Source organism: Prosopis cineraria, unplaced genomic scaffold (assembly GCF_029017545.1).
Source record: "Prosopis cineraria cultivar Desert tree isolate PC_DT_omini unplaced genomic scaffold, ASM2901754v1 PC8, whole genome shotgun sequence".
NCBI lineage: Eukaryota > Viridiplantae > Streptophyta > Magnoliopsida > Fabales > Fabaceae > Prosopis > Prosopis cineraria.
In genome coordinates this window covers 18,111,722-18,166,154 of record NW_026555339.1, presented here as the reverse complement: position 1 = coordinate 18,166,154, position 54,433 = coordinate 18,111,722, and the positions used below count along the sequence as shown (strand labels likewise).

Sequence of the window (54,433 nt, the reverse complement as noted above, 5' to 3'; positions counted from 1 at the left end):
CAAGGGAGATAATGAAGAACTCTAGTGTTCCCAAGCAGTAGAACAATAGAGGAAGGAAAGGAAGGCTCCTCATTCACGGTAGCCAGCATCAACCAGTGGGGAGAACGGAGGAGGTAGATTAGAGGAGTTGAGGACACACTAGCTAGTTTTGGAGCTTTCTAGGAAAATGAAAAATGGAAATGGAAGAAATTGACCATGCATTTTATCTTTGCCCTCTGTTTGGTTTTTCTTAATACTGAGGGGTAAACTTGTAATTTCACCTAAAAAATGGAGCAAAATTAAATAAAACTACTCTCTTGCACAAGACAGATTTGAAGCAAGGACCTGAAGAATTAATTGACATCACAACTACCACTAGACCAACAATCCTTCTTGACTAAATATTTTCAAAATTAATACAAATACAATTAAAATATATTATTATATATTTTAAATTTTACTTAAAATTCTTAGGCATTACAACCTTCTTCATGGAATCTCCAATCACAAAGGTTAGGTTGCCACCATTAATTTCAAATAGGCTTAAGTCCCATTTTCCTCAATGTTTCAATAATAAATTTCTTCCCATGAGCTTAATAAACAAATCCCCTGAATTTAACTCTAATTTTACATAATCAATTAAGATGACCCCATCTTTGAGTGGCTACCTTATAATATTATGTCTCAATTAAATATATCTACTTTTGCCATTAAAGTTCTTATTTTTAGCTGTTGCTATTACAGACTGGCTATCACAATGTAAATACATTAATAATGTGGGCTTTTTACTTATTAGAATATTTGCTAAGAAGTTTTTTAACCACTCAGGCTCAGTTCTAGCTAGCTCCACAGCAATAAATTCAGAATCCCTTGAGGATTTTTTATTTATTGTCTGTTTTGTAGACTTTCAAGTTATTGCACCACCACTAAAAGTGAATATATAACTATTAGTGGATTTTATCTTTTTTAAATTCAAGATCTAGTTAGCATCATTGTATCCTTCCAATATAGTAGAAAATCTACTATACAATATACCATAATTTATGGTACCTCTCAAATAACTCAAGACTCTCGCCAAAGCCTCCCAGTGTTTACATCCTAAACAATGGGTATATCTGCTCAATCTGCCTACAGTATAAGCTATATCAGGCTAGTAAAATTCATCAAATGCAATAGACTCCTAATAATCTATGCATACTCAGATTGAGCAACTAGGTCACTCTTGTACTTTTTTAATTACACACTCAAATCATAAGGAGTACTCAGAGGAGCATCTTCAAGATGTCTAAACTTATTGAGATTTTCTCAATATAATGTTCTTGGGAATGCAAAATCTCATTTTCAGTTCTTATCATCTTTACACCCAAAATTACCTTGCCTTCACCCATGTCTTTTATATCAAAATTTGAAAAAAGAAAATTTTTTGTTTCATTAATAACACAAGCTAAAGGTTAGCATATCATCTACATATAAGCATATAATCATGCAATCATTATTCACAAGTTTTGTATGAACACATCTTTCTACTTCAATAGTAAAAAAATCACCATTTGTCAAAACTTGATCAAATTTTTCATGACATTGCTTAGGTACTTATTTTAAGCCATGCAAAGACTTTGATAAGTTTACAAACTTTATTTTCTCACCTAGGAATCACAAATCCCTTAGGCTATACCATATAAATTTCTTCTTCCAAATTATCATTCAAAAATGTTGTTTTAACATCCATTTAGTGAACAAAAAGCTTATAAATCAAAGTCAAAGCAATAAGAATTCTTATAGAAAAAATTCTATTCACAAGAGAAAAGATGTTAAAATAATCAATATTTTCCTTTTGAGTAAAACCCTTAGCCAAATGCCTTGCTTTATTTTTATTGATTGAACCATATAGAAAATAATTTTTCTTAAAAATCTTTTTACACCCAATAGTCTTAGCTCCTTAAGGCAAATATGCTAAAACTTAAGTTTTATTTTTCCTTAAAGACTCAATTTTAATTTCAATTGCTTCTTTCTAAAACTTAGTATCAGGAAGAGAAGCAGCTTCATAAAAATTTAATGATTCATCTTGCATCAAATAAGCATAAAAATCATCTTCAAAACTTATTTCTTTTTTTTTTTGGCCTTTTGCTTCTCCTTAAAATCAAATCCTCACTTGAATTTTGTTCAGACTCAGAATTTTCTATTGGTTTTGGGAACACGCTCAATTTTTAAGGGAAAAATATGTTCAAGAAATTAAGCATCCTAAGTTTGAACAATTGTATTTTGGTCTAAAACATCATTTTTTAAAACTAAAAAGTAATAAGCTGCACTTTGTTCAGTATACCCAACAAACATACAATCATAAGTTTTAGAACAATTTTTTCTCTTTTAGAATCAGGTAATAAAAATTTTGCAAGACACTGCCACATTTTCTGTTACACCCGAATACTAAGGGTGTGATCGACATGAAATATGAGATAAACTCATGTTCTATAAACCTTAATTGATAAGAAACTAAGCTAAAATATCGATATATATAAGTTAAATATAGTAACAAAGTTTGTAAAGTTTTAAATGTTTTGTAGAAATTTTAGTAGAGCCTCCCCTATAATTTAGACCTCTTGAAATTTTCACAACAATAACAAAGCCTGCCAACCAACCTAGCAAGGAGACTAGCTCCATTCCAGCAATTTATATAATAACTAAATAAGACTAGGACTTAACTATGGTGTACTTGGAGTACTAAGTTATAATTACAAAATACAATACATAGGTTTACCAAAATAATAATCACAATACGCCTCCTCTTTTCCAAAATAGAAAAAGGCCTCTCAATGATCTGATGAAGGCATAGAGTCAGCTACACTATCTGAGATCAAAAAAATTATCAGTGAGTAGCATTCCAGTTATATACATATATATAAATATATGAAGACATTAACAAATAAATTTAATTTAAAAATTTTGAAATAATGAAACATGAACTTAAACTAATAATAAAAGACAACAAGTTTTCTCAATGATATAATCATGAATTTGAACACTGTTAATAAGACAAAGTAATTTATCAAAATTTATAATGTTCATAAAATATAAAAATTTCAAGAAACGGTAGGTAAAATGCTTTTAAAGAAATAATATAAAAATAATAAATTTTGAGTTTAGATCTGGGAGGGCTTTATCAAAATGAATAACAAGTGTGGACACACAATCCATGAGGGTAACTAATCAAGTATGGACACACAATCTACGAGAGTTAGTAACCAATCAAGCACGGCTAAAAGCCACAAAATAAGCGCTGTAAGAGCCATGGATCAAGTGCAGGGATGAAGCCCGTGAAAACAAGCGTGAGTACGATGCTCATGAATAACTATCCATTTGTTCCACATGCGTTTGCCTATGTACAGGGCTAGCATCTCCCATAAGCACCCTACTAGTTAGGTGTATCATGGTGTGCTAAGGGCTAATGGAACTGCTATTAGCATCTAGCATTTTGAACTCAATCCCTCTCATTAAAATCAAGTATGTGTGCAAAAAGAAAAATAGTATCAAAATTCTTACTTTCAAATATTATTCAACTATCATTTTCCATTGCCCAAAATTATCATTACTTCCTTCATATCCAAATCATTGCAATAAAAATTTTATATCAACATGGTATTAAATAATTAAACTATTTATGAGAAATAATAGAATTAATCTGAAAATAGGATTAACAAAAATATGTAAACAATTTATAAAGCAAAAATAATAATAATATTTAAATAAAGAAATTTTTATAAACACTTTATTAAAAATATATTCGAAACGCCACCTACTCACCTGAGTTTTCAAAAATTTTATAGTCAAACTCCCTTAATTTTAAACTTACTCCAATAATACCCCAAATCAATCTGATATTTAAACCAATAAATCTTATATCATTGTGATTTTCCCTTAATATAAGGAAGCAAAATTAACATTCAACCACAACTATTAGCACAACTCTCATTCCAAGTTTAATGAAATTTTAAATATTATTTAATCTAATAATTTCTTTTAGGGGCTGTACCATTTCAATAGGTATATTAGCTTATATTTTTTTATACATATACTTCCTCAAGTAGCTTACATATAATCCTTCTAGCCTTTACTATGAAAATCTAAATAATCTCATCCCCCCTCCAACTACTTCTTTCAACATTCATGCAGATACCTTAAGAGCATCCAAAAACTTACTCAACTTCCAACAATAATTCTACAAACACCATTCAGCTCATTTCCAACTTATAATAGCACACGACATCAACTCAAAATACAAATCAATTTTCACAAAATTATAACAGCAACTATGAGGAGCACAGTCACGTCCTTCAGCTAAGGGAAAGGGAAAGAGAACTCATGTGGTTGCTGAAACCAAAGGAGAGGAAGGAAGAACCAATTTTTACCTCAACCGAAAAGCAATAGGAGTTGCCACACCTCAGCTTGTAGACCAGACTGAAGAAGAGAAAGAATTCAACCCAACTGCCGAACTGAGAAGACGAATAGTAGAATTGCAGACTAGACAAAAAAACTTGAGCTTATTATTCACGCACACATAAGCCTCCAATAGCTGAGGAGGAAGAAAAAATGAAGCTAAACACACACACGCACACAAAGGTGTCAAACCTGAACGAAGAAGCAGTGAAAAAACAAGCATGAATGAAGGATTCTGATGACTTCGCACACTCAACAGGAGAGACAAACTAGTGAAGCAAGATGCACGCAATTGGTGAGAAGAAGAACAAGTTTGAAGGTAAGGTTTCGAAAGTTATGAGAGAAATGAAGTCTAAGTCGGTGAAGAGAAGAGACGAGAGTGCTCTGTTTTTGCGATCGCGCAAGATATAAAAAACTAAATAAAGAAGTTTTGGAAAAATTACAGGCAAGAACACGAGCAAATCACAAGAACAAGCATAATAAAATTACAAAAAAGAGCACTATATTTTTCTATAATTTTAAAATTGAACTTTTGACCAAAAAACTTTGGACCCTTGATCCTTGAGAAAATTTGTAACATAAATTCTTATAAACTATTCCTTTCTACTTACTATTGAACTTATTTAAATAAAATATCTATTAGAAAAAAAATTTAATTTAAAATTTAGGGTCATTACACTTTTAAATATTTTAAATTTGATGTAAATCATTTTCACAATTCATAAGGTGTTTTTTTCATTTTCTTATAAGATATCCTATTTTGTAAAAAACATGTAAACAAAATAGTTTCACCCCTACAAGTTATCAAGTGCAGGAAAACTTACAAGCAAAGCATTTATCATTTCTTTTAATGTTCTATTTTTCCTTTCTACAACACCATTAGACTCGGGAGAATAAGAAAGTGTCTTTTTCACAAAAGTCATTTAACAAAACATATTCTCTACCTTTATCAGATCTAATTCTTTTAATCTTTTTGTTTAACTAATTCTCAACTTTTGCCTTGCATGAAAGAAATTTTTCAAAACCCTCATCTTCATTTTTTAACAAGTATACCTTAGTATATCTTAAAAATTCATCAATAAAAGTCATATAATATTTTTTAACACCTCTAGTCATGGTTTGTTTTAAATTACCTAAATCAATATGAATTAAAGATAGTAATTCAAATTCTCATTAACTAGAAAAATGAGGTTTTTTTTTTTTTGTTTGCTTTCCACACACACTTCACATTTTTTAAAATCATTGTTTTTAATTTTAGAAAATAGTCCAAGTTGTCGCATCTTATTTATATAACCTTTACTAGTGTGACCTAGTCTAGTATGCCATAAATCAAAGAAATTAATCATATAAATAAGCATATACTCATAAGATATAGTCTCATGGATATTCAAAATAAACAGTCCTTGATTATAATACCCTTTCCCCACAAATACATTATTCTTTGTCATTACAATCATGTTACATTCAAATGACACTTTAACCCCAGCTTCCCTTAACAGAGCAATTGAAATAAAGTTTGCTGTAACTTTAAGCATATGTAGAACATCATTTAGATTTAGAGTCTTTCCTAATGTGAGCTTCAAGATCACTTTTCCTTTCCCTTAAAGTTTAGCAGTTTGAGAATCAATAAGGTAAACACGGTCTTCCCCTTCCTTTACAAGATCAAAGAGGTAAACATCTCCCAATTAGCACACATGTGCCTAGTAACCCTAGAGTCTACTACCTATTTCTTCACATCAAAAATCAAGAGAGCTTGAGGCATGACTACAGTGATGATATCATCATCATTGTCACCATCTCGTTGTACCAAATTTACATTTGGCTTTTGAGGCTTATCACAGTTCGCTCTCTTCCTACATTATGCTACACAGTGTCTTGGTTTACCATGGACAAAATAATCTCTTTTTTTCTTGAAAGAGGGGTTAGAAGAATTGGGTTTGTAATCAAATTTCCTATTCTTTTTGTTATCTTTGTTTTTAGGGTCATACCTCTTGTTTTGAGGCTTTATCTCCACTAGATTGGCTTTGGATGTCATTTCTCTAGTTCGAGCTACACGTACTACCTTACAGTTGTGTCTTCAATTATGATGTGAGTGATCAAGTCAGTCAAGGATAATTGCTTCGTTTGTGTTTTAGCTATTATTTGTAATCATTGCATGATTTTGATAACTTCTCAATAAGGATTCCAACAATAAACTCATCTGGAAGGTTGACATTTTCAACATGAAGCTCCTCCAGTAGCTTGTGATATTCATTGATTTGCTCCTTCACATCCTTATTCTTGGTCGTCTCTCATCTATAGTAGTTTTCCATAATGAACTTTTGTTTGCCAACATCTTAAATAGTGTACTTTGTCACCAGGGACTCTTATATCTTACAGGCTTCCTTGTAAATACAGTAGACATTGAACAATTCATTAGATAAGTGTTAATAATAGTGTGTTGGCATATCTTATTTGCATAAGTCCATGCAACTCTCTAGGCTTGGTTAGCGTCCGTAATAGGCTTAGGTTGTGCAAGAGCAGCAGCCACACTGTGCATATTAAGAATGGTAAAGACTCATTCCAACCACCATTTGAAATTCTTGCCGTCAAAGACCTCAATCTTTGATATGTTCGAAAATGGCCTCAACAAGAGGACGACAACTGTGACAGGGATGTATTGATCTCTACTCAAACCATTAGGCATATTCTCAGGGATGACATTGTCAGCATTGTTAGATGCCATTTATATCACACCCCGATACTAAGGGTATAATCAGCATGGACTATGAGGTAAACTCATATTCGTTAAGCCTTGATTAACTAAAGATTAAGATAAAATATTGATAAATATCCCTACTAATCAAAATAAAGTCTCATATATATATATATATATATAATTTTAAGGTTAGTAAAATTTTATACATTCTATAAAAACTTTGGCAAAATCTCCCCTATAATTAGGATCTCCCAAAATTTTTACAGTAGTGAAACCTATCAACCAAAACCAGAAAGGAGCTTAGCTCCACACCAATAGATTTCACAATAACAAATAAAGTCTAGTATCTAACTCTAGTATATGTAGAGCATTAAATTACAATTTGCATAATACAATATATATTCACATCAACAAAATGACTAATGCATGCTTCCACTGTCCTAAGAAGCAATAGAGCCCCTCAATCATTGGTAGGAGACATAAGGTTAGCCAAAATATCTGAGACTAAAGAAATTTCTGGTGAGTAACATTTCAATCAAAATTATAAATAAAAAAATTACGAAGACAGTAACTAATAAATTTGATTTAAAACAAATCAAATGAAATAATGAAATATATACTTAAACTAACAATAAATAATGAGCTTCTTCAATAATATAACATGAAATTAAACAATGCTGATAAAGCCATATAAATTTATCAAAATTTGTAGTGCTTATAGAATATAAAAATTTCAAGCAATGGTATAACTATGTAGAATGCTTTTAAAGAACTGGAAAAACAAATTTTAATTTAAATCCAAAAGGGCTTTATCAAAACAAATAACAAACGTGAACACGCAGTCCATGAGGGTAAATAACTAATCAAGTGCGTACACACAATCCACGAGGGCAAATAACTAATCAAGCACAGACACATAGTCCACGAGGGTAAATAACCAATCAAGCATGACTGAAAGCTACGAAACAAACATGGCAAGAGCCACCAAACAAGCATAAGCAAGAGGCCTACAAAAATAAGCATGAGTACAATGCTAACAAATAATCATCCCTCCATTCCACGTGTATTGGCCATTGCACAGGGCTAGCACTTCTAATGCACCCTGTTAGCTAGGTGTATTATGGCACGGCAAGGGTTAACAGAACTGTCATTAGCAACCAACGTTCTAAACTTAATCCCTTTAAATAAAAACCAAGCTTGTATTGAGCAAGAAAGCAATATCAAAATTTTCATTTCCAACCATATCGTTTAACTATTATCTTCCCATTGTCCAAATTCATTTTCATGTCAAATGTGGAATTAAATAATTAAGCTGTAATAACATCAATTATTGGTAAATTCAAGACAGGATGATCAATAAAACAATTATTATAAGAATTGAATTAAAAAAATATATTAATAAAATTTACAAGGGAATGATATTAAAATTCAAATAAGAAAATTTTTATAAATACATTAATAAAATTATATTTGAAACACTACCCACTCACTCACCTGAGTTTTCAAAAATTTTAAAGCGTGCTTTTCTCAACCTTTCACTTTAATTCTAATGATGCCCTTACTTTCCTGACAAAAAAATCGTAATTGTAAAATTATTTATCAAGAAATTTTCTTTTCCAATCAATTAATGGGCATTTGAATTTTATCTAAATAATATTAAATATAATACTCTGACCAATTATGTTTCAAGTACTTTTTGATTAGTTAAACCATTTAACAAATCTCAATCCATTCTCACACTTCTCATTCTCAATCAGAAATCATAGTAAATTATTTATATCATTTTTACTCCTCCTTTAAACTTAATAAAATATTGTACAAGTATCCTTTATAATCATTCCCCCTATTTTAGTATTTATTATCATTAGTTCATTTATTTATTTATTTTAATTACAGATATAGATTAGACAAATGGAAAATCCATTTGTCAAAGATTCAATTTTAAAAATACACCCAGCTTTCATCATCAGCATATGCAGTACACAAGATTAAATACAAATAACAGTAGTTTTCTCCCATTTGTGACTATCAGTAGTTATATTCATGAGTTTCAGCTACAATCAGCCTTGTATCAAAGAAGAAATCCACCAAAACTAGACATGCTATTCACGTTTATGTATCAAATTGGAAAAGGAAAGGCTGCAAAGAAAATAGAAAAGCACTTAACCCAAATCAGCCATGTGAGGATTTAGCTATTTTAGTCAAATGCATGAGAATAATTTACCCATGATATGCGCAAAGAAGTATCACAATCACAAACAATAACAAGCTGAAGAATAGATAATAAATCTCAAATCTTAAAACAAACAGAACCCAACCTCCCATAGACACAGCAGAATAATATCCAACATTAACCAAAACGTACACCTCAATTCTTTCTAGAACTTCAGAACATCAACAAAGAGGAATATGGATGTCATAAATCAGTTAGGGATAGGAGAGAACAATTTCGTTGCTGTCATGGATTTGAAGAAGAAGGAGAAAAGAATAGCACCCACCTCCAACGAAGCTAAAGTGGCAACACCTATAAATCCAGCATGCCTAACGCTGAAGCAGGAAAGGGAAGAGTTTCGACTTGCTCTATTAGCCTCACAACAGCGAAGGAATAACAGAGAAGAGATCCAGCTAGCCTACGTAAAAGAAGGAGAAAAGAAGGGCTTCAATCTGTGATAGCCATGAGGAGGAAGGAGACCAGAATTCAAGCCAGCAAACAAAGGAAATCAACCACCATACCTGCCCACACGAGACCTCAATAGCTGAGAACGAAGAAAAATAAAAACCGAACATGCACACACACCGGTAACAGTCATGAAACAGAACAGAAACGGGAAAGAATACCCAACCTCTTTGCTGTACAGACACGGACGAACAACAATGAAGGAGCACCGGTTGAAGATATGCAAGCGAGATTGAAGAGAAAAATCAGAGGAATGGGCCGATGATGAAGAACCGAAGGAGGGTAATGGCGGTGGAAACAAAATGTAAGGAATGCTCTGTTTTTTTTTTTTTTTTCCTTAGCACGAAAGAAACAAAATCTGATCCAAATAAGCATTGCAATAAAATCACAAAAAAAGGCACAAGAAATTACAAAAAAGGGTACAAAATTTTTCTATAATTTAAAACCAAATTTTACTTATAAAATTTTGGACTCTAGATACTTAAGAAAGTTTCTATCATAAATTCTTATAAATTACCCCTTTTCTAATTGCTATAAAACTTATTTAAATAAAATATTCATTTGAAAATTTTTTTTGTTCAATTTAAAATTTAGGGTCATTACAATTTAATTCAGTTAGTTCTTAAGATTGTTGGCGGTAAGGAAGTAAACTGAGAGCTACTTGAGTCATGCTAAAGGACACTGTTCTTAAAAACTATTTCAGCATACTAGGATGAAAGACTAGCAATACTCTAAGATTAAACAAGCATGTCCTACACAAGCAAGGCAAGCCAATAGCAACACTGACATGAAAGCAACTCAAATGGATACAACACATAGACAAAGGAGGAGGGAAGAAGTGGCTCGAAAACTCTAGAGCCTGCCGACCAGTTCAGTATGCATGCATGCCTCTATATAAGCAAAGGTCTTGGACAAACATTGGGTAGCATTTATTAGATTAATCCAGCATCAAACCTCAGTTACACAAACATAAAATACATTTAACCATTTGTTTGGAGACGCTAGGGGGACAAACATGTTTAAGAAATTTATTCATCTGTTTTAAGAATTCAATTAAAGCTAAAAAAACATTTATGGTTCGAATTCAAACCCCAAACAGCTAAAAAATGAGATTTTCCAGTAAGCCCAAATAAATAATTAATTATTTATTTTTTCCATAAAAATAATCTGGTAAAAGGAATCTAGTGCCTTTTGAACTCGCATGCGGGAGGGACAAATCAATTGTTTTCAACTGCAATTGCTTTGAATTGACTTGTTTTGTGCATGCGAGCCTACTTCTCCTTCAAACCCATTTTACTAGTCCATTTCCTTCTTTAGTAGTTATACACTATGAGCATTCTTCATTTAAGCAATGTAGGACTTTTTTTTTTGACACACACACATACAATTACTACAACAATAATAATTTAAGAAAACTTAAGGGACTAAACCAATCAAAATTAAACTTAAAGGATCAAACTGATAGTTAACAACAAATTTGAGGGACTAAAGATTACATTATCTCAAACTAAAAATTAGAAGTGATAAATTTATTTATATTTTTCAATCAATAAAAGCTAAGAATGAGAAATAAGAAAAAAATACGAGAATCATAGATACATTAATAATGAAAACATGAAGAGAACAAGAGGTTTAAGAGTGACTAGAATTTCTATTAACTATGATGTAGAGGAAATTTAAAATTACAAAGGAAATATATGTCATAAGAAAAACTTTGAGTGGCTCTTCCTTCTAAAAGGTTAGTCTTTTGGGATGCATCTCCCTTTTAGACTTGTGTTCTTATTATAAAGAGCTCTCCCTTCTAATAGACTAGTTTTTTGAGGTGGACTCTTCCTTTAGATTTATGCCCAACACATTAATGCATTCATTGAGAGTCTAGTGTAACAGAAAGGGCTTCCCACAAAAGGTTATGACCAATAAGAGGCTGAATGAAATGCTATGAAATAGAGCAGCTGAGGATGTCGGCTCTCAAACAAGGTGATAATATCATGAGTCCTACATTAGGAAGTCTCATGATAAGTGCGTATTTTATAATTAAATAGGTATATATTTTAGTTTGAATTTGATTATATTTATTAAGATTTCATATCTATGTAATTGATATTTATATATTTTTCCCTCATCACTTAATTATAAGATAAAAAGGAATTTTAATACAAAATCCACTCATATCTTTTTATCTTTATATTTTACAGAGAAAAAGAATAAACCAAATAGAAGGAAAAGAAAATATATATATATATATATATATATTAGAGTCCAACATTGACAAGGAACAAAAGAAGGAGCCTCTACTTTAACTATAAATACTCCCTCCATCAACAGGGAAGGCATCCAATCACTTATCTAAGTATCTCAAGAATCCTCTCTGAGATATTTGGAGATTGTAGAAGCATTCTGAATGCTAAAAGCGAGATCATTGAGAAGTTTCACAAATTTTAATTATTTCTCTTCTACTCCTTAATTTTCTCTATGATCATTTTTCATGATTGAGGATTTTAGAATGATTTTATTTAATTTTATTATGTGTTTTTAAATTACCCAGTTGAGGTAAGGATGTAGCCCAATTGAGGAGCTAGTTTTTCATTTCCTTTGTTTTGACTCTTTGCATTTATATTTATGAATATTTTTACTTTTTCCCAATTATATTTATTTCTATTGTTCTTCATATTGATTTAATGACTAGCCACCATTTAATTAAATCTATGAGTAATCTTGATAGACTGGGAGGTGAAGAGAGAACCTGGATCTAGAGAAATAAATATAAATAACTAGGCTAGGGATAGTTCTAGAAATTTATGGTGACTTAAACTATAGCTTTACGGTTTAATTAGTTATTTAGGTATCGTGAAAACGAATTCAACACTAATTAAAAAGGGACTAATAATTTGGGAGAATATTAGGACACTTTAGGAATAGTTGTCACTATAATTGATTTGAGTTAACTCAAGGGTAGAAAATAGCAACCTATAGGGTGAATCCTAAACCCCAATGCTTCAAGTGATTGCTTTTTTATCATCATTATTTTCTTGTTTTATTTTTATTCCTTATATTTTTATCAAATTTATCCATTTTATCTATTTTTCTTAAACTATTAATTATTTAAATTAGTAAAAGTGTAACTTCCCTGTGAGTTCAACACCTGGAATGCTCTAGATAATTTATTACTGTGATCTTGTACACTTGTAAGAGTGATCATCTCACAAGTGAAATGAAGTTTATAAGTATGAGGGGTTCTCTTTCTTAATAAGTTAATCTTTTGGGATATGTTCTTCTTTCAAACTTGTGTCCCTGACAATATAATAAGAAATGGATCCATAAATTTTTGTACATTTAAAAGAAAGGTTTGATCTAAATCTCTTTTAATCCAAACACACCGTACCATTTGAATATGTTGAAAGTTGTTTCAAAGATGTATATTTGTCTGAAACTATTGTTCGCTCATAAGGTACTTTGGGTGAAGTTTTAGAAGCAACTTCATGAGTATTCTGCAAGTAAAATAAGGAACAAATATTACTTTGAAGACAATATGAAAATCACGAGTTTTGAAGTTGCTTTTTAACATTTGTTTCATTCCTTTTCGTATGATTAAGTTCATCACTTTCTATTTTCTGTTTTACAACGACTCCACTGCAGCCTTAAAATTAACAATATTAAATTATTATTTCAGACAAATAATATTTTGTATATGAATATATAACTTTGAAAATTTGACACAGAAATTCTTTGAAAGAGATGAGAGAAGGCTTCATGGGGAAATGAAGTTTTCTGTATTCAGTACAATGAAATTAAAAGATACGTTTTATATATTATATTTTATCAATTTTGGCTGATTCGATTCATGAATTATCGATACTACTAATTAATACAAGGAACAAAGCCAAAAATTAACTCTTTTCCATATGGTATTGATCTTTTTAGGCATGTGATATGATGCATATTGAACTAGAAAAAAAGAGAGAATTACATTCTAATTCTCCTCACATAATTAAATACCGCAATATTTATTGATAATTGAACATAGTAAAATGATAAATATTAATAATTAGTTATCCTTTTGCCATAATTTAGCTGTCAACCTTATAATATTTGATTGTATTTTGAGGAATCTAAACATTATTATATCTAGAAGAAATCAATACTAATACCATTAATTAAATTTGAATTTCGAAAGGTCATTGGCAGATTGGATTTATTGCATTATTTATTTGGCAGAATTTAAATTTTATTTATTTATTGAACCCGTGTCATTTTTGAAATATGATTCACATCACATCTTTGCCTACTCAACCCGTCTTTATGGACTGACTAACTGCTAGTTTTATTCTTGCCAAATTTTCACTCCTTTAATGTTGCTATTGCTGGAAGTCATATTCATGTGTAAACATTTGATGATTTTGAGGATTGGTTTTTTGAGAAAATACAAGTGTAAGGACAAAATTAAAAATGGGTGTAAATTATATGGACTGATTGATTAATTATATTGTTCCTTTGTGTTAAGCCTTTTAATGATGCCTCATCATGTGTGTGGTTAATTCCCTCTTGCATGTTGACAGCCATATTATCAACTTGTTAGTCATGTATGGAAATCAAGACTAATCATTAAACTGATCAAATTAGATAGTAGTGGTTCAAGTATTTAATAAGGTCAATTAAGTAATGATTAAATTAATATAATTTAATTAAAATATACAAAATATTCATACACACATATGCCTATGGTCATGTTTAGATTAAGAAAAAGCATTAATTGACAAGTAAATAAAATATTCATGTATAAATGACATACAACTAGATTTTATGCCAGATGCGATGAACAGGAATATTAACTCCCTTTTTGTTTAAAGAGAGTAAAAAAAGAGGAGAATATTTTAGTAGTTCAAGTTTTTTAAAAAAAAATGGAAAAATATGTTATAAAATTTTCTAGCCACAAATCTCCGTTTTTCTAAAACTTAAGTCATTAAAATTTTAAATCTCACCTCCTAACCATTTTCTTTGATCCAAACAAATAACAAAAATTAACAGAAGTTAAATAATTCGTAAATATTAATTTAATCATGTTATAAAAGTAATAATTTACAAAAAGTGTGAAATAAAATTGTATAGATGATTACAAATAAATAATTATAATAATAAAAAGTAACTGTATACTTTTGCTTGTGATTAGAAAATAAAATAAATAATAAGCGAGAATGACATTTTAATTCGAAAAGACTAATTTAATGCCAGTAAAGTCCCAACAAATCGAGAAATGTTGACAAAGTCCCAAATACATTGATCCAAAATGAAAAGACGAAATCATCCCCGTCTCTTTGTAAAACAGTAAGTGATGTGACTTTGAAAAATCATTTTTTTACATTTAACGATGGTCTTCAAGACTCTGTCTCCGTCTCGCTCTTCCCCTAACAAAGTCCAAAATTTCACTCCCCTCGTGTAAAAATATAACATATTTTTAATTAAATCTAACTTTTTAATAAATAATTATTTATTTTTAATTAATTTTATATTTTTATATTTATTTTTATTAAATTTTTATAATAAATATAAAATTATTATTAATAAGAGAACTTTTAAAAAAGACAATGATTGCATCTTAAAAAACTAAAAATTTTTTATATTTTTAATATCTAACTCTTCAAAAATTATTTTATGTTTTTGAATAGAGGGAGTAGTTTCTAATCTCTAAACAAAATTATTGAAAAATAAAAAATAAACAAAATTTATGATCAGAAATTTTTATCAACAATAATGACTAAAATATTTTACAAGATATAACTTATATTGAACCATAATATAAATTATTTTCTAAAAGTTTTATTTAGTCCAAAATAAAATGCAATTGGTAGGAGTGTTATATATATATATATATATATATTTTCAATTGCTTCATTCGTTAAAAAATATAAGATATTTTTTAAAAACTTTGATGTGAAAAAAATAAAATAGTTTTAGTTTTTCAAAGTATAATTATTGTGCACCTTTTAAAAATTCTCTTAATAAATAAATTATCTTATATTTATTTTAAAGTGAAACATGATATTAAATTATGGCAAAAAAACCCTATTAAATAAAGATAAACATTAAAAAATACTATTATTGTGAAAATAAATAATTACTTTATTAGGAGAGGAGATTCAATTAAAAATACTTTATATTTTTTAATGGAGAGAGTACATTCTTATTTTATTGAGTAATTAATGAGGATATTTTAAAAATTCAAATGTTATAAATATTACACTCAACATAAATGTAAATATTTGAATTTTCAGAAAATCAATATTTTAGAAAAAAATTTTAAAACATAAATTAATGAGTAACGACTTCTGTTGTAGTATGTAAGGAATGCATTTTAATATAATATAACAAATCAAAATAAATTTTACCGAAATGCAACTATTGCTGCGAGTAATTTGTCATTAAAAAAATGTATTTGAGCCTGTGAATTTTAAAATATAAAACATATATTAGTTATTATTTCTATATAAAAAATGAAATATATAATTATAAAATCAAAATATATTAAATTACAAAAAATTAAATTTTTTATATTATACTATCAATTTAACCTAATAATTTTAATATAATACATTTATTAGTAATTTGAATAAAAATTTCGGTGCAAATTTATTGGTAATTTATTTTTTATATTATATTAAAACTTATAATTTATAACCTGTGAGATTTTTTTTTCTAGTAAAATGTAATAATTATAATTGATAAAGATTTCTTTCATAAATTTCTTTATTTTTATTTTGTTAAGAGTTTTGCCTAAAGATTGGTGGCTAGAATTTTGGATTTTGTTGTGGGGAAGGGAGAATGGGACATAGAGTTTTGAGGTTAAAACTTGGTGAAATGATTTTTCAACCGTTACATCACTGTTTCGGTCAAAAAAGTAAAACAAAAAACAAAAAGAAAAACAGTTGCATCACGTGTTGCTAGGGGAGTGATTTTGTCTTTTCCCTTTTCATCGGTGTACCTTGGGACTTTATCAACATCTCTCAATTTATTGAGAGTTTTTTTTTTTTGGTCAAAAATTTATTGAAACTTTACAGACATTAAAATAGTCTTTTGAGACTAAAATGTCCTTTTCCCTATAATAACTTGTTTTATTGTTGTCGTATGATCAAATATAGATAACAATTCATTTTAATCAATAAATTGTTATATCCACGTAAATTAAAATTATAAAACATATATCTTGTTTTAAAATTCTTTCTTTTAAATTGTATGAACATATTATTTCATTTAAATTGTTATATCCATGCATAATAAGAATATAAATAATAGGAGGATAAAAATTAATTTCTATTGGAAGAGGTTTCCACATTTAACATCTGACTGTATCTTAAATAGAATTGTCTCCAATAAAACTTTACCTGGATATCTATGAGCAATATATACATATATAAAAATTTATTTTATTCTTATATAGATTATTGTAAAATATGATATCATGTGTACATAAAAAAATTTTATATGTGATCGCCACATAAATTAAAATTTAAACAACATATTTTGATTTAAATGTTATTACTTGTAAATATAAATAACCACTTAAATATAAATACATATTCCCCTAATCAAACATGGGGTAAAATTAATAAAAGTTAAATATTAAGTAAGTGCTCACTCAATAATTTTACAGAAATCGTTAATGTTTGTGATATATAAAATTGAAAAATTAGCCAACTAGCTAAAAAAAATCTTGTATCCAAAAAATATGGATCAAATTTTTAAAAATTTAAAAGTATAGCCTGTTCATATTGATATAGAAGAGTTTTATCATTAAAATATAAAAATTTATAAAGAGTTTATTATTGACATACAACTGTATATCAGTGATAAATATAATAAATCGGTCATAATGTCAAAAATAAAATTTTAAAAGTAATTATAAGTAAATAATTATAAAAATAAAAGGATAAATAATTATTTTTCTTTTCATTGCATAAACAAAACTTTTTTTTTGTTATTCTCACATAAATTATTTTAAAAATTGTTATTGAATGCCCATGCATATTAAAATTTCGACGAACATTTTGTTATTTGAAGATGTGTTATTACTGCATAAATCAAAATTTAAATAACATGTTTTACTTTAGAATTTATTACTCACATGCTTATAAAAAAATATAAACAACTTATTTTCTTTTAAAACTTTTTATTCATGTATTTCAGGGCACAAAGTTCAACAATGCCAACCTCAAGAGTACAAACCGTAAAAAAGTTCGCCTTGTAAGTTGATCATGATCTTGCCATAAAATTTTACTTGTTGAATAATTTTACCCTTTAGCGTTGAGAAATTATGTTCTTGATTAGTTTTGTTTTCATTTTCTATTTTTAAAAAATATTTTTGTAAATAAATTTTAAAAAGATGTTTTTCAATTTTGTAATTGTGAAAGATTACTAGTGTAATGTTCTAATAAGCATAATGGTGGAGAATGACATGTTAAAGTATTGTTTTGATAAGTATGTATATTAAAAATGACAAATAATAATAACAATTTAACAAGCATGACTGTGAGAAATAACAATTCAATTTTTCTAATATGTTACTCTAATCGTAACGCGAGCGCAAGACTTCCACAATTTTTTTTTTTAAACCAAAACATAAGTCCATTTTATTAATATCAATTACCAAAAAAAAAAGAGATACACGTACTAATTAAAAACCAAAGCTCTCATTTGATTACTAAAAAAAATGGAATGAAATGAATTAAAACATTAAAGGCTAAAGTATATTTTTAGTCATCTATTTTTTACATTTCAATTTGGTCATATAACTTTGTAAAGTATCTTATTAGTCCTTTAACCATAATATCGTTAATTTGAAATGATCATTTTTGTATAAATCATTATTATTTTAAAAAATTTAAACTTAACATGTCAATATTTAAAAATATTTTTATCAATATTTGAAAGTTCAATAAAAAAAATTTGTTAGGATAAAACTAATAGTGTTAGAGTTAAAAACTAAAGAGACACTTTATAAAGTTAGAAGATTAAAATATAATGTTGTATAAAGTTAAATGACTAAATATATACTTTAACCAAAATTGAATATCAGGATAGGATGATCAAAATGTAAAGTAGATAGATGAACCATATTTATAAAGAGTCATAATTCATGGAGTTTCTGAAGGATATAATGATTCTCACATTTATGATATGTAATATTGAATTTTGTCATGTCTACATTAAGAATGATACAATTTTTTTTGTTCTGATTTCTTTCCAATTCATTATATTCTTATCCTTTTTAACAACCAAATGCGATTAAAAAGCTAGCAGTAAATCTAAGTACAGCCTGCAAAAATTAAAGAAAAGACAAACATAAGCTAAGTACAAATCCAGTGAAGACTTATGCAACTATATTACTCAATCAAGTTTTATTAGACTCGCTGTGGTAGTAAGTCTTGCCCTCATCTTACCATGTGCCTGTTTTGATAATATCAAAAATTAATTTTAGAAGTCAAAACTATAGTTTTGTAAAAATATATCCAAATACTCATGTTACAATTTAAAATTAGTTATGAATAAAAGCTAATATTTTTTAAAAATATTCAAATACCCATTATATACGTAAAAATCAATTATCAACTCAAAACCATAGTTTTCTTACCATGGTTTTCTTATGAGAAAAATGTGGTTTTGAATTCATAGTTGATTTAACATGTATAATGAGTGTTTGAATATTTTTTTGAAAACATAATTTTAGATTCATAATTAATTATAACATGTAATTCACACAACCATGGTTTTATCTTACTTTCAATTTTACTTTTCAAGTCTACTTTTCAATTTTGATTAAAATCAACCTTATTTATCAAGTTTATAAATCAATTATATACCACATAACATAATCAATTATATTCCAAATCAATCATATTAATCAATTTATTCCATAATCAATTATACCTCATTAAAATCCAAATACACTCAATAACATATGGGAAAAGTTGGCCATGTAATTAGCTTGAACTTGCCTTTACTCCAACTTTTCCCATACGTTACTTTAATCGTAAGATGAGGATAAGACCAGTCCGATTGAAGATAATAATCATACCTAACTACTTAGCAAAATAATTAATTATTCTAGGGCTACAATACTTGAAAGGGAATTAATATTCATAAAAAAATTTATGAACATTTTATTAACTATAGTTGCATATAATACATACCTGATTAATACTCGTTAATTCAATATTATAAGACTTTTAATTGAATTAATACACTTTCTAATATATTAGTTAGTTAATTGTCTTTAAAATCACACACTCTTCTCATGCCTACCCTTCTTTAATAGGGTGTCTCAATTATAAAATTTTATTAATTACACCTCTTAAGGAAATTTTTGAAAAAAAAAATCTAATTAATTGTTCATTAAAGACCCAAAATGCTTTATATTTTTGAGTGGAGGGAGTAGCTGTTACTTCAATTTTTTGAACCTAATTACCCTTTCTACGAGAAAAAGGAACTTTGAACCAACAACGTTTACACAAGCCTATCCTTATCCATGTGATCAAAGACCAAAAACAAATGATCCCATCTTTTACGAGACGACCCGCAAATAAGACCAAAGACAAAACCTGAAGCTAACTCTAAATCATTATTCCACACCTTCATTTTTCTAAGCAAACCCACAATTTGGGAGACTTTATTTTTGATAAACTCCTCCTACCAATCGAAGAATCCCTCATTTCCATTATTATTCTTTCCCAAAATTGTGCTTCTTCTCATTGGTGTTTGGCTGAGCTCCAAAAGATCATTGAATTCAAACAATTTTAAGTAGACAAGTTATCCTGGTTTTCTATAACATGAATCCATTTCATGTGAGACATCAAATAGGCACCTTGCAGATGCCTTTGAAAACCATAGGGAGAGATTTGCTGAGAAGAAGGTTCAGGAATGGAGAGATTGTCACGCCCCAAAATTGATCGTGATTGGTGCAGGACATGTACATAAACACACATCCCTAAAGCCTAAAATTGTAGAAATTTAACTTTAAGACCTTATACCTAACTTATCAAAGATTAGACCATATTTCATGCAATTAATTCAAAACAAAAGATTTCATAATCTTTGCAGAAATTTCAGCTGCATCTCCCCTATACTTAAAACTTCTAAAAAATTCTACAATATAATTTTTAGATAAAATACCACAATAACTAGGAGCTCTGCTCCTTTCAGCTAACAGACAAAGTATATAATGAAAATAGAACCCTAATTATAACTTATGTGAAACTCCTAACAGTATTTTCAAAATTAAATATATAAATTCTATAATTACATTAAAAGGAAATAATTTCAATCAAATTCTTGACCAGACTCAGCTATAGGACCTTCAAAAGTCAGTAAGAGATTTAGCATCATCTAACAAATCTAACACCAAAAGTAACTTTCTAGTGAACAACATTCTAATTTAGATCTAAAGAAAACAAAGGGAGATAATATTTATAAAACAATTATGAATTTCACAATAATAACCATTATCATAATAAAATAAAACACGTTGCATAGTTCAAATAATTTTACAAAAACATGTAAACCAAATAGATACAAGGTTGACTAAGGGCAATAGAGACACCAGGTTCAATTTCCAAGTTAAGACCTTTGCCTTAAACAACTAAATTATATAATTCATCTTACAAAGAGAAACCTATGCACAGTCAAGCAATCAGCTTGCTTAACAAAACAATTTAAAAGACAATAAGTTCCAAAATTTCATAATTTGTAAGACTATTAACAAGTGTGGACACAAAGTCCACAAGCATAAATAACCAACAAGTGTGGATACATAATTTATAAGGATAAGTAACCAATAAGCATGGCTCGAAACCATGAAAACAAGTGTGAGCACAATGCCCATGAAATCAAGCATAGGCACAAGGCCCATGAAATCAAGTGTGAATTCTAGGCTCACAAATTCCCATCCCTCTATTCCACATGTATTGGCCATCGTATGAGACTAGCATTCCTAAACACCTTGCTAACTAGGTGTATCATGGTATGTCAAGGGCTAACAATACTGCCATTAGCAACTAATGTTTTCATTTAATTTCACATTTTTAGCAAGCACGCATGGGTCTAAAATCAACATTTTTGCTCTTTTCAATATAATTATCATAAAATAGTATCTTCAATGTTTTCCTATCCATGAATCATAATAACTAATCATTCTCTAATTGTGAGGTCAATCAATATTAACAAAATACATACTTGCAAACATTTATTCGAAAGCCTAATTCCAATAACTTTCATAGAATGTAATGGAATGCAAAAATTTCCAAATATAGTGTTTAATATCAAGATTAAATTATAACATCAAATATGTACATTACATGTAAATATGTTTAATTAAAATTTAAGGAAAGTAAATTGTTTGCATTTATTGAGAAACCAGAGTTACCAAAATAAATTGTTTAATCAAAATGATATCTCATACTTAACAAAATTGTTACTAAAGTAACTCTATAATATATATATATATATATATATATATATTTTAGAGACGCCGTTCACTGATCTATCAAGTTCTCAAAAGTCAAAACTCAAGGATTTCTCCTTTTCAACACGTCCTCTTCTTCTACACACCTTGAAACAGGGGAAGACAATGAATGAGGGAGCCGATGGCAACACCCAAGGCAGCGCACGGGTAGAGGAAAGGATGAGCTCTAACAAACACAATTGACGAGGGTGAGGAAGGAAGGAAGGGTCTTCGACCTGCTACCACAGTCAAAGAACAGTAGAAGGACGACGGCGGAAAACCACATTCCACACAGCAAAAGAAAAATGAAGAACAAGAAATGAAAGCCCCCTTGAGCAGATATGATCAAGGACGGTGTTAAACAGGGGAGGAGAAGGTCTTGCCACACAAAAACGGAAGAGGAGAAGGAAGAAGTTGATGCACCCACAATAGCAGCACGAGCAGAGAGAAAACGTGGAAGATTTCGGCACATCCATGGCTGCTAACAACAGACTCAATGGCGAAGGAATGAAGAAGGGAAGAGGTCGAGCTCTCTCTCTCAGTCGTTGAAGAAGAATTGAGAAAAGGGGAGGAGGAAAGGAAGAGGGTCCAGATTTTTCTGAATCGGTTTTCTCACTCTCTTATGGTTCCCAGTCGTGAAAATAGAGATGGGAAAAATCTGACATGTATTATTTATTTAGTTTTATTGTTAAGAGGCATTTTAGTAATTACCTAATATTAATATCAAAATAAAATAATATTCCTCCCTTAGCACAATAAGGATTTTAACTCTCAACTTATTAGTAGATAAGTATAATTTCCGTTATGCCACCATTTCACCTTGTTACATCTACTCCTAAATTTATAAAATACAATCGGAATGTTATTATTAATTTTAATAATATTATTTATTATATATATTTTTGGGTTATTACAAAGATGCCTTCCAAAAAGTTGGCAAATATATCCTGCTTCGACTCCAAAGATTAATAACTTTATCTATTATTATTATTTTATTTCATGCATATGCATCATCCAGTATTCTAAGAAACATGATGCCACCATTCAAATCTCAAGATTTAAACTCGAGACATTAGGATAAATGAATTCAACCCCTTGATTAGTTGAAGCAAGTTACTTTATATATTATTTTAGTACATGTGTTATGATTGTTCTACTTGAACATATCATAACTCAATTAATAACCACACCCTCACACGTAACACAACACATAAGAAGTTACAACTCACTAAACTTAATAAATTAATTATTGAATTGACATATGCTTTTTTATATTGTTTAGTATTTCATTTCAACATGATAAGTATGCTCATATATATATATATTATCGTTTATTTTTCCCTATTATTTTTTCCTCTTCATCTTTTTTTTTTTTTGGCTCACATTTTGTTTCAAAAGAAAAACTCTTTTGATTGCTTTAGTTAATTTTTGCATCAGGCTTCTATCATATTTCTTTTATGTCTAACTTGTGTCTTATTACTTTCTCCTCTTTTCCTTTTTTAAAATGGCCAAATTGTACTTTCGAAAGCCCTTTTGATGTCTTCTTGGATAAGATAGTTTTTAGTTTCACAGATTGACTAAAATTTCTATATTTTTCACTGAAAATTATTTTGAACTGTCATTTATTGAATTATTGTAAGGCTTAAAAGTGATATTTTTCTCTTGATATATCTTTATAAAGCATAACATAAATATTGCCCATATACAAAATTATGCCATCACATTCCATTTGTTGATAATAATATGAAGAAAAAAAGGTAAAAATATTTATAACGTTATCTGTCAGGAACATCTAGTATCTAAAGTAAGGAAAGGTGCACAAGTGTTTATAACGTTATTTAAGTTAGTGTAAGAGTGACCAATCTTTAAAATTTAATTGACATCCGTTAATTTGCCTTGCAATTCATGCCAGGTGGCTTTTATTCATTTACCACGTTGCCACCTCTTTCCACCTCATTCTATGCTCATTCATGTTAATTGTGGCTTTTAATTTTTTATTTTGATTTGTTTACTTGTTTTGCAATGTGGATATGAATTTTCATTTGTTGGGAATGTTAATTGTGGCTGTGGATCTAAACTTTTTTTTTTTTTTTAATTTGTGGATTTGAAATTGGGGACGAGGAAGGCACAAAAATGGAGGGATTGGATGGGAAAGGAAGGCAGATTGCGTTTCAAAAAGAGTGAGAAGGATAAAGAAGGGAGACACGTGTACTCCACGTCAGTTCAAATTGGTCAACATTTTCCCAGGAGGACAACAAAAAAGTCAACATCTTTGGTATTTAATGATTTGATCACATATGCGCCGACTAAAATAATTTCATGAGCAATTAGGCACATTGCCTCACTTTAAGATACCGGATACTTCTAGCCAACAAGTTTGTGGATATTTTTGCACCATTGCCCTTTAATTTAACAGGCTACCGTAGCCATTTACTAAAATTCTCCCTCTATTATTATTATCGGGTAAAATTAATTCATCTAAGTTAATTTATTTTTAATTTTTAATTTTAGTTTTTTTTTTCCTGCAATTGTTTTGAAAGGACATCATTACAGAATTTAAAAATCTACATTTTTAAACATGCTTCTTTATGTGTAAATTAATCTTGAATTATAAATGTTGTTAATTCTAAAATTATATATAATTTTAATAAAAATAAAAATGTTTAACTTCAATTTTTAAAGGCAAAATTGAGGAATTGTAACGTCTTGGAATTAACATATTTGACCGAACAAACCATAAAGATTCAGTTAAAACAAAATCAACTATGGGAGCCTAATATAACGTTAAGAAGAACTATGCGGACCTGCTAATTAATTTTCGATTACTATCACTGCTGCTGCCGCCGATGCTGTTGTTGTTTTATATCAACTTGTTTTTATTTTACATAAAGATTCATTTGTTGACAAAATGAGCGTTAAGAAGAATGAAAATCAACGAGTAGGTCTGAGAGAAAGATAAGAAAGCGATGTAGCCCATGAGCTGCGTTAGGAAACAAGATCGATTGAGACGATTGTCTTCTTTGACATGGACCCACACACAGCGCTTGCCGAACAAAACTCTCACGTACAACGACATTCCTCTTCCTTCTCATAAACATTTCTTCATTTTTGTAGCTTCCCATGTGGTTACTGGCCATACTTATTGCTCCATTTTCTTACCCTAAAAGCCCTACAGATCTTATCCTCGCAAATTCCAAATCCTTTATTTGCTAGGTTACTCACATCAATAATATAAGACCATACAACTTGTTCTACATCAATCCTATCCAACAATAATAGGAGCCTTAATTACATGCATCGCAGATAAATGTACTACATGCATGTTTGGTACACGAAAATCTATTTTTAAAAAAGAAATGAGAAATGTGTATATTATGGGGTTGTTTGATTGATCTGTATTTAAAAATTATTTTATGTTTTTTGAAGACCAAAAAAATTGTTTGTATAAGTATTTTATAGTTACATGCTTTCAGAACTTTTTACATTTTTTTAGTTTTTTTTAAACAGAAACATTTTAGAATTACTTTTGTTTTTTTCTATTTTTTAAAGCCTTTTATAGGTAAAATGAAGAAATTTTAATCTATTAACATATATAATAGATCAGACTATAAGGATTTGATTAAAACAAAATAAACATGTTCTTATTTTCCATCATTATCATCATCAATATTTTATATCAACTTGTTCTTATTTTACTTAATTAAAATAAAAAGTAATTTGGCACTGATTTTTGATCGATCGAGACATCGCAAAATGATTAGATCAGTTTCAAGTAAAAACATGTTTGTGACTAATCAATAAATTAAACCTTTCAATAGATCCTGCTATTTCTAAATCTGTCTGTCTCTCTCTCATCTTCCCTATGAACTTGACAATCGGAAGTACAGAGGAGAAGACACCCGAAAAGGCTTCACAGACCACTTGCACGCTGCTCTAAAACAAAGGGGTGTCATAACTTTCATAGATGATCATAAGCTCGAGAGGAGAGGTTATTTCTAACCAACTCTTCCAAGGAATTGATGAATCTCTCATGTCTCTTGTTATTCTTTCTGAAACTTATGCTTCTTCGAGTTGGTATTTGGATGAACTCTAAAGGATTCTTGAATCTAAAAAATCTCTGGGTAGAGAAGTTATCCCAATCTTCTATAAGACTGATCCATCCGATGTGCATCATCAGAGAGGTACCTTTGCTTGTGCCTTTCAGAAACATAGTCAGAGATTTTCTGAAAACAAAGAGAAGGTGCAAAGATGGAGAGAGGCCTTAAAAGAAGTTGTAAATATATCTGGCTATGACTCTACGGATCAGTAAGTTTTGTATACTAAATGTAGATATTTGCAATACATGAGTTGTGATGGGACACATATTTGAAATGGAATTTGGAATGATTTTAAAACGTATTGGTGACTTTTTATATTTCATCACAAATTTCTTTCCGAAATCTCATGTTTTCTTGTAGTGTGTACTGGTTACAAGTAATGTTATTGTTGGAATAATTTTAATTTAAAGCTTAAATTTCAAAATTAGATATTACAATTTTTAATGAATTAGCTAAGTGATTTTCTCATTTTTATTAATTGCATGAATTTAGCCAGGGAGGAATATATGGTCAGTCCATCAATGGGCGCCAAAAACATTATAAATCCAACAAGAGGTCCTTAATCTCTCATTACAGCTTCATTTTTAACCTTTTCTTTCTTTAAGCAAACCATAAAAAAAATAAAAATAAAAATGGAAGACAAATATATAGAGCATATATTTTCAAAATGAGTTCTTTTGATAGTAAGAGCACGGCTTTACATATACAGATTTCACATACACATAATATATATATATATATATGCACACGCTCATACACCCATATAAAGCTGCGCATAGACAGGGTCGGACCAGGCATTACCCATGCTTCATGCCCTGGCCGATGTGAAGTTCAAGCCAGCCTGATGCCTGAGTGTTTGGGTCAGGTTTGGCTAAAATGATCAATAAAAAATATTTTTTAAAAATTAATTATTATCATTTAAAATATACTCTTTATAGAACTAATATTAGAATCAAAAGTAATTTTTAAAAAATTACATATGATTAACCATTGTCAACTTTTTCATATAATACTGAGTTAATTAAAAACAAATTTTGAAAGAGATTAAAAAAATTGTAATAATAAGAAATGTTCATAAAGATCATAAAAATAATATAGTTCATGATAACACTCAACCAAAAAATAATATCTCTAAATAAATATTATTCACAAAAAAAAAACTTAAAAAAAAAAAAAGCATGTGTCGCGCGCGCGCATGTACGCGCGCCCACAATGTATTCATATACCTTACTACACGATTGAAGCTTTGGATCGAGGGATAAAGGTATGCTATAAAAACCAATGCCTTGGATATTTCATCACGTGTGCGCGCGCGTGTTACTTCTTTTCACTTGAGTGTTCTTCTAGAGATGTTCTTGATGCGACGCGACTCTAGAACTCTGCCATCAATTAATTTTTCCTGCCTTCTTAAGTTAAAAATCATATATATATATATATATATATTTTGCATATTTTCAACTTAATGATTTTTGTCTCGATCACCAACTTGAATCTAACCTAATAGTAAATAGCTGGTTGTAGTTTCGAATCCTAAATGTAGAAATTAGTTGAGGGGTTTGTCTTGATGCTAAATGTAAGACCTCAATTCACGTTGTCTTCCAAATTTATAATTTTTTTTTCCAAACTATTCCTATTGACTCCACATATTGAAGGACGATTTCTATTAATTGATGGGATAGTTTCAAATACCAATGATTAAAGGGGGTATTTTAGGGATATCAACACACCTTTTATACAAGTAATTAACTAAACTAATTTTCTTAATCTTGATAAATTAATTAAATAGCTCCTATATTTTTTTCCAAATGGAGTACTAAATAATTGCTGATTATCTTTTCTCCATGCAGGCATGAAGCAAAACTCATTGAAGAAATTATCGCAGCAGCATGGGCAAAGGTACAGCCAAAGTTACCATATTGTTTCAACAATGAGTTCATTGGCATTGAAACAAGAGTAGAAGAAGTGAGTGCACTTCTAAATATTGGATTATGTGATGTTGGCTTCATAGGAATATGGGGCATGACAGGTATTGGAAAGACAACTCTTGCAAGAGTTATCTATGAGAGAATATTTCATCAATTTGATGTTAGTTGTTTTCTTGCTAATGTAAAAGAAAACCATGAAGCCAAGGGATTCGTTTCGTTGCAAAGAAAACTTCTTTCCAAACTCATGATAAGAGACATAGATATTGATGATGCATATGAAGGGAAGAATATCACAAGGAATTTTTTATGCAGCAAAAAAGTTCTTGTTGTCTTGGATGATGTAAGTGAAATAAACCAACTAGAGAACCTTTCTATAAAGAAAGTTTGGCTAGGTCATAAGAGCAGCGTTATGCAAGAGGGCTTTTAAAAGGGATGAACATATGGAAGTTTACTGGAAGCTGTGTAAGAGCTCATCCACCATACTCAAGGCCTTCTTTTAACTCTTGAAGTGTTGCGTTCTTATCTTTGTGGAAGAAGTTAACTTGAATGGAAAGAAGCTTTGGAGAAAATTCAAAGGTTTGCGCCAAGCAATATTAAGTGATATGGAAAAGAAAATATTTTTAGATCTTGCATTTTTTTTTTTTAGGGAATGAACAAATATTAAGTGACACAAATATTTGAAATGTGTGGTTTTTGTCCAGTACTTGGAATAAGAGAACTTGTTGAGAAATGCATGATAACTGAATATTATTCTATCGATTGTGGTATGTGTTTGGGTATGCAAGACATCCTTCAAGAAATGGGTAGAAGTATTGTTTTGGAGGAATCACCAAGTATTGCTGACAAAAGAAGCAGGATATGGTCAAAAGAAGATATAGATCATGTATTGACTAAAAACAGGGTAACTATACGATTTGTTATAGAGATGCATTAAATTTCCTATATATACATTGATCAATATTATTTCTCATCCTTCATTATGTTGTTGATTTTTTTCCTAGGGATCTGATATGATAGAAGTTATACATCTTTAGTCCTTTGTACCATATGAAGCAAATTGAGATTCTGAAGCATTTTCTAGCATGTGCATTATCAGAATACTGATCATCTCATGTAATGTTTGCCTTCCTCAAGGTCTCACATGTCTTCCTAGTTCATTGAAAATTCTTGAATGGGAAGCATATCATTTGCAATCTCTTCCACATGGAGTTCATTTGTATCAACTTCTCCTAAAAATGCACTGTAGCAAGATAATACACTTTTGAAATGCATTGATTTGAGATACTCTTAAGAATTCATAAGAACTCCTAATTTTTTAATGCTTCCTAATCTTGAACTACTAGTTCTTTAATGTTGCATAAAACTTACTGAAGTTCACCTACCACTTGGACAACATAAAAAAACTTATTGTAGTGGACCTGAAAGATTGCAAGAATCTTAAAGTGCTTCCTAGTAGAATGGAAATGGATTCCTTAGAGAAATTGACCCTTTCTAGGTGCTTAAAATTTAAAAAGCTTCTAAAGTTTGGAAAAAGTATGAATAGCTCATCGGTTTTTGATGTGAAAAATTGCCAAAACCTTGCTTGTCTTCGAAGCTCCACTTGTAATTTGAATTCCCTAAAAATTCTCAATATTTTAGGTGGTCCAAAATTTTCCTCATTAGTACAAAATATTTATGAAAATAAGTGTTTAGAGGAGCTTTATTTGAGTGGAACTGCTATGAAAGAAGTATCTTCATCAATCATTGGCCTAGAAAATTTGAAGTCACTATATTTGAAAGGATGTAATGGTCTAGGTTCAACTTCCAATTCACTGGGGAACTTGCTTTCCCAAATTCCAATAGTATTTGGGTTTCTTATTCATGAAGCTCTAACTAGATTGGCGTTTCCTTCTTTAATCTCAAGCCTAGCATCATTGAAGAAATTGAATACAAGTGATTGCAATCTCAAAAAAATTCCAAATTCTCTTGGTTGCTTACCTTCATTAGAGGTCCTTGATTTGAGTAGAAATTATTTTGGCAACTTGCCTGATGGCAGTTGCATTCTTCCTTCTTCATTCTCAAGTCTTTCCTCATTGAAGTTTTTGAAATTAGCTCAATGCAATATCCATGATGGGTCAATTCCTAAGGATCTTAGTTTCTTATCATCATTGGAGATACTTGATCTGATTGGAAATAATTTACCCATCTTCCTGCTCAATGTGTTGTTAATCTATCACTTTTGTCTTGTCTTCATTTGAACAATTGCCCAAAGCTCAAATATTTGCCAGATCTTCCACCAAACCTTAAGCATATAGGTACAATTGCTTGTCATTCAATGCAACCATTATCTTTCTCAGAGTTTCTATCAAATTTCATTACACCTGCTAAGGATTTTCTGGAATATTTTCCATCATGGATTTCAAATATGGCTCTTAAATCTTGGTGGATGCTGAAGCTTGACATCCCATCTTGGTTCCATAATCAACAAAAATTATAATTTCTTGATAAAGTTGATGGCTTTTAAGATAATCATGTTGTTCACACTTCTGAGAGAAAAATCTTATGTCAAGGCTATGATCAGGATCATGACATTTTGATTGATTGTTTTGAACCGTCTGATTCCATTATGTTAATAAAAGTGGACATCTCTCATCTTCATGGCTCATCTGCAAGGTGGGGAATTTCTCTTTGCATTGTTCTACAAGATATGGACCTTCCATCATCTAGTAAATCGACGACGACTAAAGTTGGCTTACAAAGCTTCACAATATGAACTGTTCAAAGGTATAATAACTTGGAAAATTGCTATGAGAAACAATCCCCATCAAATGTTGATGATTTACTTTCCTAGTTGTGATTTCACAATCTATAGTGACTAGATCGAATTCATATTTTATATGCAAAAATATAAGTGCTTACACATGGAAGCACAATGGAAAGGGAAAGTTGATTTGCAAAATTCAAGCATGTTTGTGATAAGCAAGTGTGGTTGGCATGTGATAAGCAAGAAGATGTTGAAGAGTGTTGTAGATCAATGAAGGAATACAGCACAAGTAATAACAGTGAAATCCCTTCTCAACACTCTCTTTATGCTTATGGAAAGAGATCCCACCAAGTTGAAGAAGTGGCAGAAGAAGACAACATTGTGGCCACAGACGAAGCAGAAACATTTTCTGCTAAACGAAGAAAACTCTAATTTCTTTTCATAGGTAACTCACCATCATCCCTATATTTAATTTCTTCTCATTTTTTGAATTTTTTTATTGATGTCAGACACACGCTGGTCCATACATAAATAATTTTAGTTAAATGTGTTTGAGACTTTTGGGCACTAAGAATTGGGGAAATGGAAGGAAGTTAAATTGATGTAATGGAAAATAGATTTTATTTGCTTGCTACTAGAGCATTTAAGTGTCTAGTAACTCCATTTTCAATTCTTCAACCTTCTTGTGTCTTAGGGTGCAAGGTTGAAGAATTTCAAGCTGAATCATGAAAGCATTGAAGGAGATTGTCCTAAGTAAAATAAGTTGAAGAAACTATAAGATGAATTGGACTTGTCATGTGTGTTTTGCATTTGCATTGGGCCATATGTTTTCAGGACTATTGTATTTATTTATGTTTTTGGTACAGTCTTGTATGTATTTTTTTCTCTTTACTTCATTTTTTGTTGGTTTTTTTTTTTGGTTGCTGGTCTTCATGGGCTGTATAAAGATGTGTTTGGATTAAAATTTGCAACCAAACTTAGAATCAACTAAGGTTAGCAAACTTAAGTTTTTTTTTTTAAAAGTACATAACTTTAATGTGATTATGTTTAAATATATTTTTTCTATAAGCCAGTTGAACAAATTAATATTTGTTTGAATAATTTGATCAAAAATTCAGTTGATGCATGGAAAAGATGGATATAAATTTTTTTATATATATTTTTGTGGCTCATTTGATATTTTTAAGGAAAAAATATTAAACTCAAAATTATAATTTCTAAAAAATAGATTAAAAATATAAAATACATTGATAAATAAAAAATATTAATTTTTATAAAGGAAGAGTGAAAATAAAATTCAAATTATTCAATGAAAAGATAAAATAAACCATTAATTACAAAATATTCAATTCTAAAAGAATAAAATAAATTCATAAATTTTCACTTAATTCTATCGGGGATAATAAAAATTTATATTTTATTTTTTTAAAAAAATGTGTAACTATAAACTGGGCATTCAAATTAATCTAAATCGTCAAAAAAAAATTAATAAATGTATAAAAACCAAATATTTGTTGCAAGCCACGAAAAGTAAAATAAATTTTATAGGAAAAGTTTTGAAGGGTTTCCTTCAGGAAGGTAAGCCCAAGCAACAATGGCTTTTGCAATTTCTTCATCAATAGACACTCCAAATCCTTGGCCATCTGATGGCAGAGCAGATAGCTTATCCTGAGAATGAGCTACACAGACAACACAAGAATAAGAAAATCAACTTGACGGAACCATCGACAATGGACCTCCATACGGTGACGGTGGCCTTGATGAAAACCTCGATGACGACAACACCGAGCACAGACACAGTCAAAGATGACGGCAAGAGGATGCTGGAGGCAACGATTGGTGAAGTGAAGATAGAGGAAAGAAGAAGAGACGAGCAAGCTATCAGCAGGAGAGGTGAGGTGAGAGGATAGAAGGAGAGAGAATCTGATGATAATTTTTAATGCTCAAATGCTCATCCAAAAGCTCTTTCATATGGCCTCAGCTATTCTGCTCATTTTGGAGGAACGCTCGCTTAACTTTTTTTTCTTTTTTTTTCTTTCCAAAACCAAACAAGATGTCAGATTTTCTAAATGAGCTTTAGGCCCCTAACTAAGGTTTGAGTCATCCCAACCTCAGTTAGGAGGCAAACCAAACATGCACTAAATAGGTAGTGCAGTCATTAGTCCAGCTTGACCCAGTCTTGTAATGCAGAATATTTTTCATAATTTAATAAAAAAAATTCTTATTTTTTTGGCCTCCTCTCTCTCTCCCCCCTTTCTCTTCCTCCTCTCTCTCTCTCTCTCTCTCTCTCTCTCTCTCTCCCTACCCATTCCACGTCAAAAGGATTTTCGCTGAGATTGGGAAATGAAAACTAATAATCCCACACACGTTTTGTGAATAAGCAAATCTTTGATAATGAGTAAGGAATATTTTAAATAGTTATATAAAATGTATTTTTATAATTAAAATTATTTATTTCTATAACTAAAATATGATATTCTCCAAAATTTTAATGTGTTTTCTATACTTTTAATGTGTTTTTGTATTAGTCTCTATTATTTTTTGTTGCTCCAAGTCTCTTATCTGTCTACAACGTTAGTTCGTATCGTCACTCATTGGGTTATATTTTCTAATTTGCATAACTTTGTTAATCTTGTCGCTGAATTAGTAAATATGATAGAGTTGGACAATGGGGCAAAACGACCATTAACTGTTCGCCTAAGTTGTCATGTCTTTTTCTATCTAAAGTTTCATTCATTAGGTGTCTAAGAATTTTAATTAATGTTCTGCTGGTTTTTCTTTTACCTTTACTTATTCAAAAGTATAAATATTACAAACATATGAAACTTAAGAAACTTGAAGTAACAAAAAAAAAAAAGTAAAGCTTGGATATATCGAAATACGTTAAAAGTAAAGGAACCAACAACTGTATTTTCCCCTTTTTAAATGATGTTTATTTTTTAAAAGCATTATGTAATTTTTTACTTATTCATGGATGAGAAACTAAACAATTAGTATTGTTTGGAATTTAAAAATTCTTTATTGGTCTCCTTTAAGGAAATGTAGAGAACTTTAAGAATTGAATTGAATTTACAGAAAAAATAGTAATAGTAATGAAGTAAACCTAAAAGTCAGAAAATATGTTAAGATGTCAAGTGTGGGTGGATTTGAATCGATATGGGAAATACTACTTCAAATAAAGTTAAATTTAATAACTAATACAAAATAAAATGAAAGAATCTATAACCTTAAATTTTGAGATTTGAAGTTAAAATATGGTATGGTTTTATTCTTTTGTCTATTTATTTTCCCGCCGGTTGCTCCTGATAAAGCAAAGGCAATTTGAAGCTAATTACATGGTCACTTTTCTAACATGTGACTCTAGTCGTCACATGATGGCGAGACTGATACAGCTATAGTACTCAATCAAGTTTTATCAGACTTGCTATTAGTCAGCAGTAGTAAGTCTTGCCCTCATCTTATGATTAGAGTAACGTATGGGAGAAGTTGGCCCTGTAATTGGTTTCAACTTGCCTTTGCTTCAACTTTTGAAACCTAAGTATCAGTTTTTCGAGGATTTGGATTTGGTCAGTAACCTAAATCTACACAGTCAATGAGTATCTTAATTATAATCATTATATTTAATCAATAATTGAATATTATTAAGATACATTGCCCTTAAAAAATTCAAAACACTTCTCATATATGTTGTCCTTTCAAAAAATCTTGAGATTATTTCATATTTTCTGAATATTATATCACAAAATCTTTTACAGTTGTTTAACCAAATCAAATGGTTATGGTTATTATATATATATATATATATATATATATGTCTTGTCACATGAGACACTCATTGAATAAGTAGATTTAATTCACTCATTATATTTAAATCTTTTTAACAAAGAATAAGAACATGAATGAATAGCGTCCACACAAGCACGTCCTTATCCATATGAAAGATCAAAACAAATAATCCCGTATTTTACGAGACGACCCATAAATAAGACCAAAGACAAAACCTGAAGCTCCCTCTAAATAATTATTCCACAACTTCATTTTCCCAATCAAACCCACACAATTTTCAATGAGCTCAACAATCCCACAATGGAAGTACCATGTCTTGTTCAGCTTCAGGGGAATAGACACTCGAAAAGGCTTCACAGACCACTTACATGCATGCTGCTTTAAAGCAACGAGGCATCATAACTTTCACAGACGATAAGCAGATCGAGAGAGGAGATTTTGTTTCTGATAAACTCATCTTGGCAATCGCGAAGAATCTCTCATCTTTGTTAAAAAATCAAAGAGGACAATAATGTGAATGAAAACCTTCAATTGAAAAAGAAAAATGATTACAAAACATTCCTTTACTTAAAGGATTACAAAAACTAATCAAACAAACCCCATTTGGGGACTAACATGAGATGGTGACCGTTGTTAACCTTCCTCTGTCTTAGATAGAATTAAACCCTTTTACCTTTGTTTTTGTGTGGGTGTAAATAGATGAATATATAGGGCTCAAAGTTGGTCTGAAATTTAATCCGTTGTTATCGGATAATTAAAGTTAATTCCTTGTTAAGGAAAAGATACGTATATATTAAATAAGGATAAAAAATTGTTCACTTCTTTAGTTGAATGCTAAATATGTTAGTCCGCATGCATATTAATGCTTTCAAATTAAATATCTATATTTTTGTTTCAAATTTGTTATAAATCGTCTAATCTAGAAGGTTGAGGATTTGAAACTTGGAAGAATTTTTAATAATTTTTCAACATTATTTAATTAATAAAATATCTATGGATTTTCCAAAGGTAGCGTTTGAATTGATAGGTTTGAATTTTAGATTTAAAATGTTACATTGCAAATCTCACATTTAAATTTCACATATTTAAAATTTTTTATTATGGTAATTTAAAAAAATTTAAATGAGGAGAAGAGATAAGTTCAGATTCAAATGAAAATAAAAAATTAGAAGTGATAAATTTATTTTAATTTGTCAACCAATGAAATATGGGAACAAAAAGTAAGAAAAAATATAGGGGTTATAGAGACATTAATAGTTGAAACATGAAGAGAACAAGAGGTTTAGAAGTGACTAAAATTTCTGATAATTAACTAAAATGCAGAGGGAATTTAAAATTATAAAAGAAATATATGTCATGGGAATAAGCTTTAAGGGCTATTCCTCCTAATAAGCTAATCTTTTGGGTTGAACTCTCCTTTTAGACTTGTACTCATGTCATGAAGAGCTCTCGTCTCTAGGAAGCTATTTTTTTCTGATGGATTGTACCTTTAGATTTATGCTCATGACATTAACGCTTTCATTGAGTCCAGTGTGACGAAAAGGGCTACCCACAAAGAGTTTAACCAATAAGAGGCCAATTGAAGTAATGTGAAGTGGAGCTAGGGGACGTCGGCTCTTGAATGAAGTGGTAATATCATGAGTCTATATTAGGGAGTCTCATAAGTGGAATGAGATTTACAAGTATGAGGGGCTCTTTTTCACAATATGTTAATCTTTTGGAATATGTTCTTCCTTTAAACTTGTGCTCATGACAATATAATAAAAAATGGATCCATAAGTTTTCATACATTCAAATTTCCATTAATCCAAACACATTATATGAATTTGTAGAAAAGTTGTTTCAAAATTGTATATATTTGTCTGAAACTATAGTTCACTCATAAGGTACTTTGGATAAAATTTTAGATGCAACTTCATGGGTATTCTGCAACTAAAATTGAGAACACATATTTGAAGACAATATGAAATTCACACGTTTTGAAGTTGTTTCTTAACTTTTGTTTCATTCCTTTTCGTATGATTAAATTCATCACTTTTTATTTTGTGTTTTATTACGACTCCACTGCAGCCTTAAAATTAACAATATTAAATTATTATTTCAGACAAATAATATTTTGTATGTGAATATATAACTTTGAAAATTTGACAGGGAAATTCTTTGAAAGAGATTAGATAACGCTTAATTGGGAGATGAAGTTTTCTGTATTCAGTACAATGAAACTAAAAGATAAGTTTTTTATATATATTTTTTCCATCTTGGCTGATACACATTGCATTAGAAGAAAAGGGAGAATTACATTCAAATTCTCCCCACATAATTAAATACTGCAATATTTATTGATCATTGAACATAGTGGAATGATAAATATTAATAATTAGTTTTCATTTTGCTATATGTATGTACATATATTTAGTTGTCAACCTTGTAATATTTGATTGTGTTGTAAGGGACCTAAATGTAATTATATCTAGAAGAAATCAATGGCAACACCATTGATTAAAATTTGAATTTCTAAAGGTCACTGGGAGATCGGATCTTTTTTTTTTTTCTTTACCTGAAGAAATGCATTTATAATTTAAATAAGATTACATCAACAATATATGACCTACTAAATCACTCTCATCATCCATCGCCTTTTGTGATAAAGGTGGGGGATGATCAAAGATATAAAAGCTAACATCTAATCTATGAGACATCTTAGCAAGGTGATTAGTATATATATTAGAGCATCTATTAACATAATGAATGAGTATGCTCCAATTCTTGTGAAATAAAAAATGAACATCCTTTATTACATCTTGAAAGGGGTGTGAAGGTTCACAACTTTTAATAATCATACTTATAGCTTTAATGCAATTGCAATATACTCCCTTTGTTTTTATATATAAGAGAAAAAACTGTACCATATAGTTTAAGAAAGTTGAATAACTATAATAATTATGTCTTAAAATAAAAAAAATTAGACTAAAATGCTTATTTTAATCAACATAAGCCTGCATTAATTATTTTTCATTGATGTAAATTATGAGAGATGATTTAGGAAATGTGTAATAAATGCTTATTAAAATATGTGATTTTGCTTATATAAAAAAAAAGAAAAAAGTGATAGTTTTTCTTATAAATAGAAACAAAGGGAGTATGTCAACTATACATAAGCCAGCATTCCAACAAAAAAGTAATCCATATGAATAATAGCAAGTAATTCTGCTATCGCAAGTGGAACATTTAAGCTTATAACTGTATCCTTGGTCTAGTTTTCTTGATAGTCCCAAATGATTCCATCAAATGCACTATTACCATTTGCAAGCACACACCCATGGACTTCAAGTACGATAGCACCACTTCTAACTATAGGTCTGCCCCTATTGTGTTTGTTCTCATAAATCAATGAAGGTGCTAACATGTCTAGATCTAAATCCACACAAGGTCTAAAAAAGCTAGAGCATATAGATTGGTAATCATTTACATGCTCTATATCAAAAACTTTTTTATACCTATCAACCTAAAGATCTCAACAAATGTATCCAAATAGGGAAGTTAATTCTACCTTTTTCATATGCCCCTTACTGCTTCATGACTCAGGCTCCACTTCAACCAATCCAGTCCATTCAGGGTAGTAAAAGTATTCCAATATTCTCTTTTGACAACTGCTTTCCATCTTTCTAAAGCGTTGTGGCGACCATGGATGAGATGCATTAATTTTTTTTTGGCAGAATTTTTTTTATTTTTTTATTGAACCCACGACATTTTAAAGTATGAGCCCCATCACATCCTTTCCTTCCCTTCTTAACCCATCTTTATGGACTGGCCAACTGTTAGCAATAAAGGGAGTGATCCTTTAATACCGTTATTGCCGCTAGTCATATTCATTGGTAAATGGAAATAATTTTGTAGATTAACTTAGCACCATTGATATGTATGCAAGATTAGGTATAATGGGCTGCGTTGAATAATAAATCGACTAAACTCCAATATAACAAACTGATTAACTCTAAAACATTTAAAATATAAAAAACGGTTTTGAAAAAGTATAATTAAGGGTCCATTTGTTTAAATGTAAAACGTAAATAATTTTTAAATAATTTACACAAATTTACAAAAATATTATCCTGTAAATATTTATATAAAGTAAAAATTATTTTGTACTGGTTACGATGTGGGTTGGATGTTAAAAAATATAAGGTATTTTTAGTTTGTCAATATATAATCATTATCTTTTTTAAAAAGTGATGTAATAACCCAAGAATTTTTTTAAAAAAATTAAAATATGTAATAATATGTTTTAATTTTAATTTTATAATTTTTGGGAGTATTATGATAGGAAGGGAAGTTGATGTAGGGGAAGTGTGCATGTATCCCATTCTCCAGGTCCTGAGTTCGAATCTAGCTGAAGCTAAAATTTGAGTTTATTTTTTTATAAAGTCCTACAAAGTCACTAAATTACCCTTGCCTCCACCGGATTTTTTCCCCTTCTTTCTCTCTCTTTCTTTCATCGGATAAAGACACTCTAGCTCAATAGAAGGGTCCAAGTATTCATTTTTCCCCCTCTGTCATGTTCAGCTGCTGGAGAGATAGAGAGGCAAAACCCTCACCTTCATAGCTCAATCTCCACCTCCCTCCATCGTCCTTGGTGTTGCCGGCGATTGTGGGTGTTCGTTGCTATATTGCGACGCCTAGCCCTCCGTCGTCCTCCCCAGTCCTCTTTGTTTTCCTCATTACGCCCTGTTCTCACTGTTCACATTTGTGTAGCTAGTGTTCATGAGGAATCAGGTCACCAGAGCTGGTGGATAACGTCCTAATTAATTTATATATTAAAAAATTTTCTTTGTCAAAATGTTGTTTTTAATTTATGGGTATTTATATATTTCTTTTGCATTAGCTACTTTTGTTAATTAAATTGTTTTATTTCTTGGAGTCATGACTTATATTTTTCAGATTGATGAAAGTGCTTTTACACATTTTAGTGGTCCTTTATTTGATAAAACCTACTAATTTTTCAATAAAAATTTTATTTACTAAAATATTATGTTTTTCTACAAAATCATTTTTAATAGTAATATTGTGATTATTGAATATTTTATTGATTAAAATTACTTTATTATGTGAAATTAGCATTACCATATTTGAAATGTTAGTTAATCAATAAACACAAGTTTGGACTTTAATTATGATATTTCATTCTATCAAATATTGGATTGGTACAGAAAAACGATCCATGCGAGTCTGACATTAAAAATAAAAATTTATTTTAATGGTAAATATTTTTTCACATGTTTGAAATGGATTTAAAAGGAATTTTATACAAAACACTGGTTGCTATCGACAGTCCAATTAGCCCTTGGCATGCCTTAGTAAATGACTAGCTAGTTTGATTTTTGTGGGCTCCATGCTCACGTCTGTTATTCATTGATCTTGTACCTACTTTTGTTTTGTAGCTTTGATCACATCTGGTTAGATATCCTCATGAATTGTGTGTTCATATCTGTTTTGTGGTTTCAACCATATTTGGTTACTTACCCTCATAAACTGTGTACTCACATCTGTTTAGTGGCATCATCCGTGTTTGGCTAATTACCTCATGAATCTGTGTCCATATTTGTTATTTGTTCCATAAAGTCCTTATAAACAAATTAATTTTATTTGATTTGTGAAAAGTAAAATTCATTGTTTTTTATTAGTAAATGTTTCTATTCCTATTTAATTGTTTAATTTACTTGATTTCTTAAAGCCACGTGATAAGTTATTTATTTATTTAAAAATTTAATGATTCAACATGTGTGAAGTTGTCAGAATAATTAAATTCTTTAATCTAGTGACTCTTTTTTAATTTTTTTCTAATTATATAAAAATAATCTTCTATCTCCTTTTGACTTTAATATTAGGACGCTATTCACTAGAAATAATTTTAGCATCAGATAGTGTAGCTGACGCTAAACCACCATTGAAACATCGAGAAGTCTATTATTTACTAGAAGTAGAGGAGCTAAGGATTAAACTTTCTTTTGATGTGAAGTTCTTAATTATGAAATATTATTTTGTAAATTTATTTTCAAGTGCTCCACATAGTTTATAGCTAGGTCTTTTATTTTGTTATATATTTTGTCTACTAGCTGAAAAGTGCTTTGCTCCTAATTGATTTGATATCTTGAATGAAACATTGTATTGTAAAAATTTTAGAAAGTCCTTTTTATTGGGGATGTTCTGCCAAAATTTCTATAAAAATATTGAAACTTGTATTATAGGTGAACATTATTAAAGGTATTAAAAATTTCAGTATAAATATAATTATGTTTTATAAATAAATATTAAATATTAGATTAAAGTTTCCTTAACCATGACTTAAGGGGTGTATGTTTATTCATATATCTTGTGTCAGTCATGTATAATTTTGGGACATGACAACTAATTACTTTTATAATACAAGATAATTATAAGGATTTCATATGTGATCAATTTAGTCGACCTTTAATTGTTCTCTACCTCATAGTAAGGTAGATTTGAATAATTTTTCATATTCTTTTTAGTAACAATAAATATAAAAATATTATTAGTAACTTTTTTTAATAAAAATGAAAACCTAAATATACTGACAGAATTTCATGAAATCTTTGTCCAAATGCCATTAGAGCTTAGTAAAAAAGGTAGACACTATGTGTATACTAAGCTAAGCATCAAGTGCATAATATGCTAAGTAGTTTGAAATATCATTTGCATCTCGCGAGATCTGTACAATTTAACATCCTAATATCATTTATGTATTTGTATATAAATAATAATTTATGTATAACTCAACTTGATTATAATTGAAAATAATAGGCCATCTAGATTTTAATTTATCTTATTAAAATACTAGCTTAATAACATAATTCTTAACAAAAAAATGAGCTATATATGTCTAAAAAATATTATGAATAATAGAAAATTAAAAATAATTTAATAATTAAACTTAGAATATCTTCACTATTATTCTTTTTGTTTCACGACCCTATATATCATTTATTTTTAATTTTGTATATAAAATAAGAAATTTAATTTCATAAATATCTTTTGAATGATTTTATTTAATTTTAAAATTTTAAAATAATTCATAATAATTTTTTAATAATTTAAATTATACTTTTATAAATTATTTTATATAATTTAAAATTATATTTAATTTTTAAAAAATAATTTTAATTGAGACAAATATTGTCACTAAAGATAATTATACAAAGCATTTTTTATTTTTAAAATTATTTTGTATAAAAATATTGCCATTGTTAAAAGTACATTTTCAGTGGTAACTTTTAAAAAGTGGATTTGTGACATTTTAATTTGCCGCCACTGAAAGCTCACTTTTAACGATGAATTTTGCTGCCAAAAGGTTTTTTTTTTTTTTCCTGTTAGTATATACTTCTCAAAGAAAGGTTAAGAATAAAAGTGAACCTTAACAATATTTTATTTGAACAAAGTCTTATCCATGAGACAGGACCTACCAAAGTTGTTGGTTGCTTAGATTACGTGGAAAGTTTAGAAAAAGTTATTCTAAAGATAAAATGGAAATTTTTATTGAATGATTCAAACTAAAAGGATATATATTGTGCCATGAATTATATACTGAACAATGAATACTGAATAGAACCATTAAAAACTTTGGCCAAAAAGAATTGAACCATTCAATTCACCTACTCCACCCAATAATTAATGCTGTGTCTCAGATCGCGCGAGAGTGAGAGCGAGTCCAGAGCTTCCACATTTCTACCTTCGCATCGCCGTCTCTCCACTGTAGCTGGTCACTGTTTATTTAGTCGCTGGTTCTTCTTCCCCTTCCTGTTCCATCGCTGCTATTCTGGTACGAAAGCTCTATTCTTTCTCTTTTCTTCTTATGTGTTAATTGTATGCCTGATTAATCCACAAATTAAACCTATGAATAGATCCTATTGCTGAAGCTGCCTCTCTCTCTCTCTCAACTTCCATGAACTCGATTACAATCCCATCATGGACGTATCATGTCTTCTTGAGCTTCAGGGGAGAAGACACCCGAGAAGGCTTCACAGACCACTTGCACGCTGCCCTAAAACAAAAGGGTATCATAACTTTCAAAGATGATAAGCTGGAGAGAGGAGAGGTTATTTCTCACCAACTCCTCCAAGCAATTGATAAATCTCTCATCTCTCTTGTTATTCTTTCTGAAACTTATGCTTCTTCGAGTTGGTGCTTGGATGAACTTCAATGGATTCTTGAATCTAAAAAGTCTGTGGGTAGAGAAGTTATCCCAATCTTCTATAAGATTGATCCATCTGTTGTGCGTCATCAGAGAGGTACCTTTGGTTGTGCCTTTCAGAAACAGTCAGAGATTTGCTGAAGGTGAAGAGATGGAGAGATGCCTTGGAAGAAGTTTCAAATATATCTGGCTATCACTCTACAGATCAGTAAGTTTTGTATACTTAATATACATATTTCCAATACGTGAGATGTGATGGGTCTTTTAATACTGGTTACAATTAATGTTATTGTTCGAAGAAAGACTCTGTACATACAAAAGCCTTTCCTGATCGATAGTTCAAATATTGTTACTGGCCTCTTTTGTAAGTTGTTTTTTACTTTTTACCGTTTCATATCATCCAAGTAAAATAACTTCTATACTTTTAATTTAAAGCTTAAATTTCAAAATTAGATATTAAAATTTTTGATTAATTAGCCAAGTGATTTTCTCATTTATTAATTGCATGAATTTAGCCAGGGAGGACTATATAGTCAATCCATCAATAGGCGCCAAAAAAATTATAAGCCCAACACAGCGGTCCTTAATCTCTCCTTACAGTTGCATTTTTAACCTTTTCTTTCTTTAAGCAAAATATAAACAAAAATAAAAACGAAAGAAAAATAGACACAGACCATGTTTTCAAAGTGAGTTCTTTTTTGATAGTAAGAGCGTGGTTTTACGTATGCAGATCACACAGGCATAAGCAAATGTATATGAGTGCGCGCATACACTCATGTAGGGTCGCACATGGGTAGGATCAGGTCGAGTATCATCCTTGCCCAATGCCCTCCCCAATTTGAAATTCAAGCCGGCTATAGTGAATTTGTTTAATAATTTTATTTTGAAAAATATATGAAAAATTTTCTAAAAAATTTAATTATTATCACTTAAAATATATTTCTTTATAAAACTAATATTAAAATCAAAATTAATTTTTTAAAATTACATATGATCAACCATTATCTTTTTTTTTTAACATAATATTGAGTTAAAAACAAATTTTAAATTTTGAAAGAGATTAAAAAATGTGTAATGATACGAAATTTCCATAAAGATCATAAAAATAATATAGTTCATGATAACACTCAACTAAAAAATAATATCATTAAATAAATATTATTCACAAAAAACTAAATAAAATTAAAAATAACATATGTCACACACATACACGCACATGCGCACACCATGTAGTCATATACCTTACTATTCAGTTGAAGTTTTGGTTCATGGGACAAAGTTATGCTATAAAAACCAATGCCACCGTGGATTTTCATCACTTATGTGTGTGTCACTTCTTTTCCTTGAGTGATTTTCTCATGGTTTATTAATTGCATGAATTTAGCAAGGGAGGAATATATGGTCGGTCCATCATTGGGCGCCAAAAAAGTTATAAATCCAACAAAACGGTCCTTAATCTCATTACATTTCCATTTTTACCTTTTCTTTCTTTAACCAAAACACAAAAAAATAAAAAATAAAAGCAGAAGAAAAAATTATAAAGAGCGTATTTTCAAACTAAGTTCTTTTGATAGTAAGAGCGTGTCTTTATGTATACCGGGTACACACACATTCATACAACCAGACACAAACAAAAAGTTATATACACACACATGTACATACGCACACCACAGCTGCATATACCTTTCTATACAACTGAAGTTTTGGGTCATGGAATGAAGGCCTGCTATAAAAACCAATGCCGCCATGGATATTTCATCACATTTGTGTGCGTGTTACTTCTTTTCACTTTATAGTTCTTCTATAGATCTTCTTGCTACGCTGCCCTCTAGAACTCTGCCATCAGTTAATTTTTCCTGCCTGCCTTAGCTAAACATCATAGCAGTGGCAGCTTTATTTCATAGATTTTTTTCTTTTGGATATTTTAACTTAATGCCATTTTTGTCACCATCACCAAGTGAAAAAATCATTAAAACTTGAATCTGACGTAATAGTACATGGCTGGTTGTAATTTGTAATACTGCCTACTAAATGTAGAAATTAGTTGCGGCGTTTGTTTTGATCCTAAATGTAAGACCTCAATTCTCTTTGTCTTGCAAATTTATAATTTTTTCCAAACTATCCCCATTGACTCCACATATTAAAGGAGGGTTTCTATGAATGGGATAGTTTCCAATACCAATGATTAATGGGGGTATTTTAGGGAAATCAACACACCATTCATACAAGTAATTAACTAAACTAATTTTCTTAATCTTTATAAATTAATTAAATAGCTCCGACATTTTGGATCAAATTGTCACACCTTGAAAATAGAGGGTGACTGGCACGGGTGCAAACTACATCACACATTCCTGTAAGCCTTAAAATAAAAATTTATTTCGTTTTCTAAAAAGAAATAATCAGATCATATAAAAATTCTAACACTTTTAATATTAATTGCAGTAACAAGACTTCAATGTTTTTATAGAAATTTTGACAGAACCTCCCCTGTAAATAGGATCTTCCAAAAATTCTACAACAAAATTTTTCACGAAATACAGTATCAATTAAGAGCTTAGCTCCTTCCAGCTAGTAACAGTACATATAGATTGAAATAAAATCCTAACAACAATCTATGTGGAGTAACCAATCTTTCTTTTAAATCAAAAATACATACAACTTATATATTTACATCAAAAGTAATAGTACCAACCAAAATTTCCATCCAGTGTAGCTATATTGCCCTTCAGAAGTCAGTAGTGGGATCAGCATCAGTTAATAAATCTGAGACCAAAATAAATTTTCCAGTCAATAGCATTTCTAAAGTAAAATTTTAAAAATTTAAATTAACAAACTCAAATAATGGTGTAAACTAATTTAAAAAAATAACTCAACATAATAAACTTGTAGGTCTATAAGTCATAACCATAGTCATAAAATGAGAGTAAATTGGAGGAAAATTATTTTATCATGCTTAAAGAAAATAATTTACTCACACATAAATTAGAGTGATATAATTGCTAGCTAAAATCATGTAAATTTTAAAAACATATGTGAGTCAACTTTTAGAATTTTGAGAACTCAACGGAGCAGGTAACAAATGTGGACACATAATCCATGTGAAGATAAATAGGAAAGCAAGATAAGATACTTACACAAAGCAAGATAAGATACCATGTGAAGCTTCCTCACCTTAGATCACCACAATGGAAAGCAAAGAGGAAGGAAACGAAACGGATGGCTAGACAGGGGAGAGGGAGAACCGAACATAGCTTGGAAGAAATGAGAGAAACCGAATCAGCAATAACAAACCAAGCCCGCAATAGCACCAATAGCAGTTCTAATGACTTGTTTTCTCATCCCAGCATCCACTCGAATGTGGACGATACAGGGTGAAAAGAAGACAGCGGGTGCAGTGGAAAAATAACAGCCAACGAAATGAAACTCCTACACCAATAATCAACTCTCACAGCATATATTCTTTGAAGAACAAGATCAAAGGTCAAGGCTTCTACCTTAGATGACGTCGCACGAACAGAGCAAGGAGGAGACAATCTCGTGTATAAACAGTGAATAATGAGGCCTGTGCAATCACACAGTGAGGACGACGCGGACAAAAAAGAACTCATGGTCTGGAACAAAGAAAGAAAAATAGAAACCACGACTAACTGACCAGTGAGGACGAAACAAAAGCAAACACGCTAGTGAGTCAACTCTTACGCAGCAACGGCACAACGACAGAGATGACAGAACAGAGGAAGGAAACTCAACAGCATGAGGAGATGAAAGCAGTGAACTCATGGTGCAGTTGAGACTCACAATGAAGGCGCCGAGACGATGGAGGAGAACAAATAGATTTACAAAGGTAAGAGAATGGTCTGAGCTCTTTCTCTGTCAGCAGACTCTGGAAAAATCGAAAAAGGTTGAAGATTTTATCTAAATTGGAGGAAGGGCTATTCTGTAATTTCATACGGAAAAAAAGCAGAAAAATAAAACATCAGGCTTTGTGCTGTCTGGGATTCAAACTCGTGACAGGATAAGAAGAGTACCTACATAGCTTCCACTATACCAGCTACCCTTATTTCCAAATGTATCATAAAAATTAATATATCTACAATTAAAATGGTACAACAATAGATTAAATTATATTTTTATTATAATTTTTTCTAGGTAATTACACAAATGGAATACTAAATAATTATTGACGATTTCTTTCTCCGTGTAGGCATGAAGCAAAACTCATTGAAGAAATCATTGGCATTGCATCAAGAATAGAAGAAGTGAGTGCACTTTTAAAGAATGGATTATATGATGTTTGCTTCATAAGAATATGAGGCATGACAGGTATTGAAAAGACAACTCTTGTAAGAGTTATCTATGAGAGAATATTTCACCAATTTGACGTTAATTGCTTTCTTGCTAGTGTAAAAGAAAACTTTGAAGCCAAGGGTTTGGTTCCCTTGCAAAGAAAACTTCTTTCCAAACTCAAGATAAGAGACATGGATATGGATGATGCATATGAAGGAAAGAATATAATAAGAAATTTGTTATGCAGCAAAAAAGTTCTTGTTGTCTTGGATGATGTAAGTGAAATAAGCCAATTAGAGAACCTTTCTATAAAGCAAGCTTGGCTGGGTCCTGAGAGTAGAGTAATTGTAACAACTAAAGATATGCATGTATTGATAGGGCATAGAGAATTTGAAATTTATAAGGCTGCATTGTTAAACAATGATGATTCTCTTTCACTATTATGCAAGAAGGCTTTTAAAAGGGATGAACCTATGTGAGGTTACTCAAAGATGTGCAAGAGCATCATCCACTATGCTTAGGGCCTTCCTTTAACTCTTGAAGTGTTGGGTTCTTATCTTTGTGGAAGAAGTGAACTTTAATGGAAAGACGCTTTGAAGAAAATTATAAAGTTTCCACCAAGCAATATTCTAAGGAGACTTAGAATTGGTTATGATGCATAAAGTGACATGGAAAAGAAAATATTTTTAAATCTTGCATGTATTTTTAAGGGAATGAACAAAGATCAAGTGACGCAAATATTTGAAATATGTGGTTTTTGTCTAATGCTTGGAATAAGAGAACTTGTTGAGAAATGTGTGATAACTGAATATTATTCTAACCAAGACACATATTTGGGTATGCATGATATCCTTCAAGAAATAGGTAAAATTTGGAAGAATTCCCAAGGGATGCTAGCAAAAGAAGTAGGATATGGTCACTAGAAGATATAGATCATGTATTGACTAAAAACAAAGTAAGTATATAATTTGTTCTAGAGATGCATTAAATTTCCTAATTAATGTATTCGCTAGATATGTATTGATTAATATTATTTGTCATCCTTCATTCCAATGTTGATTTTTTTTTTTCAAGGATCTAATTTGATAGAAGTTATACATCTTCAGTCATCTGTACCATATGAAGCAAAATGGGATTCTAAAGCATTCTCTTGTATGTGCAGTCTTAGACTACTGATCATCTCATGTAATATGTACCTTCCTCATGGTCTCACATGTCTTCCTAATTCATTAAAAATTCTTGAATGGGAAGCATATCCTTTGCAATCTCTTTCACATGGAGTTCACCTATATCAACTTGTTCTCCTAAAAATGCATCATAGCAAGATCATACACCTTACATGTTTTTTAAAGCTAATCCCCTTACACTTGTATTGTTTTGTGTAGATGTTAGAAAAGTTAAAGTGCATTGATTTGAGAACTCTGAAGGTTTCATAAGAACTCCTAATTTTTCAATGCTTCCCAATTCGAGAATTTGGTTCTTAAAGGTCGCGTAAAATTGGTTGAAGTTCACCCATCAATTGGAGAGCATAAGAAACTTGTTGTTTTGAACTTCAAAGACTGCAAGAATCTTAAAGCTCTTCCAAGAATGGAAATGAATTCATTGGAGAAATTGATCATTTTTGGGTGCTTAAAAGTTAAAAAGCTTCTAGAGTTTGGAAAAAGTATGAATAGCTTATATGTTCTTGAAGTCAAAAATTTCCAAAACCTTGTTTGTCTTCCAAGTTTCACTTGCAATTTGACATCCCTAAAAATTCTCAATATTTTAGGTTGCTCAAAGTTTGCCTCATTACCTCAAAATATTGTTGAAAATAAGTGTTTAGAGGAGCTTGATTTGAATGTAACTGCTATAAGAGAAATACCTTCATCAATCATTGGCCTACAAAATTTGAAGTCAGTATATTTGAAAGGATGTAATGATCTAAGTTCAACATCCAATTCATTATGGAACTTGTTTTCCCAAATTCCAAGAGTATTTGGGTTTGTTATTCACAAAGCTCCAAGTAGATTGGTATTTCCTCCTTTAATCTCAGGTCTAGCATCATTGATGAAATTGAATATAACTGACCGCAATCTCAAAACAATTCCAAATGCTCTTGGTTGCTTACCTTTATTGGAGGTCCTTGATTTAAGTCGAAACGATTTTAGCAACTTGCCTGATGGCAGTTGCGTTCTTCCTCCGTCATTCTCACATCTTTCGTCATTGAAGTATTTGAAATTAACTGATTGCAATCTCCAAGATGGATCAATTCCTGAAAATCTTAGTTGCTTATCATTATTGAAGAGACTTGACGTAAACGAAAATAAATTTACCCATCTTCCTACTAGTTGTATTGCTAATCTATCATTTCTATCTCATCTTCATGTCAGTCATTGCCTAATGCTCAAGCATTTGCTAGATGTTCCACCTAACCTATATTAGATAGATACAATTAGTTGTCATTCAATGCAACCTTTATCTTTCTTGGAGTTTGTATCAGTTTTGGTCACATCTGGTCTTGATTTTTCAAAATCTTTTCCTTCTAGGATTTCAAATCGCAAGGCTTGCAAAACCTGGTGGACGTTGGAAAGTAACATTCCATCATGGTGCCATAATCAAAATTTCCAATTCTTGATAAAGTTGATGGTTTTCAAGATAATCATGTTGTTCAAATTTTTGAGAGAAAATTCTTATGTCAAGGTTTTGATCGAGGTCATTGCATTTTCATTGATGGTTTTAAACCATCTAATTCCATTGTGTCAATAAAAGTAGACATCTCTCATCTTTGTGGCTCATGTGTAAGGTGGGGAATTTCTCTTTGCATTGTTATACAAGATCTAGACCTTCCTTCTAGTAAAAACGTCTTCCATCGACGACTTGCGTTAGCTTCTAAAGCTCCAAAAGATGAATTCTTCACAATTAAGAAATTTTGGGGAATTGGTATGGGAATTATACCCATCAAATGTTGATGATTTATATTCCTAGTAGTTATTTCAAAGTTGATACTGACCAAATTGAATTCATATTTTATACACAAAAATATAAGTGCATAGACAAGGAAGCACAACAGGAAGGGAAAGTTGATCTCCAAAATGAGAGCAAGTTTATGATAAGCAAGTGTAGGTGGGCGTGTGATAAGCGAAGAAGATGTTGAAGAATGTGTTAGATCAATGAATGAACGCAGTACAAATGGTAATAACAGTGAAATCTCTTCTCAACACTCTCTTCATGCTTACGGAAAAACATCCCACCAAGTTGGAGAAGTGGCAGAAGAAGACTACACTATGGCTAACGAAGAAGCTGAAACATTTGCTGGTAAACGAAGAAAACTCTAATTTCTTTTCATAGGTAACTCACCATCACCCCTTCATTTAACTTCTCATTTTTGAATTTTTTTCCTATTGATGTCAGACACACATTCGCCCATGCATAAATAATTTTAGTTAAAGTTGTTTAGGACTTTTGGGCGCTAAGAATTGCGGAAATGGAAGGAACTTAAATTGACGCAATGGGAAATAGTTTTTTTTTTTTTTTTGCTGCTGGAGCATTTAAGTGTCTAGTGACTCTATTTTCAATTCTCCAACATTCTTGTGTCTTAGGGTGCGAAGTTGAAGAATTCCAAGCTGAATCATGCAAGCATTGAAGGACATTGCCTTTAGTAAAATGAGTTGTAGAAACTATAAGATGAATTGGGCTAGTCGTATCTGTTTTGCATTTTATTGGGCCGTATCTATTTAGACCTGTTATATTTCTTTACTTTCTTGTTTCTTGTTTTTCTTTGTTAGTATTTGTGGGTAGTGTAAAGAAAGAATGATAGTTAACTTTTAAAACACTAAATTAATGTCAGTTAAGTGCTCAACAATTTTTTTTTGAAAAAATAAGTTAAAAATATTTATCCAAATTATTATAAATTTAAAGTTTCAACTACAAATGATTATTTAAATATCAAATATAACTTTTAGATTGTAATAGAAATTTTTGTTTGTAACTATTTGAATTGATATTTATAATTCATCTTGTAAAAAATTTTATTAGAGGCCTAACTGTCATTAATTCATTCTTTTGAGACCTAAATGTGATTCTCCCTTATATAAATAGGTGTAGTCGTTAGTCCAGCACTCCACCTTGACTCAATCTCGTAACATAGAATATTTTTCATAATTGAATAAAAAATTCTAACTTTTTTTACCTTCTCTCTTTCTCCTTTCCTTCTCTCTCTCTCTTGACTCTTCCTCTTCCCACATCAAAAGAATCTTCCACGAGATGGGAATGAAAATTAATAGTCCCAGGTTTTGTATATAAGTGAAACTCTAATAATGAGTAAGGAGTATTTTAAATAGTTATAGAAAATGTATTTTTATAATTAAAATTTGATATTCTCCATAATATTTTAAAGAAAAAATATAACTGTTGGTTTGTATACTTTTAATATGTTTTGATATTAGTCACTATACTTTTTTTGTTATTCCAAATCCCTTAAATTTCACCTGTTTGCAACATTAGTCCATATTGTTATTGATGGAGTAAAATATAATAATTTATACATAACTCTTAATTTTATTGTCGGAGTTGGTAAAATTATTAATTAGGAATTGGGCATCATATGAGTAAAATAATTATTAGCCTTTCTACATGTTTTCCGTACTTGTTGTGTCTTATTTTTTTTTCTTTTTTGAAGTTTTATCCATTACATGTTTAAGGATCTCATCTTTTAGGAGACCAAAAACATATGATCCCATCTTTTACGAGATGACCCACAAAAAATGTGACCAAGGACAAAACCTAAAGCTACCTCTGAATCATTAGTTCACAACTTCATTTTTCTAAACAAACCACAATTTGGGAGACTTTATTTCTGATAATCTCCTCCTAGCAATGGAAGTGTCTCTCATCTCCATTATTATTCTTTTCCAAAATTATTCTTCTTCTCATTGGTGTTTGGTTGAGATCCAACAGATTCTTGAATCCAAACAATCTATTGAATACACTAATACCAAAAAAACCTTTTAGCATTGCTTTTTTAAGCCCTTCCACATCACTATTGAGAAAGATGTAATATTGGGCCGCAGTGGAAACAAGGGAAACCAATAGGAGCCACAGTACTCCTACCTTTTTAATTTTTTTAATAAAATGTAGGGATTATATATTACTAGCCCTCTAAGTTAACACATTATAGAAGCCTTAAAATACTAAATGAAATTCTTATTTTAATTTTGTAGTAGTCTTTTATACACGTGCAGGCCAACTGTTTCAATAGATTGAAAATATAATTGTCATAAGATTTACTTATTTTCAACAAAATAATATTACAATGGCTCTTAAAATGTTAATGTCATTTGAGTTTACTTTCATTCTATATTTGATGAAAGAAATTATGAGAACATATATATTTTTGTTATATACATGTGTGTGTGTAAAATTGAATATAAATATATACATTAAAATATTTATGTTATGTTAATGATGTGTGTGTGTGTGTGTGTGTGTGTGTATATAATAAATTTAATTTTCTTTCGATTATCATATATGTTTGATCATTTCAATGTCCTAATAAAATTTTCTAGCTTCGCCCTTGATTGGCACCTTAGAAAGTTAATTTATCTACATCACTTTTTGGAGTAACATGGAATAGCTATTGTTTTTTTTTTTTTGGATTGAGGATGATTTAAAATCACTTTCAATCCAAAAAAAATACCATATAATATTAAAAATAGATGGAAAAGAATAATAATTGACTAATTTTTTTTTCCTTTGCCAAAAAGAGATATTTTATTAAGGAAAAAAAAGTATTACCACTAATAGTTAAAGCTAACCAAAAAAAAATCCATATGAAGATAATTATGATAAAAAAATGCAAAAAGTAGGAGTTTTCTTTCAAGTGCGCTAATATGATTAAAAAGCAACTTAATAAAATAGGTTCACGAAATGCAAAGGAAGAAACTTGTTAACAGATTGAATATGAATCTATGACATGCCTCTGAACTGCTGATTGATTAGTATGGGTTGAAGAACAGAATACAGAGAAAACCACGGCTGCAATAAAAGAAAGCAAGGAAAAACAAGCAAATCGCACATACAAATAGGATAGAATGTTCTTTTATTACCAAGATAAATCGCAAATTTTGTTTGAATTTCAGAGATAAGCACAAAATAGCTTTTCGCCATTAAAGAAAAAATAAAAGAAAAGAAAATTATAAGATTCAATTTGATTCCTTAAACTCTAGTCCTTTATAAAAATTCTGATTTGCTCGTTAAATATAACATTAACAGCATTCTCAAGTATCATTTTCTTTTTAATTGAATTGAGAATGAAGTGTCATTTTCCTATAAAATTTAGCCTACTTTATGTTGTACTCGAGCTTCACATCCCTCTTTGAAGAGGATACAATTAACTAATTTTGACATTAAAGGCAATTATTTTGGAATATATATACCTGTTGACAGCAACAGACCATTTCTTAGAATATCTTGGACCACATAATTCTCCACCTCGTCCAAAAGCCAAAGTATGTTGAATCCAAAATTCAAACCCTTTCTATAAAAGCCCAAAACAAAATATTATTATGGGGGAATGGCATTAAGGGCCTTAAAAACAGACTTTATTGTAATTTGGGTCTAAATGAATCTGATATTTCTCTGCAGGCCTTAAGGCCCTTATTGCCAATTTTCTTGAGACCAAAAGTATGATTTTGCCCTTTGTTTGATTTGAATTCAAAACCTGCGTAAACTTTCAAAACAACGAAATAGATCATGCACGATATAACATCTACCATGCACAAGACAATGTCCACACATTTCAACAGAAAGTCCATGCATTTCAAGTATTTCACTAGCCTTAGCTTTAGCAAAAATGACTAGACAAACCATGCACGACACAATATCTACTATGCATGATATGACGTCCACGTGTGCTGAACAAAAAATTCACACATTTTCAATATTTCATTAGCTTAGGCTATAACAAAATGACGTTAGGCAGACCATGCATAACACAACATCCACTATACACAAGACGATGTCCATGCATGCTCAACAAAAAGTCTATGCATTTCCAATATTAAGAAGGACAATTACATCATATATGAATAATTTCATGTTGGTATTAGCCTAGGTACTAAAACAAGTAGCCATA

The 54,433-nt window shown here is 30.1% G+C and overlaps 2 protein-coding genes and 1 long non-coding RNA gene across 3 annotated transcripts; 2 read left to right on the top strand and 1 right to left on the bottom strand.

Annotated features, from left to right (window-relative positions):
• The first annotated feature begins 9,520 nt into the window (after nucleotides 1-9,520).
• Nucleotides 9,521-31,472, top strand: LOC129317417 (TMV resistance protein N-like). The gene is made up of 4 exons (XM_054961746.1): nucleotides 9,521-9,777; nucleotides 26,371-26,580; nucleotides 28,220-28,637; nucleotides 31,281-31,472. The coding sequence occupies exons 1-4, from the start codon at nucleotides 9,521-9,523 to the stop codon at nucleotides 31,470-31,472; spliced, it is 1,077 nt and encodes a 358-aa protein (XP_054817721.1).
• Nucleotides 31,473-42,512: 11,040 nt separating this feature from the next.
• LOC129317416 (disease resistance protein RPV1-like) lies at nucleotides 42,513-43,375 on the top strand. Its single transcript, XM_054961745.1, has 2 exons — nucleotides 42,513-42,660; nucleotides 42,743-43,375. Exons 1-2 carry the CDS (start codon nucleotides 42,513-42,515, stop codon nucleotides 43,171-43,173), a joined length of 579 nt encoding a protein of 192 aa, XP_054817720.1. The 3' UTR covers nucleotides 43,174-43,375.
• A 2,159-nt stretch (nucleotides 43,376-45,534) lies between these two features.
• LOC129317586 (uncharacterized) lies at nucleotides 45,535-47,751 on the bottom strand. The gene is made up of 4 exons (XR_008594985.1): nucleotides 47,625-47,751; nucleotides 46,688-46,918; nucleotides 46,170-46,597; nucleotides 45,535-45,798 (listed from the first exon to the last, which is right to left on the bottom strand). It is a non-coding gene; the product is annotated as an uncharacterized LOC129317586 (long non-coding RNA).
• Between the last annotated feature and the right edge of the window lie 6,682 nt (nucleotides 47,752-54,433).

Excerpts from the sequence above, each read along its gene's own strand:
- LOC129317417 (XM_054961746.1), top strand. The coding sequence starts at position 9,521 with ATGGATGTCATAAATCAGTTAGGGATAGGAGAGAACAATTTCGTTGCT. Across the intron at positions 9,778-26,370 it reads GAAAAGAAGGGCTTCAATCT|GATTCTTGAATCTAAAAAAT; the intron begins GTGATAGCCATG and ends TGAACTCTAAAG. Across the intron at positions 26,581-28,219 it reads GGCTATGACTCTACGGATCA|GCATGAAGCAAAACTCATTG; the intron begins GTAAGTTTTGTA and ends TTCTCCATGCAG.
- LOC129317416 (XM_054961745.1), top strand. The coding sequence starts at position 42,513 with ATGCTGTGTCTCAGATCGCGCGAGAGTGAGAGCGAGTCCAGAGCTTCC. Across the intron at positions 42,661-42,742 it reads GTTCCATCGCTGCTATTCTG|ATCCTATTGCTGAAGCTGCC; the intron begins GTACGAAAGCTC and ends ACCTATGAATAG.